Source organism: Equus caballus, chromosome 1, assembly GCF_041296265.1.
Source record: "Equus caballus isolate H_3958 breed thoroughbred chromosome 1, TB-T2T, whole genome shotgun sequence".
Lineage (NCBI taxonomy): Eukaryota > Metazoa > Chordata > Mammalia > Perissodactyla > Equidae > Equus > Equus caballus.
This window is the reverse complement of record NC_091684.1, coordinates 115183496-115255584: the sequence shown is the minus strand read 5'-3', so window position 1 is coordinate 115255584 and position 72089 is coordinate 115183496. Positions and strand designations below refer to the sequence as shown.

Here is a 72089-nt window from a genome sequence, read left to right as displayed (position 1 = left end):
TAAATACTTCCCTTATCCTGTAATGCTTCCATCCTTAGGGGACGACTGATTTCATCAGCTTGTCCTTGTAACCAGAATTGGTATACAGAATTAACCATTTGATTATATAGACTTCACTCATTCAATTTCCATTCATTCATTCATTTAGATAATATTTTTTCCTTAACCTTTTATTGTTAAGATATACACACTCAGGGCTGGCCCTGTGGCCACGTGGTTAAGTTCACACACTCCAGCTTCGACGGCCCAGGGTTTCGCTGGTTCAGATCCTGCGTGTGGACATGGCACTGCTCATCAAGCCATGCTGAGGCAGCGTCCCACATGCCACACCTAGAAGGACCTACGACTAGAATATGCAACTATGTATTGGGGGGCTTTGGGAAGAAGAAAAAAATAAGATTGGCAACAGATGTTAGCTTAGGTGCCAATCAAAAAAGAAAGATATACACACAGCATAAAAAGAGCATATAAAGAGAGCATACTGTATATCCTTTCAGACATTTTTGATGCATAAAAAATATGTTATAGCACAAAATATAGTATATATATGTGCTTATTAAAAAGTGAGAGCATACTACACATTTTTCTGCAGCTTTCCTTTTTAACTTTTTTCATGTAATAATATCATGGACATTTTTCCGTATCTTATTTATCTAATTTCCTCTTGTTATCAAGTGCACATGTATATGTTTTATATGTTTTCATATATGTAGCAATCCATAGGTTTCATAGTATGGATGTTTATTTCACCATTCCCCCATCGATGGGCATTTTATGTAGATCCCAATTTTCATTGTTGAAAGCCATGCTACAATGAGTATCTGTTTTTACACTTGTGCCAACACATCTGTAGGATGCATCCCCAGAAGGGGGATTTCTGGGTCCTTCCTTTTATGTTTACTGAGTAACTATTGTGTGCAAATGCTGGAAGGGCTATAAAATAATGAGATGTAATCTTTGCAGATAAAGAGGTGGTTCCTGCTCTCAGGAAGCTTGTAGTTTAGGTAGCAAGAAAAACACACAAATAATGAATTTCAAGTAGGAAAACACGAGTGCTCTTTAGCAAATACAGAGAAACTGCCATGGCAGGATACAAACACTTTGACTTTCTCACCCAGCCTGTGCAAAGTAATAATTACTTAGAGGTGGGAGTCTCAGTGGAACTCAGGGAAAATTTCTGAATGAAGTCACTTGCTGTGGTCAATATGAATGAGTTAAAACATGTGGGGATGCAGAAGCTGACTTGTGTGTTGAAAGAGATGCACAAGTGCCCAGAGAGCATGATAGGTTTTGGACAAAGTGTCTGTGTGTGAAGGGGAGAATTCTTGCAGTTCACTCGATAATGTAAGATTGAAAGAACTTTGGTTTCAAAGATCTTTTCTCCATGTTTGATGTAAACAAGGTTTTCATTTGGACTCAAGGCTAACTCGCTTCAGTTTTCAGCTTTGTATATGTGTGGGCTCAGCTACAGGGAGGCTTTTCTGGAATCTGGGCCATTTTGATAAATCGCGTTTGTCTTTCGTGCGGCAGAGGTTAAGAATGAGCGCTTCTATTTTTCTTCTTTTGTCAGTTACACCCCCAACACAGTTTTCCTAGGAAAACTTCTCTGTGACCTCCATCAGCCTTGGTTAAAACATCATCCCCCTTCAGAGTCTTACGATAGGCTGCAGGTTTATGGGTTTGAAAAATCTATTCAAGCATAAAAATAGTCACGTGGAGGTGAAGGCCAAGTGCTCCAACATCTTTATCTTTCAGGTGAGAAGTTTGGAGGGAAAAATTTCTGATTCTTCTTATTTTGAGTACGGTATTTGGCAAAAATTCCTTCAGTTAAATCTCAGAATCCCTTTTTGCTCCATTTAGCTTCATGTCGTTGAAGTCACTTCACCCAATATGAAATACAATCTTAGCCGCCACTTGTAACACTCAGAGAGTTCAAAGTACCCATCAACACACAGTGACAGCCCACAGGAGAGAGGGGCAGCTGATCAGCAGCAGGAGAGACTGACACCAGGGCAGAGTAAGTGGCAATTTTCAGAGGAAACGTTTGGGGAATCTTAAAACATTTTGATCATTTGAAGCATTTCTCAACTCCTAGTAATAAGAGAGAGCAACAAACTAAGTCAATGGCAATTGGCTTCCAGTCCATCCTGATGTCTGCGTTGCAAGGTAAAACCCAGAGACAGAAGAAAGAGATTTGCATTCTAAGGGATGCAAAGCAGCCGGCGACGTTTCCATGTTTCCATGTCTGTTTGGTGATGTCTTCCTCAGCTAGGGGAGGCTCTCAGGAGCTTATCAGGCCTGGTTTCTGTGGCGCTTCTTCAGGAAGCACCGGGGCTGACCCAGTAAGGGCCCCTGCAGCCTGTTCGCAGGGAGGTCTCCCAGGCAAGTCCCCAGAGCTTGCATCCCACCAGCAACAATTGGGGAGAGAAAGACAATTGTGTCTTTCACAGGTGTCAGAACTACAAAGGGCTGTTTGTAAAATATGCAACACCCTCTTCTTTCAAGTCAGCTTGGGTGGTTTAAAGCCGTGCTAGTAGTTTGCAAGTTAAGAAAGAATTTTAATATTGATGAAGGCTCTTATGGAGAAATGCTCTGGAATTGGGCCAGTTAACTTATTTATTGGTCATCAGATATATAAAAAATTTTGATGCAGTTGGTTTTCAACTAGATTTTAACTATTATAATGAAACATATCCTAGAGTTGTTTTTTACACTGTGACTTCTTTCTTCTTCTTCCTTTTTTTTTTTTTTTTGGTGAGGAAGATTGGCCCTGGGCTGACAATTGTTGCCAATCTTCCTCCTCCTTTGTTTTTCCTCTCCAAAGCCCCAGTACCTAGTTGTATATCCTAGTCGTAAGTCATTCTGGTTCTTCTATGTGGGACGCTGCCACAGCATGACTTGATGAGCAGTGTGTAGGTCCATGCCCAGGATCTGAACCAGTGAACCCGGGGCCACCAAAGCAGAGCATGTGAACTTAACCACTCAGCCACAAGCCGGCCCCGTGATTTCTTTATTATTGAAAATAGTAACTGGCTCTAGTTGATGTAGTCATGGGTTAGGATGCTGTGGGCTTAGAAACAAGTAGACTGGGTTCTGGTCCCACCTTGGCCACTTACCAGGTTTGCAACCAGGCATAGATAACTTCACCTTTCTGTGCCTCAGTTTCCTCATCTGTAAAATGAGACCCATAACAGAACGTCTCATGTGGATTACTAGGAGTAATAAATGAGAGGATTTCTAGAATGTACTTAGCACAGTGCTCAAAAATTATTAGTTATCACAACTAATACTAGTAATAATTCATGTTATATTTTAAATATCAATTACACTGAATTATTACTTAGTACAATTGTTTCAGAATTAGGAGACTTTAAACCAATAGGACTAATTATTGTTTGGTTTTAATAAACTCTACTTCATCCACAATGTTTAAAAAATAAGGCTTACTCTTTACTTGGGTCAATAGGTAGGCATTGTATATACCAATAGATCATCGATTTTAAAAGTCCTTTAGTTTAATACTCCCATCATTCACTATCTCTCCATTTATGCAAGAGGCATGACCAAATTCTGCCATGTCTTGCATCCTCATTCTAATTCTCAAATCTTGTTGTCGTCTATGAAGACAATTCAAGCATCTGATGCCTTGAATTTTAAAGAGACTGACACAGAGCTTTGCTCTTGGTAAGCACTTAATAAACGCAGAGTATTTTGATCATCATGAATGCATGCTTCCCTGGATTGACTCCCTTCTGACTTACCCTTGCAGACACTCCTTACAAGTGTCTGTAAGCCAATTATCATGTGAATGCTTTGTCTGCACACGTCCAGTTTGAGGACAGGAACTGTGTCTTCTGCACCTGGGGAGCATGAAGCATCTAGCATAATATTTGGCATATAGTGGGTTTTCAGTTAATTGAATTCCCTTCTCTGCCTGGAAGCAGGATTGTTGACTCACTGTCTCCTCTTCAATTGGGAAATGTGGGGATCTACGTTCTCCATTAGTTTTGTGCGGCGCCAGGCTTTCCTCCTACATTTTATCACCTCTAGTTAAGAAATCGGGATTCTCAGCAGCTGGGGGAAAACACAAAAGCAGCAGGCCCCCGGACCCTGCGCCTCCTGGTGGCTGGAGACGGAAAAGTGCATGAGGGTAGGAGCAGCAGGCACTGCGAGGCAGCTGAGGGGGATACAGGGGCAGACTTTTAATTGTTTTGATTGCACCTTGATTTACTGTGTCCACTAATTGAGGGTAAATTAACTAATGGTTCATCATTGCACATTAACAAGAAAGTATAGAGGTGGAAAATATAGAAATGTTGAAGAAAAGTATGCTTTGTTCTAGAAAAAGAGTGGATTAGTTTAACTGACTGTTGAGTACTATTCCCAATCACAGAGAAAGGGGGTTGTTGAGAGTCCAAATTTGATAAGTATACTTGGAGTTAGTGAAGGGGTGCCAGAGAAATTAAGGTATGAAGGAAAGCCACACAATGCCCAGTAGAAGATGGTACAGCAAAACCACACCTGGGGCGACAGCAGGAGAAGAGGAAGTCCCTAGACGGGCCCGTCAGACTCTCTTAGTCTGCGCTCCCCTGCTGGAGATCAACAGTGGAAAACTTGGCTAAGAACAGGTGAATAATCGTATGCATCCTGCCCTGCACTGGTGGACAGGACAGCAACCTTCCTCTCATCTAGGTCCCCATCTTGTCAATACTACCCCGAGCCGTGGGAATGTTTAGCTGGACTATGAAAATAGAGATGGGAAAGTGTATAAATGGGTCAGGAGAATCCAAAGGGGTTAGTGCAGAAGGAAGGGAAGAGTGTAAGTGAAAGAAGGAGAGCTTTCTCTTCCCAGGGGTCAGCAAACAGTTCAGAGTCTAGTTGACTCTAGTTGGAGTTTCCTTCCTTAATTCATTGGTTACATTATCAAAAGAAAGAAAGCGCAACAGCATCTTATTTTCATGCTCTTTATGATTCTTTTTAAAATACTGCTTCCCGTTTCCTGCTCCAGCTCCAGAGCCTTGTCTCTTGGTTTCCCCTCCCTCTGTGACCCTTCTTCTCTCTGCTGGAAGTCCCTGCACACTCCCAAGCCCCACCGCCCTCTTCCTGCTGCCTCTGCCTCTGCCCCTCCGCCCGCATTCACCCCTTGACTGTCCCCGAGGCAGGGAGGTTACAGCCACTATGAAGTACAAGCCGGCCACCCAGCAGGTTTGTCAGCTTCAAGAATCTGTCTCTCTGGCCTTGGTAAGAGCAGGCAAAGGCTTTCGGGAGTGAAAGCGGAGAATGAGGACGGGAACAGTGACAGTTGCAGCGAGCCCACCAGTGCCAGCAGGAGGGAAATGTTAGCCTGCCATTTCTGGAAGCTCCAGAGCATATGGAGAGCCTGGAATTGCTGTCAGCAGCCCAAATCAGGGCTGTGCCATCTCAGCAGCTTCACTGTGGCTTTGTAAAGAAAGCATTTCAGTAGCCCCCCTTACCTGTGGCTGTCAGAGGAAATGCCTCAAGTACTGGTCCGACGTGGTGTTCCATATTCCTGAATATATGCCTGGGTATCATTGTTAAAGGCTGCATTGTGTGAATGTACCATAGAATTTATCTGACAGAATCCTGATTTTTGGACATTTGATTTGCTTTCATTTTTTTTTAACTGATGCTAAACAATGCTATAGTGAACATCCTTTTATATACATTTTTGTATACTTTTCTCATTGCTTTGTTAGCAGTGTAATTGCTAGATCAAAAAATACATATATTTCGAAGACTTTTGATACATAATGCCAACCTGGTCCATAGAAAACTTACACCAATTAATATATCTATGGGCTATATATGACATGGCTACAAAACTGAGCTATAGTATCTCATTTTTACACGTATGTATATGTATGTTTTTGCATAGGAAATATTCTGAAAGATAAACACCACGGTGTTTAGAATGGTTATTTCTGGGTACTAGGATTATAGGGATTTTTCTGAGGGGGTGGGGAGCTTGACATTATTTTATGTTTTTCTACAATGAACATTTACTACTTGTGTGATTAGAAACTTAATTCTATAGTTATCTCTAAGACTGGATGCTTATAAGAGAAAATAACATCCAACTTAATCGATTCCAATGTTTTTCTTTCTTATACACTGATGGACTGTTAGGTCTGTACTCTTCCTCCTGCTATTAAACAAGAAAATCGAATTTCCTTTTATTTATTCCATCTTATATTTTAGAATTATTCATACTAGCTTATGCTTAACTTACCAAAGCAGGACGTCGACAGTTTTAGAGATCCAGAACAGAGTTCCGGGCTTTGCCTAAGGGAAGATGTAGATTCCATCTGATTTAATAAGTGCTCATTTAAAACACCGAGTAATAACAGCTCTAAGAAGAACATGAAGGAAGAATCAGAAGACAGACCACTGCGTATTTGCTGCGGGTGTTGCTTATTCTATTCTTTACCTTATTTTCTTTTTAATTGCTTTTTAATTTTCCAGTATCCCTCTGTTCTTTGTTACTTGTCATTAAATTCAAACTGTCCATTTGGGCAGTCATTGTAGACCACAGAGACTACCTTCAAGGTTCAGGATGCCTGAAGCTCTCCACCATTTAACGGGGATGGGAGTGGGTTAAATTGCTGCTTCCCAGGAGGACAGAAGTGTGAGCAGGGGCACTCTAATTTTACCGGTGACACCACATGATCTATGGAGTCGTCAAACTCTTTAAAGAATTTTGATAGAGATGTTAAAAATTAGAGAAATGCCGATATTGAATTCTGCAGCGCACAGATTTGCTAAACATTTGGAAATTAGATGCCCCAAACCAGGCTCTATTTTCACGCAAACAGTAAAGGCGACATTTGAGTCTCCTCTACTTACTGTATCTCCATTTGCCCAGAAAATGCAGCAGGATCCTGGAAACACAGGTCCTTCCTCTTAATGAGTGGTTTAGCTGGCCTATGAGAAGGTAGGCCATGGAAGATTTTGGCTTTAGTTCAATTCACCTGTGACCTCAGAGGAACACTGACTTCGGGTGAGCCGGGTGGGTACAGCAGGTGTGACATTTCCCAAAGTGGTGTGCATTTTTCCTGGTAATGGGACCGGTTATATTGGATGGGCATTAGTCTCCACCAATCTCTCTCTCTCTATGTATATATACATATTTAAATAATAAATATATAATAAAGATAGTACAATAGTTATATTTATATATAGAGAGAGAAAGAGAGGTTTCCTCTCCCTGTAGAGAGCTTCTCTTCATACAGCAGCTTCCTGAAAATCAACGTAAGGTAATGTAACAGCAGGAAAAATACTCAGCGACAGCCCTCCTTTCTTGCAGTTGACACAACTTGGAGAACCATGCGACTTAGATTTAAAAGAAGTAAACTTTGTTGCTTTTTGGAAAATAAGTAGGAGCGGTGCTGGATCCTTAGATTTGAAAGCTCCCCATTGTCGCCCCCACTGGCTCTTGTTCGCCATCCTGTGCCTGACTACATGTTATCACCTTCGAGAGAACAGCTGGGTCACCGTGAGAGGGTGTTAATCTCCCAGTGTCTTCCCTCACACCTTATTGACAGCTCAAGTCAGCCTGGCCTACTTTAGCTTTGGTGAATCCGACTTGTCAAAATTCTTTTTCGACTTTATATTCATTTTAGAAATTGCTCTACAATTTCCTGAGCAAGGTGTGTAATGATAACTATTCAGAATGACCTAGCAGAGTTACAGGATAAGTGTCTCCCATTCCTGGGAGGCATTCTGCACTGCTGCCAACTCCTACCTGCATAAATCAGCAAAGCCTGGGATCTGTCTCCAGAAAGAAACTAACATGCAGCTAATGGGTTATAGACAGCCCTGTACATTGCACAGAGGAGTTCAATGGTCTGCCAGTCAAAGATTTTAGTGATATTTGCTGAATGTTTTAGCTGGAGTGGAATAAGTTCAGTCCGTTCCAGACTCTCCATTGTGCTCCTGCTTGGCTTCAGCCTTTCCTACACTGGGTCTGCCCCAGGATCAGAATCAATCAATCCATCAGCAAACCCTGACTGAGCCTCTGCCCATTTGATGAACCCCTGGTGTAGGAACTATTCCGCGTGCAGGAGGGCCGCGTGGATGTACATGACAGGGCCCTGCCCATAAGAATCACCCAGAGGGGAGACAGCTATACTGAGAAGTAGACCATGAGTCAGTTGGTGATTAACTAAGATGCTAGGCCAAGGGACTTGGCTAGGCTCATGGAGAGAGGCATATGACGAGCAATGTGATAAAGCAACGTCTGATGAAAGAAAAGCATTTGAATCTGGCCTTGAAAGGACAACCATGGGATGAAGACATTTCAGGCAAAGGATAAAGATTTAGGATGCCAAACCTTAATCTGTGAAGGGGCAGGTAGGTAGGGTGACCAACTGTGCTGGTTTGCCTGGCCCTGACTGGGTTCCTGGGTCATGGGATTTCAGTGCTAAAACTAGTAAAGTCTCAGGAAAACTAGGACAAGTTGGTCATCCTACAGGGAGGCCAGAATGAAAAGGAGGGCTGTGGCCAGACTGGGGAGTCATGGTCTCAGTCTTGTGGCCGGTGCTGTTGGTTTCAATAAAGGGGGAGGAGAAAGTCCCACATGGAGCTTGCAATCTGGCTGATGAAGTAAGACTAGTAAGCACAGAACGGTTTCAGCATTAGAAAAAGACACTCAACGCTGAGCAGGTTTAGCGTTAATTTGTGCTTTGCACACAATTAGAGCATGGGCCGGGTGCTAATTGGGCAGCTGGAATGAATTAGAGCAGGAGAAGGGATGACAACTAGCTAAGGAGAGGCTCTATAGGGTCTAGCCTTGGCCTTAGAGCAGGGGAAGGTGGAGGGTGGCGTGACAGGGAGAGAGCACATGAATTTGGGCTGGGATTTGAGGCAGGTTCTAGTGTGGGTAGAAAATTACCCACTACCTATTAGCAGAGAAAATGGTCCCCCTTAATAATAATGGGGAAACGTAGTTAAAGCAGGGTCTAGAAGTCCAGATGGAAACTTGAGGTTTGAGGAGGCCAGCATTTCCAGGAGGGTGTTATCCAGCTGACAGGCCCATGAGGTTCTCCGAAAGAGAAAGGGTTCCATGAGGGACTCAGTCTGGGAAACACTACATGCTGTCTTCTCCTCGTGGAGATTGACAATGAACAGGAACACACTCCAGGCGTGGAGCAGTCTGCGATAATGAAGCTGAACAACCCATCCTTTCTAACACAAAAGGCCACGAATCCCCCTTGTGTGGAGAGGAGTCAGGCAGGAGGGCAGGGCGTTGATTCATATCTTGTGGAAGAAGGAGTCTTTTGGAAAGCACATTGGGGTGCTTTACTACAGACATAATGAATCGTGATTTTTTTTTTAATGCAAAAGCGACATTATGAATGAATTTTAGGAAGCTCACCGTCACGATGATTGCAAAAAAGATCACAAGAGGTGCCACGGCAGCAGGAGCTGGGGAGGGAGAGGCAGATCTGAGTTCCAATTTGCCCCTCACCGCCTGCCAGACAAGCCTCATGGGTTTGCATGGTTCAAATTTGCCGCTCACTGCCTGCGAGACGAGCCTCACAGGTTTGCATGGTTTGATTAGAATTTGGTTTTAAAGATCCTGGCACAAAGCCTACCCCATGGTGAGCACACGTTATATGGAAGCTATTGTCCTTATTTTCATTTTATTGTGATAAATCAGAATAGAAGAGGTCAGGTAATCAAAGTTTGGCTCGCCAGCAGGATTTGTAGGCTTTCCCAGAATTGTCCCTCCTTCTCTCCCCAGGCAAAAGCTGCCATCTAACAGTTGCAGGCACTGTCTTTGCTTCTCCACTGAATGAACTGTTAAAAGACCAAGCCGGCTCCCAGCAGAGGCAGAGCCCAGCAATCTGTGGCCTGCGGTCTGTCAGATGATATAGCAGCAGTCCCAGGGAGGGGCCCAGCACCCCCCAGGAGGGGAGCGTCTCCGGGCATGTGACGCAGAATACGCTGAAGAGGTGAGGGAAGCACCGTCTGCTGCTGGGCCTTTCTGGGAGGTGGTGGGGGGGATGGATAAACAACAGCAGAAGCCTGGCACGTGGCTCAGGCTGGAACATCCACCAAGATTGCTCAGGTACCTGCACGATGTCCTCCTGGACACATGCACTTCCTTTCATTCTTAATTTTGGAATAAAAAGTCTTTTCAATATGGGAACAAAGAACAGTTATAAAATGTGGTCAGCCAAAACTAAAGTGAGGGGCGAGGGAAAGGAGAAGAGGCCCCACCTGCCCGTGTTCATCCAGGTGAGTTATGCTTCACTTTGAAATTGCGGAGAAGCCAGCTGTGTGTGCTGCCTGTTGCCTACCGACTCAGTGCACGACTCCACGGCTTTCTTTACCCAGCTCCTGTAAAGAGCTAGGTAAGCACAGTTCCCCTGGGGGAGCCACATATTTGTACAGAAGAAGTATTCGAGAGGCAGGAGGGGGCAGGCAGATTTGGTGAGTAGAGCAGAGTTGAAACCTGTCTGTCCTTCTCTTCTTCAGTGAGCATAGACTCGATCAAACGGGTTATTTTTAAGAGGGAAAGGGTGCCCGGTAATAATTCCAGTGGGACAATGAGCTTACACTGAGTGCCCCAGGCAAACCAGAGTGTGTGGCACTGCTGTGGTCTCCCACAGTCCTTAACTCCACCTGCCTGTGGTGGGGTCTTCATTCTGGTGTCCCAGCTCTCCTGCCTCTGTGGGTGATTGCAGGCCCCGTTGGCCATGGCTCTGAGTTGGTTCTGTGATTAAGCTTGCTGGATTCCCGAGGAGGCCTGCCTTGTCCACACACTCTGCCAGGGACCGATGCTGGTTAGCGTGCAGGTGGAGGGGCCCTCTTCATCTGAGCTGGGCCCCGTGCGGCTTTGCCTTCTCACCCAGGTGCTCTGGGCTCTGCTTCCTTAAGACCTGTGGCTCCTTCTGCATGGAACTCGCATGCGGCAAACACTGGCAGAGGTGTCCTGCCATGTCCAGAACATCACCCTCCTGGGTAGACTGTCCCGGTTAGACTGGTCTGTTGAACCATTGCACACCAGTGTCAGGAAGAAGGTCCACTGAGCAGTTCCCAAAGGACAGCAGGCGCTCAGCACATGGTGGCTTTTTCTTCCAGGTGGCTTTACTGGGAATTACTCCAGGGCTGTCACCTTTTACTCTTTTGCCCTGAGGCATAAAGAAGGCCTTGCTTCTCCCTGTGGGATGTGTATAGAATCTACGAGATTCGCAGAAGCAGGCTGGCTTCAGACAGTCATGTGACCAATACTTCTGGAGCCCTATCTCTTTACCCAGGCATCAAGGGGCAGTAAACACAAGGCAATGGTGAGCTGATCGTCTGTCCCCAGGTTCAAGTTCCTCTTGCCCTGATTAATTTTCCTCTCTGAGCTTCAATTTTTCTCCCTGGCTGAATCTTTTCTAATACTTTCCTGCTGGAAGATGCTAAAGTCAAAAGATATGGCCCTGCCCTATGGGAGGCTGATTCCTAGTTAGAGAGAGGCCTTATTAAAAGAAGCAGTTTCATTCAGTCACTGAAGAAACAGTCATGCAGGGCCTACTAGTTGTCAGGAACTCATTCATTTATTTATTTTGTCACCATCTTTTTTATGGTATACCAGGTAATGTTTCTAGTCACTTGGGATTTGGCAAGGAACATACCAAAGGCCTTACCCTTGTGGGAGGGAGCAAGATAGTAACATTTAGGACCAACCAGATAGGATGTGTGAGAGCTGATCAGTGCTGTGGAGAAAATAAAGCAAGGGATGGAGGGAAGACTTTGCTGGATTGCAAAGTTATAGGGGATAGTCTGCAAGGGGTTCTCTGATTTGAGCAGAAAAATGAGAGGATGATGGGGTGAGCCTGGTGGAGAGCTGGAGAAAGAGCATTCTAAGTAGGGGAACGGCAAGAGCTGAACTTGACATGTTGGAGCAATGTGGAGCTCAGGAAGCTGGCCAGAATGAGCCGCGGGTGAGTGCTGGGAAGTGAGGTCAGGGGGGCAGTAGTGGCTGGATCAGGCAGGACCTTGGGCGAATGGAGGGACTTTGGCTGTCACTCTGTGTGATGTGAGTCAGGGTGACCTGATCTGATTTACATTTTAAAAGAACCACTTTGACTCCCATGTAAACAGTAGACATGGGAGTAGAGGGTGAATCAGGGAAATTGGTTACTGAATAGCTGTCACGTGAGTCCAAGCAAGAGGCGATGGCACCTGGATGGGCTTTTTGTGGTCCAGCTGTGTGGTATGAGATGGTTGAATGCATGCCCTCCAAGCTGCTGCTGCTGGGGGACGTTCACCAGCATAATGCTGGGTTGTGCCATGGGACAGCCAGCAAGATGAACACCTTCAGTGTTCATCCAGTGTCTGCATACACCAGGAACTTTCCATACCTTATGTCCAACCATCGTAACAGTCTTTCAAAATAGTATGATTGCTTCCGAATCATTAATGGAGAAACTGAGGTCCCAAGAAGTTAAGCCACTGGTGCAAGGCCACACTGCCAGCACTTGGCAGAACTGGGTCTCCCTCCCAAATCCATCTGTCTTCAGATCTGCTGTTTATTCACTCCATCCTAAAACATCTTGCATGTTTCTTTTTCATATGGGATCCTTGAGATGTAGCACCTTTTGGTACATGAAAATTTTAACAGTTAGAAAGACTCCCAGAAGCCATATATGCATCTCCTGTAAGTTCCTGCCAGATGACTGTCCCTTATCCTGATCCTCACCCAAAACAGACTGAGAGATGATCTGAAACTCTGATATCCTGCTAGAAGTCTAAAGCATACTTTTCTATTAAAAATGTCACATGTGAATAATCTGATAAGCACCTCATCCTCTGATATCATAGGTATAAAGGTAAAGAATGCAAATATGTATAAAATTTTTAAATAACATTGAGTCTTGCAGTTTATTAGACCAGATTGTGGTTAATATAATATTTATTTTTCTATTAAATTTGAAATAAAATTGACCCACGTCAGCTAAATATTTTATTTCTCTAGAAAAATAAATTAACACCCAGATCATTTTAATACAAGGAAAATATACATGATATAATGTTGTATTTCCTTCAGGCCGGGTCTCCCTGAGTCAAGTGAAGCCAAGAAATGAGATGGTTCTCTGGATAATCAGAACAAAATCATTTTTTCCTCTCAATAAACTATGGGATTTAGGACAAAGTGTTTTTTTGTTTTTGTTTTGTGAATAATCCATGCACTTTTATCTGATTTTGATATTAGTGTTGGAACCTGAAGTCATCTAAAATTGTTCTGTTCTTCAGTATTTTTGTGCTCAACAAACTTTCTCCAAGTTAGCCCAAACTTTTGCTGGAGGCTGTGGGTCTTTTTCTGAGCTCAGAAAAGCTTCATCTGAATGTCTGAAAAAGTGTGCCCTGGATTGTAAGCTGAGCCACTGGGCAGGTCGGGTGCAGGCTGGGCACCCCTCTGAACCAGGCCCAAGCCGGCCCGGGTGGCCGTGGGTGCCTTGATGACTTCCTGCATGTGTTTTAACTCAACATTCAGCCTGAAACAACTGTTGGGAAAGAACAAAGGGCTGTTTTCTCCTAGGGCCCTGGTCGCTGACCTGGCAAAGGTGGTGTTTGTCAGGTGGACTTGGACAGGGCCCTGGCCGCCAGGGGCAGGGGCAGGTGTAAGTGTGGACGGCCGCGTCTGGATCCCCAGCACCTTGAACCAACAGAGATCTTGAGACCAGACTCATTTTTTCCCTCCTGGAGATGTTTGGCCGATGCGTTGGTGTGGAATGTGGGCCTCCTGTAAGTTTTCACGTCTGCCTCACATTTTTGTGCTGGGTCCACTTGCCCCATCCACCACACACTACACCCTTAGATAGAGAGTTCCCCAACATCTCTAGCATCAGGCTCTGTTTCTGGGCAAAGATGAGGTATATTACTACTATGTATGTCCCTTCCAAAAGGCAAGATGTGGTCTAGTCATAAAATTGAAATGCACGATAAGCATCTCTCTCTTAGGGGGTTCTGTGTGACTCTAGTACAAGGAAGTACCCTGCCGACTTCATTCAAAGTATGGGCACTGCCGGGAAGCTCTTAGGAAGGTGGTCTCTCCAGCCCCACCCAAGACCTACTCTCTCAGACTCTGCGTTTTAACACACTCCCCAGGGATCATTTTAAGGTTTGAGAGGTGCTGGCTCTGCATACAGTGCATCGGGCCCTGGAGGTGGCTGTGAGCTTAGGCAAACTATTTAACCTCCCTTGCCTCAGTTTCCCCAGCTATACACTGGGGACAGGAGAGGCTGGATGAGAGGAGGAGTGCCCAATGCCCCGCCCGGTGCTTGGTTGGGAGCGAGGGTCACGGGGGACCTGGAGATCTTCCTCTTGCAGAGTAGGGGCAGTGCCCGCTGGGGGTTGGCGCACAGTCAGTCAGCCCACCACCTAGATCATGTGGGAACATGTGGCTGCAGCCGTGGACAGACAGCTCGGAAAACTCAGCCAGCCCTGACTTGCTGGGAGCGGCGAGCTCCGCTCTGGTGCCAACCACCTGCCAGGCTCAGCCCAGCCCCCAGCACCGAGCGCACTGCATCCAAGTGCCAATCAGCTGCAACAAACCCCAGTGGACCCCCAACAACAGGTGTCTCATTAAACATCTCTCACCCTCCTCAGGCTTCCCCACTGACAGGCACCAAACTCGCGCTCAATCACTGCTTAATCACAGCCAAACTCTATTAACAAGTCATACTAATTACCAACTTCTAACAGTGTCTCCAGTTCGGAGGCATAATACCTTATTCTTTTTAGATGAAAACTGGCTTGTGATCCTTTGGAAAGAGCCATAATTAGGTCCTTTAAAAATGGGGGTCAGGGGAGGAGGCAGGGGAAAAGCTGACAGACCCAGGATGGATCTGGTCCTGAAGGTGCACAATGTGAGGCTCTGTTTGTTTTAGTTTCGTGCTTGCTGGTGGCCCACAAGGGTCCAATTAGCTTGTTACAGATGCTTGTATTGGTTCCATCCTCTTGTCTCGTCCTTCTTTATTTTGCTTTTTCTGGGAGGGATAAACTTGTAGCACAGATTGCAGGCCTGCAGGCAGCCAAAGATCAACAACTGCTTTTCTGTGATCGAGCCCCCTGTGAACCATCACTCATTTGCAGAATTCCTAATGCAGAGGAGGAGCAGGAGGGGCTTGGCCGGCACTTGAGGTTGCTCCATCAGGATCTGCTGCATGTCTGAAATGGCCAGAAGGTAGAAATTCTTGGAATGAGAGCAAATTTGTAGACTGGCTTTTTTGCCTTTTTCAATTTTATTTTGGCTCATGATAAAACTGTCATCCTTATTATTGTTGTTATTTGCCATACGTCTTCCATCACAAGGCACTCCATTTTATTATTTAAAGGGATTTTGCTTTCTAGAAGAACTTATACTACCTATAGAATATCCTTTGCCAGTCAATTATAACAAATAATCAAAAACAAATTCCTTATTAATGTGGACGTGCTCTTGGATTCAGTCTGTGGATGCTGGTCACCCTGATGTCAAGACTAGTGCAGTCAGCACTAGCAATGGTGGGGTTAGGGCAAGAAGTAAAACTGAAATTAGATATAGCTGAAATTTGGATAATTACCTTTTGTCCCAGTCTTCCATTGTCAAATGGGGGCCATGTAGTCCAAACGTTTGAATCAAATTTAATTGAATCGTTCAACATTGAATTATGTTCAGAATCTGTGATTTCTGTGTTCCTTAATGGACATAGGAGAATAGTTTTAAGGCCTCTGATTTATATAAACTGTGTTTTAAAAAATTCTTCTCTAAAAATTCTTGAAGTTTTCAAGAATCCAACCAGCAAGTGTTTTCACCTTTTCATATCTTTAGTCATTTCAACATCAGTTGACCAGATTTAGTTTCTGAGATGGGAGACTCCACTCGCCAAAACTCACAGGAGATGAAGACCTTGCTTTCTATGGAGATTACTGAGTATTTTCGATGCTGCCACACAAGTGACTATACCAAGGGATAAAAAGAGCATGATCTTTAGGGGCAGACAGACCTTGATGCAGTCGTGCCAAACTATCCCTGTGGGCTTTAGCAGATTACATAACTTACCTGAGCATTAGGCTCCTTGTCTAGAATGCTGGGAGAATATTTCTCTCACAGTGCTGTGAATATTAGAGGAGACAATGAATATTAATATTCTTAGCCACTGCTAGCTATGGTGGCAGTAGAGGCTCAATAGTACTCTTTACCATTCCGTTCTTGTTTACTGTAGCCAGAAGTCCCTTCTTTAGAAGCTTCCAGAGTGGGACAAACTTTAAGCAGCAGTGGATCATAAATCCCGGAACTAGTGAGCTAGAGGGAGGCTAAGAGCTGGGAGCTGGGAGCCTGGGGTCAAGGAATCCTGGAATCCTGCTAAGCCAGGTTCAGCCCCAACTCCTATGGCTTTAGAAGATGAAGCAGCAGGAAGCCTACCAGAGGACACAGAAAGCCCAGACTGGCAAAATCCTACTGGGGCCAGATACTCTGAAGACCTCACAGGCAGTCATTAGCCTGTGATCCTGCAGGGGGCTCTGGGTCTGGCCACCTCCTTGCCAATGTTTTCTAATACGTGCACTTGGTTTCTGGGAAATCTGCATCATTGAGTTGATAATAAAAGTCTACAGGAAAATAGGATTTCTCTAACGAATCTTCACTCAAGAGCCATTTTTAAAAATAGAATACTTTTTTCGTTCTTCTTCATAGAACCTCATGAAGATCAAAAAGTCTGATGCATCAACATTTGACAAACTGTTTAAATTCCGTAGTTCCGAGGGCAACTGCTCAAAATCCGTTTTTTTTGTCTTCAGTCTTGTGTTGATGTTTTTGACTCTGAGAAGCTGTTTGGGGCAATGGCATGAGAGAACTTCCTCTGATTAAAGAGATCAGAACTGCAATAATAAATACTGCACACTTTAGAAGGAACTGGAAAATGTATATTCTACTTGTCTCTATAGGCATACATAATTTTTCCAGTTAATTTTCAAAAAATGACAAATTTTTACGTAATAGGTAATATTAAATTGATGTTCATTTTCATCTCCCATCCCAATTGACTTTCTCTGAGTCCCCTTAGAGGTTGGGCAGCTAGTACAGATTGTTCATGTAAGTATAATTCAATATTTATTATATATTTAGTTTAATAAAATCTCAAATACATAATATATTGTTGTTTTGCAAGTCACAATTTTAGGTTTTTTTTTTTTTCAGGACAATTAGCCCTGAGCTAACATCCGTGCCCATCTTATTCTACTTTATATGTGGGATGCCTACCACGTCATGGCATGCCAAGCAGTGCCATGTCTGCACCCGGGATCTGAACCGGTGAACCCTGGGCCGCCGAAGCAGAACGTGCGAACTTAACTGCTGCACCACCAGGCCGGCCCCACAATTTTAGGTTTTTATGCAGACAGGCAATAAAGAATCTCACCTCCAGATACCTCTTGGTGGTAGGAAAGCATTCTCATGCTCATAACCACATTGTCGAGTTTGTAATTTTGTGGTAACTTTCATTTAGAAGCTAACCTTGGTCTAGAAATTGCAGACACAATGTAGGGTAGAGGAACCACTGGGCTGGACAGCCTAAGTGGGGAGTGTTCTGGATGCTACCAGCCCTGAGATCTTGATTAAACTCACGGAATCTTGTTTTCCCCAGTTGTGAGATGAGAGTGCTGATGCTATTACTTAAATGAGCCAATCCGTGAAAAGAACCAGAAAAACTACAGCAAATATTTGGGTAATGCACAAGAAAGTAGAAAGACGCTTGTTAGATATTCTAATGTTATTGTATGAGGAAGGAGATTGCACCGGGAAAGTAGAGAGACAGGGATCATGGCTTATGATGTCCAGGCTGTCTCAACTTTCCAAGGAAGGGCAAGAAAGACAAAGGGATAGGAAAATATCTGTGATTTTTTAGTGGTGACAAAGTTACCAGAGTGTTAGTACTAGCTACATTTGTGGTCTGAGGCATACATTTATAATGGAAGGAAATGCTAAATTTCAACTAGAGGTTAGTGAAATCTAAGGTGTAATTTTACTACAGGATGCTTGATTCTTCTTGTGCAGCAGCTTTCACTCGAGCTCACAGAGTCCAATGAGGTCCTCAGATGGAATTGAGAGAGTCTAAGAACTTGGATGGGAGAAATTTTTTCTAGATAGTGGAAAAGTCAAACTTTAGACTATATGAATTAGCTGGATAAAAAGGGGGAAGGCAGACTTTGGCTTCTACCCAAGATGGAGTAACAGGGAACAGATTTGCCCTCCTGCCTGAAACAATGAAAAATAAACAGACAAGTATATGTAAAGCCATTTTGGAAACACTGGATATTAGGCAATGGAGGACTGAATCAATGAAGGCAATTATCACTGAGAGATGGGAAACAATTGTGAGGGACTTACAATTTTCTCCAGCTTACTGCTTTAGAAGAGAAGCTAGGCTATGACACAGGAGGGGGATTAAGGCAGAGTGGGCTGACATGCTGAGCTGGGGAGAAGAAGCTGAATGTCCTGGGAGACCAGAGTGACAAGGGTTTGCAGGACAGAGCACTGGAGAGAAGAGAGCTGGGCCCAGGGAAAAACAAACAAAAGACACATCTGAAAAAATTAGACAGTAAAGCCTGGTGCTCACATGGGGCAGGGGACATTCCTTACTCCTACCAGTTAGACTGGAAAAGTGCATTGGGCAGAATACTCAGGAAGGTCTTGTATCAGTAATAGGGAACATTGGCCTTAGGCTGAGCAATATGCAAGGCCTGCCTAACAAACCATAAAGGCAAAACCAGAAAGCATAAAACAATTTCCAAGTACAATCATGCACCACATAATGACATTGGGGCAATGACAGACCACGTATATGATGGTGGTCTCATAAGATTAGTACCATATATCCTAGGTTTGTAGTAGGCTACACCATCTGGTTTTGTGTAAGTGCACTCTATGACATGTGCACAACCACAAAATTGTCTAACTATGTATTTCTCAGAATGTATCCCCATCCTTCTATGAATAGCACAGAGCATTGTCTGATACAGAGCCAGAAGGTGAGAGGATGGTGCAAAAAGACCAGGCAGGGTTTGCTCTGCTGTACCCAGGGTCAATAGGAATTGGAACTCACTCAACAGCAAAAATCCCCATCGTTAAGTGATTCATGACTGTAATTTAACTACACCACAGAACCAAACTCAAGAATATTTATGGGAATACAAAAATATCCAGCACTCAACAAAGTAAAATTTACAAAGTCCGTCATCCAAACAAAGATTACTAGGCATGCAAAGAAGCAGGAAAACAAGAATCATAATGAGGAAAATAATCAAAATTGACCCCAAACTGACACTCATCTTAGAATTAGCAGAGAGCAACGTTAAAACAGTTACTATGACTTTATTTCATGTGTTCAAAATGTTAAGTAGACCATACACAAAAATTAACTCCAAATGGATTAAAGGCTTGAGTTTAAGACCTGGAACCATAAAACTCCTAGAAGAAAACATAGGTAGTGTGCTCTTCCACCTCAGTCTTAGTGGTATCTTTTTGAATGTGTCTCATCAGGCAAGGGAAAGAAAAGAAAAAAATAAACAAATGGGACTATATCAAACTCAAAACTTCTGCATGGCAAAAGAAACCATCAACAAAGCAAAAAGACAACCTACCAATTGGGAGAAGATATTTGAAAATATCTGATAAGGGATTAAAATAAAAAATATATAAAGAACTCATACTACTCAACAAAAAAATAAACAACTTGATTAAAACATGGACAGAGGATCTGGACAGATATTTTTCCAAAGAAGATATGCTGATGGCCAACAGACACTTGAAAAGACATTCAACGTCACTAATTATTAGGGAAATGCAAATGAAAACCACAATGAGATATCACCTGTCAGAAAGGCTATTATTAAAAAGACAAGAAATAACAAGTATTGGAGAGGATATGGAGCAAAGGAAAGCCTTGTACATTGCTAGTGGAGAAAAGGAAACCTTCACCCATTGTTAGTGGGAATGTAAACTGGTGCAGCCACCACAGAAAACAAATATGGAGATTCCTCAAAAAATTAAAAGTTGAGCTACCATATGATCTAGGTATTCCACTTCTGGGTATTTATCAAAGAACACAAAAACACTAATTTGAAAAGATGTATACACCCCTATGCTCCTTGCAGCATTACTCACAATAGCCATGACTTAGAAACAACCAAAGTGCCCATCAACAAATGGAATTGATAAAAAAGATGTGGAATACTACTCAGCCACAAAAAGATGAAATCTTGCTATTGTGACAAGATGGATGGACCTTGAGGATATTATGCTAAGTGAAACAGGTCAGATGGAGAAAGACAATTACAGTATGATTTCACTCACGTGCAGAAGATAAACACGTAGATAGAGAGAACCGATTGATGGTTCTTTAAAATAAAATCTTGTAACTTGCATATATGTGTTGTATTTTATTTGTTGTTGTTTATGGTGATAACAAAGCACTTAAATTACTATGCCATAAAAACCAAAAAACAAACAGAAACCCCTCTTCCTCCAATGTTAAGTAGATACAGAAAGAATGTAAAAAAGACCCAAGTCCAAATTCTGGAGATGAACATTGCAAAGTTTGAGAAGAAGCATACTGGGTAGAACTAATGACAGATGCGATATTGTAGAAGAAAAGAGTAAAGAACATGAGACGTAGCAATAGCAACTGTCTAAAATTAAACAGAGATAGAAAAAAATTAAAAAACAGAGCCTCAGTGAACTGTGGGACTACTTTAATACTTTAAAGTAGACTTTAACATATTTCAACATATACTTTAACATACGTGTCATTGGAATCCCTGAAGGAAGTTGATGGGGCACAAAAATACTTGAAAAAATACTAGCTAAATATGTTCTAAATTTGATGAAAACTCTAAAGAAGATCAACAAATCCAAACACAAGAAATAGGGAAACTACAACAAGGTGCACAATAATCAAGTTGTTCAAAACCCCTGATAAAGAGAAAATCTTAAATATAGCCAGAGAAATAAGACATCTTATGTGCAGAGAAACAAGAATGAAGATGGCACCAGATTCCTTGTTAGAAAGAATGCAAGTGGGAAGACAGTGGAACAATTATTTTGAAAGTACTAAAAGCAAAACTGTCAACCTAGAATTCTATGTTTAGTGAAAACACCTTTCAAAAATGAATGCAAAATAAAGATGTTTTCAGATATACAAAAGCAAAACGAATTAATCACCAGCAGATCTGCCCCATAGGAAAGCTAAAGGAAATTCTTTAGGCAGAAGGAAAATTATAGCAGATGGAACTAAGGGTCTATGCAAAGTAATGAAGAGCATCAAAAATGATAACTACATGGGTCAATATACAAGATAGTTCTCATTATTTAAATCACTTTGAAAGTTAATTGACAATTTAAACAAAAATAATAACAAATTTACTATAGGGCTTATAACAGATAAAGTGTATGATACCACCAACATAAAAGCTAGAAAGGATAAATGAAGTATATTATATTAAGGTTCTGATGTCATTTTCAGGTTGTGGTAAGTTAAAGAATGAATAAACAATGAAACAATCACTAACCAAAAGAAAGTTGTAGATACTAAGCCAAAAGGAGAAAACGTGGAATCATAAAACCTACTCAGTTATCTAAAATAATGCAGAAAATAAGAAAATGGGGATAAGGAACAGATGAGACAGAGAACAAACAAGATGAAAGGCTTAAATCTAACTGTATCAGTAATCACACTAACTGTAAATTATCTAAACACCCTTATTAAAAAGCAGAGATTCTTAGACTGAATAAAAGAGTAAGACCCAATTCTATGTTGCCTACAAAACATGTGCTTTAAATATAAAGATGCAAATATATTAAAAGTAAAGGATGGAAAAAATATACCATGTTATCTCTAGTGAAAAGAAAGTGTTAGTGGCTGTACTAATATCAGACAAAGTAGATTTCAGAGCAAAGAATATTACTGGAATAAGGAAGGTCATTTCATAATGATAGAGGGGTCAGTTAATCGAGAGGACCCCTGAAAGTTTATGCTCATAATTAAATCAGAGCTTCAGAATGCACAAAGCAAAAATTGATAGAACTACACGTAGAGATAGATAAAATCATAATTATCTTTATGGTTTTCAATACGTCTCTTTCAATAACTGATAGAACAACTGGAAAGAAAATCAGCAAGGAGGAAAGTAGCCTTGAATAACACAATCAACTAACTTGACCTAATTGACATTCTGTAGAACTTTCCACCCCCAAACAGCACAATATGTTCTTTTCACATATAACATTATTTTGAACATAAAGCATTTACCAAGACAGGCCATATTCTTGGCCATAAAACAAGTCAATAATTTCAAATGATTAAAGTCATGTAAGTATGTTCTCTAACCGCAATGGAATTAAATTAAAATCAATAACAGAAATATAGATGGAATATCCCCAAATATTTGGAAACCAAATAACATACTTCTAAATAACACATAGGCAAATAAAAAATTCAAAAGGAAAAGTAGAGGATTTTGAGTTGAATTAGAATGAAAACACCATGTCAGAATTTGTGGGATACTGCTAAGGCAGTGCTCAGGGGGAATTTATAGCACTAAATGCTTTTATTATAAAATAAAAAAAGTATCAAATCACCATCCTCAGTTTCTATCTTAAGAAAATAGAAATATTTGTGCAAATTAAACCCAAAGTAAAGAGAATTAAAGAAATAATAAATATCAAAGTAGAACTCAATGAAATAGAAAATGGAAAACATTTTGAGTTAATTGATGAAATCAAAACCTGATTCTTTGAAAAGATCAATAAAATTGATAAATCTCTAGCCAAACTAGTCAGGAAAAAACAAGACACAAATTATCAATATTAAGAATGTTGGTGACGTTACAACAGATTCTACAGATATTAAAAGGATATGAAGACAATATTATGAACAATTTCGTGACAATACATCTGACAAAATGGACAACTTCCTTGAAAATCAGAAACTAACAATGATCACTATAAGTGTTCTATATGTTATCACTTAAGTTATAGTTCTATATCTACTAAAGAAATGTAATTTGTAATTTAAAACCTTCTCAAAAGAAAATTTCAGGCCCAAATGACTTTACTAGTGAATTTTACCAAGGATTTAAGAAAATAAACAATTCTTTACAAACTCTAAAAGAAAATTCAAAAAGAGGGAATATTTTTCAAGCAATTCTTTAAGGCTAGCACTACACTGATACCAAAATCAGACAAAGATATTACAAAAAAGGAAAACATATGCCATTATAACTCATGGAAATATATGGAAGAATTCTAAACAAAGTTGATCAAGTGAAATACAAGAATATATGAAAAGGATAACACAGGATAAAGCGGAGTTTATCCCAGGAATGCAGGGATGCTTCTAGCATTGGGAATTATCAATCAATGTCATTCATTCTGTTATCAAAATAAATAAGGAAAACCTTATGACCACCTCATTAAATGCAAATAAAGCATTTTGAAAAAATCCAACATCTATTCTTGATGAAAACTCTCAGCAAACTGGGAATAAAGAGAAACTTCCTGAACCTGACAAAAGGGCATCAACTAAAAACCTCCAGCTAACGTCACACTTATGGAGAAAGACTAAATACTTTCTCTCTAAGATCAGGAACAAGAAAAGGATATTAATCTCACAAATTCTAATCAACGTTGTACTGTAAGTTCTTGTAGCAATCAGGCAAAAAAAAATGTCATCCATATTAGATGAGAGGAAATATAACTTTCTTTATTCATAGATAACGATTGTGTATGTAGAAAATCCAGTGGAATCTCCAAAAAACCTAGTGGAAGTAATGCTAGTTTAGAAAGGTTGTGGGACACAAGACCAAGCTACAGAATGTAATTGTATTCCTATATACTAGCAACAAACAAATGGAAATTGAGATTATAAAGAAATTACATTTACAACAGCATGAAAAATGTAAATACCTCAACATTAATTACAGTCTTAAATGTAAAACCTAAACTATAAAATTTCTAAAAGAAAACAAGTGAAAATCTTTGTGACTCAAGTTAGGCAAAGATTTCTTAAATTCAATACAACAGCTGATTCCTACAGAAAAAATTGATAAATTGGACTTCATCAAAATTAAAAACTTCTACTCTTCATATGACCCTGTTAAGAGAATGAAAAGATAAGTCTCAGACTGGGAAAAATATTTGCAAAGCATGTATCTGATGAAAGACTTTTATCCACAAGACATAAAGAACTTTTGAAATTCAATATAAAAAGAAATAACTCAATAAAAATAAATGGACCAAAGATTTGAGTAGATTTCTCACAAAGAAGATACATGGATGGCAAATAAGCACACGAAAAGATGCTCAACATCATTAGTCCTTAGAAAATAATACAGATTAAAAACCCAGTGGGCTAGTACTACACAATTAACAGAACAGTTAAAATTGAAACTGGTCGTATCAAGTGTTTGTGAGACCATGGAGCAACTAGAACTCTCATACACTGTTGGGGGCAATCTAAGATGGAACCGCCACTTTAGAAAACAGTGTGGCAGTTTCTTGTGGAGGCAGGATGAGCAGGTTGAGAGGGAGGGTGAAGGGAGAGGGTGGGCATAGGGGAGGGCGAGAAGAAAGCCTTACAAAGAAGAACAAGGAAACTTGGAGGCAACTCATCTGTTCATTATGTTGATTGTAGTGATGTCTTACATGTGTATACATGTATCACAACCTACCAAATTTTACACTTCAAATATGTGAAGGTTTTTGTACTTTAATCATATTTCAATATAGCTTTAAAAAAATATTGGAACCGAAGTTTCATCTCCTTGTTAGTCTGTGGGGGAAATCAAGCTTTTCTTTTCCTTGTATGCAGCACCTGACAATTCCGTGGTCTGAGGGTTGTAGAGTGAAGGGAAGAGTTCTTTTCTCTGAAGTGTTTTCCTTGCTCTGTATAATCTATTATCTTTAACGTGTCCCAAGTCTCACTTTATTAGTTGACGGAGCTGTTGTCCTTTTATGAGACTTTTGTGCCTTATAATTCCAGCTCTCAAGGCTAAGGCTGTCAGGTCACCAGCAATTGGCTCCCCAACCACCTGTCCCAAAGAACTTGGTTTCTACTTTAATTGAGACGTGGAGCACGTTAGGTATTTTTATTGGGTGGTGTTTGGTGAATGACAGATGCACCCTGTGATGTACTGCTGTGCACATCCTGTGTTAAAATGGGCCAATTTGTTGCTAAAACACTTAAAATGAAAAGCTCAATTTGATGAAGATATATCCTGTGCACAAAGGCTATACTGGCATTTGCTTAAATACGTATCAAGGTTCATGCGCTGAGACTAAGGACAAAGCTTATCTAAATTGTTGCATTGACAGAGCAAATGGAAGCCAAACCAGAAGCTGAAGACTTGATAGTTTTGCAGTTAGACAGAGATTAAAGGTCCAAAACTGCCCAGAGAACATTACTTACTCTAATGAGTTACTATTACTCTAATGCATTGAGATTTGTTTTCTGACATTTCAAAGTATCGATTCTATTTTAAGCTATTCCTAAACCCTTTCCTCTTTTTTCTTAATGTATCTTTATTATAATAGTGATATTTTCTTATTTTACTCACAGTACAAGAATTTTGGAGAAGGATTTGACTTTAAAAACCTAAATGAATTAAGAATAAAATAAAAGGGCAGAAACTGCTAATTTGGCTCCAGTTATCGAGATAATAAAGATCGGAAATAATATCCAAATGTTGTGAGAAGTTGGGAAATTTTAGAACTATTAGTGGCATATTTAACTAAAATGAGTTTAGGAAGCTGAATACTGGACTTAGACTGAATTAAAGTAAGTGCACAGTGGCCCAGCCAAGGAGCCCACTCAGCCGCTTTGATGTGTTGTGAACCATTCAACAATTGATCCTAATTGCTGGGGAGAGCCAAGCCGGGGTTCCAGCAGTCCTCCGTCAGTAGCCAATTCTTCCATGCTCTTTCCCTCGTGTGTATTTGTAGCTCAATAGATACTAATGTTCAATATTAATAAATGTTCACAATAAATAGTATAACCACTCTTGGCTGTTTGATCATTTATTCAGATACCCTTTTTGGAGCACCTCCTATGTGCCCAGCACTGTGCTGGGTTCTGACCATAGGATACTTTCTTCCATTTATGAAGGAATCTTATAATATAGCTTTAAAATGTATCTCCTAACAATGCGTTAGTTCAGGCTGCTATAACACAGTACCATGACTGGGTGGGTTATAAACAACAGAAACTTATTTTCTTACTGTTCTCGAGACTGGAGGTCTGAGATCAGGGTGCCAGCATGCTCACGTTCTGGTGAAGGCTTTCTTCTGGGCCACCTTCTGGTTGATCCTCATAGGCCAGAAAGAGGGCAAAGAAAGCTCTCTGAGTTCCTTTTACAAAGGCACTAATCTCATTCAGGAGGCCCTCATGACCTAATCACCTCCCAAAGGGTTCACTTCCTAACATCATCACCCTTGGGGTTAGGATTTCAACACAGGAATTTTAGGGGGACACAAAAATTCAGTCCATAACGAACGGATTATAAAGCCTCTATTTCAAGGCCAGTTGCACTGGGTACATTTTCTGAAGTTTGCATGGGTTTTTCTATATTTTTTCCATCTCCAATTCCCTCCCCGTTTAGTTTCCCCCACCCCATTGCAACTCTCATTATATGATGAACAGAACTTTTATCAAAAGACACAAGAGAGAAGAGTAGAGAGGGCTTTGGTAGTTATCATTTTGTGCCTCTAACTTTACTATGTGGGGTCTTGGTATCTGAAATACCCTCCATGAAGCATGGCCAAAGTTATCTCTTGGATCCAGGGCTGCTGGACATCTGGGTGCCAAGGAGGAGCTACCACCAGGCACCTCTACAGCCCTTGCAGTTCCTGTGACCCCCTGCTTTAGACGGATCCTACTATAGTCATTTGGTAGGGTTTAAAAGCCTGTTTCCAGGGATCAGACTATTGCAGGCCAAATCACTGGTTTAACCTGGAGCAAATCATTAACTTCTCAAGGACTCAGTTGCCTCTTCTTTGAAATGAGAATAAGAGTGACTACTTTGTAGGGTTGCTGTAAGCATTAATCTCCCGCTGTTATGATTATTATTAGTTTCCTACAATGTGCCACATACTCACTTAGGAACTGGAAGTACAAAGGAAGAGTCAGCTCCTGACGTTAGGGAGCCACAGACTAAAGGAGAGACAGACGCTAAGCAGGATAATGATGATAATACAACATGGTAGGCATGGTGAGAGAGAAAGTGACTTCCCATTGTGTCATAGGGGTTGGGAAGACCTTAGTCAAGGCAACCTAAATAGAGAAGGGTGGTGGGCTAGGAGGAGAGGTGGTTCAGGTACCCGGAAAGGCATGAGTGGAGAAGCAGTGTGTGAGGACAGAGATGATGAGTAACTTGCTGCAGAAGCAGGAGGGGCAGAAGTTGTGGCTTAACCAGGGTCTGACCTGGAGGGCCCAGGATCTGGAACTTGATTCTATTAGATGGTAGGATGGAAGGATGTTCAACGGGGAAGTGACATGGTGGTACTGACTTTTAGATGAAATGCTTTTGTGAGGTGCTACTTGAGGGAGACAAGGCAGAGAAGCCAAGGTGGGCCTGGACTAGGATAGCCATGGTAACCACAGAAAGGAGGGAGGGATAAGGGACAGATGGTAGATATCCTCTAGGAGTGAGGTGCTAAGATTTCCAAGGTTCAGTGGAGAAGATGGATGTTGATTCTTGATGTCTGCAGTCTGTATGCGTATGTGGTGGTAATGAGGGAGCCAGTAGTAGGGTGATGGCTAAAGTGTCAGATATTGCCCTTTCGGACTCAGGAAGTGCAATGTGTGGGGTGCTTGGACTAGGGGAACAGCAGTGAGGGAGAAGAGGAAATTGGGCATAACCCCTGGTTCTCCAGCTTGAGAAATTGGGAGGAGCAGAGAGGAGCAGACTGGGAGGAAAGGAAGACATGATGTGGCCGATTTTCTTTGCCCCCTGAGTCCTCCTCTTCCCCTTCCTCTGCCCTCTCCTCTTCATCTTTCTTCTCCTCTTCTTCCCTCTGGCTCTGAGCAGGCACCAGTCTGTTCAGCTGGTGCTAACTGGGCTGCAAGGAAATCCATGTGCTTCTGGAACTGGAAACAACTATGGCAGGCAATTGGGAAGAAGGATTGCTGAGCCATTGCTCTTGAACTCCTGGGCATATTGTGTTTTTGTCCACTGGTGATGGGCCATGCCCTCTGGGGTGAGGACAGTGCCTTCTGCTGGAAACAACACTGGGATACTGACCAGCATCCACACTCATGAGTCCTGAGGAGCCCTCTGAATTCTTCCCGTTTTCCTCATTTTGTTCTCCTTGACATCCCATGCTCAGCTTCTTGGATGGATTAATATTCTGTCTAACATCCTGCCTAAATGACTTTGTTTGAAGGAGGCTGCATTTCCATAACGGGCTGAAACCTAAGGGTATTTAGTAGCTCAGTAGAAGGTGAAAGGTGCTGAATTTTTAATCAAGGGATTTTTTCTTTCATTTTCCACATCACCAGGTGTAATCCTCCTTCTGCCTTTCCTTTTATCAGACATTCACAGCGCCAGGTGGTGCTTCAACTAATGCGTGGTGTCGCTCAGGTCTGATTGAAAATGTGCAGTGTGGAGCCTGCAGTGTTGGCCCCAAATGTCCTCAGAATGGTTAAGCCAAGAGATCGACTAGAGTATGCAAAGGGTGTAGGTGCAGGCTTGAAAATATCAGATTGGGTGATTATCCTGGGCTTGGCTTTGAGAGGCGAGCTCCATAGCTTGTATAAAATACGCATGACACAACTACTGAGCTTTTCTCCAGAGGTTTAAACACAGTGCCAGGTGCCAATATGCCCTTTGCTTCCTTTCACAAGCATTTCTTTGTGAATAAAGTCATTATTTACTGCAGGAAGGGGGAGTCACAAACCTTTAAGCATCAAAATATGCTGATGCCACCTCCATCTTGAAAACAACAACCTAAATCAAGGTTTCTTGACCTATTTACTCAGCTAGCTACCATCCCTCTTCTCTGCCCCCACTTAGAGCAAAATTTCTCAGGTGAGTTGTCTTCACCCTCGGTCCCCGATCCCTTGCCTCCTGTTCTTCCTCACAGCCACTCCAGCCATGCTCTGTCCCCATACTCCACTTGAAAAGACTCTTACCAAGGTCATGGTGACCTCCATTGCTACATCCTTTGCTCAGTTCTTAGTTCTCATCTCAGTTGACTGTGAGCAGCGTTTGTTATGTTCTCATTCACCTTCCAAGATCCCCGATACTTATTGGTTTTTCTTCAATTTCACTTCCTTAGTCTCCTTTGCTGGTCCTTTTTCTACATTCTTGTTTTTGCAATGCTAAGCTCAGGTCTTTGGCCCCGCCTCTCTCTAAACTCTGCTTGTGATCTCAATCCCTTTTATGGCTTTAAATGCTCTCTATATGCAGACAATGGGCAAATTCATATTTCCAGCCTAGATCACATTCCTGAATTCTACACTATTCTATTATGTTGGCACCATGGATCGCTTACATCTCCCTTCAAGAGAGAACTTGCCCTTCAGCTGCAAGGAGTACAGTTGGCTGCCTACCTCTAGCTTCAGCGTCATCAGGATCTACTGCATCATTTGAGCTGAGGCCATGCTCTCTGTAGCCAGTCTCCAGCCAATGACTGAAGACGGCAAGGATACCTGGGCCTGGCCATCTCTGCCCAATGTGGGAAATCTCTAACGGGCAAACCTAAGTCCAGAGCATCCAATCAGCTTGGCCAAGACTTGTCAGGTCTGCCCAGGCTGTACATCTTGCCAAATCCTGCTTATTCCCCCTTTATTTATAACAAGTCTTGTTCCCAATAAACTTTATGAGCCCTTAATGCTGTCTCAGTGTCTGTATCCTGGAGAGCCCCGCCTGACAGTAGCCAACTGCCTACAGCAGCTTTGCCAGCTTGTTAGACACAGCAACATAACATATCAAAAATCAAACTCCTGTTCTTCCCCGCTCAGCCTGCTCCACAGCATCCTTCTTCATCTCAGGGCATGGCAAGTCCATCTGTCCAGAAACTCAGCCAAGAACCTTCTCTCTTCCTCTCAAAATCCACCTCTAATCCATCAGCACATCTTGGCATCTCTACCTTCAAAACATATCCTGACTCTATTCGCGTCTCTGCCTTCCCCTGCCCGCACCTGGATTAGTGCAGTACCCCAACGGGACTGCCTGATTCTTCCCTTGCCCCCACTGCCTACTTATGCAGACTGCGTATCCTTTGAAACTTCCCCTAAAGCAGACCCAAAGATAACAATTCAGGCACACGTGAGTTATGTAAGGGTTTGGTCCCAGGAGAAGCCAATAAGGGGATGAAGAAAGCAGGGCAGGGTTGGGTGTGACTTCAGCAAAACCCCAGCCCTGGCCTGATCCTGCAGGGGTGCCCTGGAGGATCATTTATGCCCTAGAGTTTGTCCAACTTGAAGGAAAGTGTGCTGGGCACTAATTAGTTACAGGCTCCAGACCACCTGGACAGATGCAAATTCCCCGGTACTTCTTGTCCTCTGTGCTGGGGTCCAGACTACAGTAGCTCGAAGACAGGTCGTCAGAAAAGAGTCACAGGTATGGTTGTTAGAAGGAAAATCACACAGCAGCCAGGGGAGGGGTGCACAGGAGGGCCCAAGGGATTGGATGAGGCCGATGATGTCTGATTCAGAAACATAAATCAGATCATGTCACCTCTTCGATCATAACCTACAAAGGTTCACCATTTCTCGTCTAATAACCCTGACCCTTTACATTGGTCTACAAGGTCTGACGTGATCTGTCCCCTCACCCCCACTACCTGTCTGCTCTCATCTCCTACTCTCTACTACTCTCCCTCATTCTTCTCCCTCTGGCCACACTGGGCTCCTGCTGCACCATGAACACTCCAGGCATTTCCTCACCACAGGACCTTTGCACTGGTTGTTCCCTCCACTGGAACGCTCTTTCTCCAGATAACTACATCATTAAATTCTCCACTGCTTCTGAGTCTTTGCCCAAAGGTCACTTCCTCAATAAGGTGAGATCTCTTCAATCTCTTGAGCCCCCTAATTAAAACTGTAATCTGCCTACACTGTGACCCATCGTTTTCCTGACCTCTGTCACTATGATCTACTTTTTCCATAGGACTTACCATCATATGACATACTATCTAATGTACTTGCTTATTATGTCTATTGTTTATTGTGTCTCTCCTGCTGCAATGTCAGCTATAGGATGACTGTTTGGTTCACTGACGCACACCAAGCACCTAGAATAGTGCCTGGCACATAACAGGCTTCTCAATAAATAATTATTGAATCAATGCTAAAGAGTAGAATAAGGATTAGATATTCCATGCTGGGCATCCTAACAACAGCTGCCACTTAAAGTGATAAATGTTTTTAAACAGTCACATTTCTCTGTTTAATAAACTAGGACGAACATGTCACCAAGGGTGATGTCTTAAGGATGCTTTGTCATGATGCTTGGTTCTGGAGGAATGAGTTAGATGCTGGGATGGATAAAGCAAATGGCCTAGAAAAAATGAGGCTCACTATTTGATCCTAAAGGCCAATGATATGCCCATGCAAGCTGCGTGAGGGCAGAGGCTGTGTGTATTTCTTCTCTGTGTACTCAGCTCTTTTCCTGTCTGTATACTTACATGCATACAGTAGCATTCAATGAGTATGTGTTGAATGAATGAATGAGTGAACATATCATCCATTTGTCTTTTCTTCTCCTATGGCCTTCTTTTCAGCGAGGGATGGAGTATATTTGACCAGTGAGACTAGTTCTGACCTAGGTTCCAAGGTCAGTCTTGCGCCTGAGGGGGATTTCACTGCGGGTCAGTCTTGGTGTGATTCTGCTCAGTTGTGTGCTAGAACTATGCTCTTCAGGGTTATGAGGACAGAACCCTGGTCTTAGAACCAGGCTTCTCCATGAACCTTCTGGACATAGGTCTTATTCTGCTTATGTTCTTTGCCTGCGTATTACCTGCAAGAATAAAGTCAGATCCTGCTCATTCAAATGGAGCCCCCTTCTCAGTCTACAACCCAAAACATGCATACATGCAGACACACACACATCACACACATTCCTGGGAACGCCTCTGTGGAAAGCATCCAGATGGCCGCTGATGGACTTTCTTCTTGCTTGCTCTCTGTTGCCTGCCAGCCTGGTTTCTCCCAAGTGACCTATTTCTGGCCTTTGAATTGATCCTATGTTGATTGTTTTCCTGCAATGTGGCTTATTTCTGGAGATTTTAGTTTTCGGTTCTTTCTCTGGCTGAACATTCCCTCATTACCAGCTTCTATAGCTCATTCCCCAACCTCTATCTCTATGTTACATACAAAGCGGATATTATTTTAGCTTTTAATTCGATCTACCTTGTCCTGCTATAATTAACTCCTTCTCATCTGGCCAGGCAACCCTGTCATAAAGTGAGCTATATATTAGCGAAACCCAGATGTAACTTAAAAGTCCATCATCAAATTTGTGTAGATCCAATGACTCGTAGAGACAGATTTACCTGTGTTAAAATATCCATGGGGTGACTTGCTTCCGGCTCTGGAGCCCACCACCATTTTTTCATCGTGAATATCTCTAGACTCACCATTGACTTCCTGCTTTAGAATTTGACAGACTTGGCATCTGTGATGAACGCAATCAGGAATTCTGGAGCTCACAGTCCCCTTTGATCAGAGCTTCCGGTGGCATTCCCCTGTGTGCTGCATCAGTGGATTCCACATCTATTTCAGGACTGTCGTCGTTTGGTAGGACCGCTCCCTTCCAAGAATGTTGTTGGTGCAGCACATACAGATGAGGACACCTGCCATCTGCATTTCAGGAAAATGGATCATGAGAAAGAAAGATGCTGTTTAAGCTAAGGATTTGCAATTTCATCAAACTGCTTTGCAATGAGTGCTTTGCATTTTTAAAAGGCTTTATTAACAATAGAATCACTGAAATATCCCCGTAGTAAAGAAGACAGGCTAGACTGGCTTGTGTGTACATTATAAATACAGCTATTATTGAATTCAGATTTATTACAGCTAACATTTCTCTTTTGGTTCCATCATAAGGAAAGAAAATACCGGAGTCATGGGATATTGGTATAGGTAAGGCCCTAAGAGATCATTGTTCAGGAGCTTTCAAATTGTGTGTCTGGCATTCCAGAATTCTCATCAGTACCTCCAGGGGTAGGACAGAGCAGGATACAGAGGGCTGAAATTTGGGACACAATGGTTAAATCGCCTAGGCTTTTGGTAAACAGGTTCTTTTTTGCCTGTTGTACATGTTAGTGTTTATACAAGATTTCCTTTGAATAAAAAGACCATTATTTTTAATATACTTTATTTTTTAGAGAAGTTTTACATTTACAGAAAAATTGTATCGAAAGTACAGGGTTCCCATCAACACTCTCACCATCCCCAGATGATTTCTCCTATTCTCGACGTCTTGCACTAGTATGGTACATTACAATTGATGAACCAATATTGATACTAATTATTATTAAGTCCATAGTTTACATTGGGTTCACTCTTTGTGTTGCACGTTCTATGGGTTTTGACAAATGTATAAGGACATGAATACACCGTTACAGTATCGTACAGAAGAGTTTCATGGCCCTAAAAAATATCCCGTTCTCCACTTATTCATCCCTCCCCTAATAAACTTGGCAACCACTGACCTTTTTACTAACTCTATTACTTTGTGTTCTCCAGAATGTCATATAGTTGGCATCACAAAGTATACAGCCTTTTCAGGTGGCTTCTTCTACTTAGAAACATGCATTTAAGATTCCTACGTGTCTTTTCACGATAATTAATTTCCCTTTATTGTTGAATAATACTCAATTGAATGGATGTACCAGTTGGTTTATCGATTCATCTATTGAAGAACTTCCTGGCTGATTCCAGTTTTTGGCAATTATAAATATTTTCTCCCATTCTGTGGCTTATATTTTCATTCTCTTAACAGCATCTTTTGCAGAGCAGAAGTTATTATTTTGAATCCAACTTATCAATTTTTTCTCTCATGGATCATCTTTTTGGTGTCGTATTTAAAAAGTCATTGCCAAACTCAAGGCCACTTGGATTTTCTCTGTTGTCATCATCTAGGGGTTTTATAGTTTTGTCTTTTACATTTAGATCTATGATATGTTCTCAGTTAATTTTTGTGAAAAATGTAATATCTGTATCCTGATTAATTTTTTGTGTGTGAATGTCCAGTTGTTCCCGCCCCATTTGTTGAAAAGACTATCCTCTCTCCATTGAATTGCCTTTGCTCCTTTGTCAAAGATCAATTCACTACATTTATCTAGGTCTGTTTATGGTCTCACTCTTCTGTTCCATTGATCTGTTTGTCTATTGTTTCACACTGTCTTGATCACTGTGGCTTTATAGTAAGCCTTGAAGTTGGGTTGTGTCAGTCTTCTGACTTTGTTCATCTTCAGCGTTATGTTCACTATTCTACTATCTATTTCTATTCTATCCAATGCTATATTATCTGTTTCTCCTTGCATGAGTTTTGGTAGATTGTACCTTTCAAGGAATTGGTTCAGTTCATCTAAGCTATCAAATTCGTAGGCATGCAGTAATTTATAATATTTCTTTATTATCTTTCTAGTGTCACTGATCTATAGTGGTTGACCCTCTCTCATTTCTGATATTAGTAATTAGTGTGAGAGAATTCTTTTCTTCTTGTGTAGCCTGGCTAGAGGTTTATCAATTTTATTCATCTTTTCAAAGAACCAGCATATGATTTCATTAACTTTTTCATTAATTTCCTGTTTTCAGTTTCATTGATTTTTGCTCTAATTTTTGTTGTTTCTCTTATTTTGGATTTAATGTGCACTTCTTTGTCTAGTTTCTTAAGATAAAAGCTTAGATTATTGATTGTATATCTTTTCTTCTTTTCTAATATATGCATTCGATGCTATAAATTTATCTTTAAGCACTGTTTGCTGCATCCCACACATTTTGATCAGTTATATTTTCATTTTCATTTGGTTAAAAAATGTTTTAATTTCCCTTGAGACTTCTTCTTTGACCCATATGTTATTTAAAAATGTGTTGCTTAATATTTATTTTCAGATTGTTCAATGTTAGTGTGTATTTAATCTTTATTTCTTCATATGGCTTCACATTACTGTCTATTGTCCTTTCATTTTGACTGGCAGGGCTCCTATAAGCATTTGTTACCTTTGCAGGGCAGGTCTAATACTAACAAACTCCCTCAGCTTTTGTTTATCTGGGAAATGTCTTAATTTCTCCTTCACTGTTGAGGGCCAGTTTGGTTGGATATAGGATTCTTGGTTGATCATGTATCTCTTTTAGCATTTCGAACATTTTGGCCCACTGCCTTCTAGCTTCTGAAGTTTCTAATGAGAAATCTTTCGGTAATCTTATTGAGGATCCCTTGTATTTGATGTGCTGCATTTATCTTGCTGCTTCCAAGACTTTCTTTGTCTTTTGCTTTCAAAAGTTTGATTATAGTATGTCTAAGGGTGAGTGCCTTTGAGTTATCTTATTGCAGTTTATTGAGCTTCTTCAATGCTTATATTTATGTCTTTCAGATAGTTTGAGAAGTGTTCAGGCAATATTTCTTCAGACAGTCTCTCTGCTCCTTTCTCTCTCTCTTCTTCGGGGACTTTTACAGTGTATATGTTGGTCTTCCTGATGGTGTCCCACAGTTCCCTTAGGCTCTATTCATTTTTATTGAATCTTTTTGGCTTTATGTTTCTCAGACTCCATAATTTCCATTTTCCTATCTTCAAGTTTGCTGATTCTTTTGTCTGCTTCCTCAAATGTGTCATTGATTGTCTCTGGTGAATTTTTCATTTCAGTTACTACACTTTTAAGTTCCACAATTACTTTTTGCTTTCTTTTTAGGTTTTCTCTCTTTATCAATATTTTCAGTTGTTCATACATCACTTTCTTGACTTTATTCACATTTTCCTTCAGTTTTCTGAGCATCTTTAAGGCAGTCGTTTTAAAGTCTTTGTCCAATAGATCCACCATCAGGTCTTTTTCAGGGACAGTTTTTGTTGATTTACTTTTCCCTTTGAATAGACCATTCTTTCATCTTTCTTTGTATGCTTTATGTTTTTTTGTTGAAAACTGGATATTGGAAATAATGTGGTAACTCTGGAAATCGCATTCTCCTCCTTCTCCAAGGATTTCCTTTTTTTGTTTTGTTTATTGTTTTCGTTTTTTAATTGTTGTAGGCTGTCTCTGTGCTGAAGATCGGCCTAAGATACAAATTTAAGTAAGATCTTCTCAGGTCATTTCTAAGCTGGTGCTTTCTCCTGACATGTGTGGTAACTTTCTAATTTCTTCTATATACGCAGTTACTTTTGAATGTCCTAATCTGTAATGTCTGGCTCCCAAAAGGGGAAAAAGAAAAAAGTGAAAGGAAGAAAATAGGGGTGCTAGCACTTTAAATCCTCTGGAAATCACTTCAGCTGGCAGTGGGTGCTTGTAACAATGGGAGGAGGTGCAACAGCAGTGGCTGCCCACCTCTTTGTCTGTACCTCTGAAATTAGAAATGGTAATTAGTGATCAGAGCACAGATTCCTAATATTTTGAGAACAGGGTCCTTTATGGCCACTTTGGCTCCAAAAAGCCACTTGAAAGCTGCTCTAGTAACATGTGTACAGCTCCCTGCCACAGAGTGAGGGAGTGGGCAATGGGTAACCACTGCTGAGCTAAAAGCTGAAAATGACCAAAATTAACCATAATTTACGATCCAAGTCTTCCCTTGGAAGTTTCTAGCCTGTAATATAGTCTATAATTCTAAAGTAGTTACACTAGACAGATTCTGACAGTGCAGTCTAGGTGGGAAGATAGTTTCATGGTGCTTCTTACTACAGATTCAAAACAATCCCAGACAAAATTATAACAGTTTTCTTTTTGCAACAATAGAAAAGCCAATCTTCAAATTCAAGTGGAATTTAAGGGGCCCTTAATAGCCAAAACAATCTTGAAAATGAGGAGAAAAGTTGGAGGAGTCACACATTCTGAATTCAAAACTTACTACAAAGCTATAATAATTAAGACATTGTGGTACTGGCATAAGGATAGACAGATGAATGGGTGAACCAAATGTGGTATATACATACAATGGGATATTATTCAGCTGGGAAAATGAATGATATTCTGATACATGTCACAACATGGATGAATTTTGAAAACATTATGCTAAGTGAAATAAGCCAGACACAAAAATACAATTATTGCATGATTCCACCTATGTGAAATATCTAGACGATGCAAACTCATAGATACATAAAGCAGATTAAAATTTACTAGGAGCTGGGGGAGGAGAGAATGCTAAGTTATTGCTTAATGGACACAGAATTTCTGTCTGGAATGATGAAAAAGTTTTGTAAATAGTGGTGATGGTCACACAACATTGTGAATGTAATTAATGACACTGAATTGTACACTTTCCCCTCCTCCTCTTTCTTCTCTACCTCTTCCCCTTCTTTTTCTTCCTCTCCTTCTCCTCATCCCCCTTTTCCTCCTCCTTCTTTCTGTCTTCCTCCATCATCTTCCAACAGCTTTATTGAGTTTTTTTAATATTATAAAATTCATTCATTTCAAGTGTACAATTCAGTGATTTTTAGTAACTTTACCAAGTGATGCAATAATCATTATAAGTTTTAGAATAGTTTCATTCCCCCCAAATGATCCCTCATACCCTTTTACAGTTACCCCCCACACCTGCCCAATTCCTGCCCCAAGTCCCAGGAAGCCACCAAAAATATATTTCCTCTCTATATAGCCTTTCCTTTTCTGGGCATTTGAAATGATATTATAAATGGTGGTCTCTTGTGTTTAACTTCTTTCACCTTGGATAATCTTTATGATGTTGGTCCATGACATAGCATGTGTCAGTACTACTTAATACTGTTCCATTACAAGAGCTATATTACATTTTATCTATCCCCTCCCCTGTTGATGGACATTTAGATTGTTTCCATTTTCGGCTATTATAAATAATGCTGCTATAAAGATTTGTGTGCAAGTTTCTGTTGTGCATATGTTTTCACTTCTCTTGGGTATATATATAGAAGTAGAATTGCTGGGTCATATATGAAAGTTTTGTGTTTAAGTTTTTGAGACACTGCCAAATTGTTTTACAATTTAGCTGCATCATTTTACAATTCCATCAGCAGTGTATCAAGTTCTGGTTTTCCCACATCCTTGCCAACATATGTTATTACCTCTTTTATTCATTATAACATTCTAGTATGTGTGAAGTGGTAATTCATTGTGGTTTTAATTTGCATTTCTCTAATAACTAATATTATCGAACATCTTTCTGTGTGGTTCGTAAGCATTTATGTATCTTTGGTTAAATGTCTGTTCAAATGTTTGTCTACTTGTTGATTCTGTTGTTTGTCTTATTACTGAGTTGTAGGTATCCTTTTAAGTGGATGTAAGTCTTTCACTAGGTATGAGTTTTGCCAATATTTCTGACTAGTCTTATGGGAAGTTTTTGGAGTCTACTGAAGGTGGGCTAACTTTGGGAGGAGCCCTAGAACACAGGGCTCCACACGCTATGGCACCCACGGTTCTTTTCTCACAAACAGCACTTCTTCTAGTAAGGTCTGGTTATGTGACAAGTCAAGCTGTTTATATTGTCGAATGGATCCAGCCAGTGTCTCTTGGATGCCAGGACACCGTGCTCACATTGTTCCTGGCTAGACTGGGAGGTGGGGGGAGGAGGGAAATGGCTTTTTCTATCAACTGGCAACAAAACAAGCTCTCAGAGAAATCTTCCAGCTGGTTACAAATAATTTTGATAATTCAGGAAAAAATGGCTTTGAATATACATACAATATTTATTTCTTATTGGTATTTTACTGAAATCTCCTGAAGTACGCAGCCTGTAGGCATACAGAGCACCAGTGTGCAGGCCTGCTTGCTATCCGCTTCCTTCAGAACAGGCCTTCAACATCTGTCAGACAATCTGCTTCAAAGTCACAACTTTCTTCATTGACTCTGACCTGATTTGAAAGCACTTATTCTTTTGTGAAAACAATATTTTTCAACGTGTGAAAAATGAGCATAGAATCAACTGTTTGAAGTAAAAAACAATCCACCCTGGCTTTTGGAATATGCACAAATATGGGTGTTGACACAAAGCTTGGAACTCTTCTGGTACTAATGTGATCCTCATTGCCTTTTCTGAGTATGTAGCTACCCAGAGACTGATGGACGGGTTCTCCACAGTGTTCTTCTCTTTCTCCCTTTGTGTCAGTTTGCCACCTAAAACAATTAAAATGAATAGCCTCCTAAATGTGATTAGCATCCTGATACAAACAGCATCTAAATTTCTACCGAAATTACAAGCCAGGTGCATTACTTTCTCACTTTTCTCAATCTACTTCCTTACTTAACTTTGACCATCTCTCTTCTCAGTGGGAACGTTCCACAGAAAAATATATAGGGGGCTAAAGTTTCAGAGAAATCTTGTGGAATTCAATGAGATGAGCCATGCAAAACTGTAGCTCTTCAGGGAAAATCTAGGCTATTAAAATGCATTAGGCCAGTACAATTCTATTCCATTCATAAAATTTCCATTGTCTTGCGTGAAATTTATGGAGTCTCACTTCTTTCCTCAGCAGCAAAAACCTATTTTGGAGTGGGGAAGAAGGCAAGTGCCCCAGCAACATACTCATGTAAAATCCCCACATTCCAGAAAGGGAAAAAAGGTTATAATTGTTGAAATCACAATCACATTGTTAAATGTATATGAAAACAATTACGTATGTTGTGACATATAATTCCTGTTGCTGTTTTTGTTGCTCTTGGTCAGTAGAGGGCCTTCATTTTACATAAAGTTAGAAAATATAAACAAAGACACAATCAGCAGAACGATCTACTCCTGCTCAAATTACCAACACACACCACCCCCTTCCCTTGTGGCCCTCCCATTTCTCTTTTTTTTTTTTTTTTAAGCATTGATCTACAACTAGTACCCTCAGAATTCCCTTGAAACAAGATTCTCGTGAAAATCAAATCAAGATGGAACAGAAAAAAAATGGTAGAGATTATTCATACTTCTGGCCTGAATTCTTTTAGGTATTTGGCATTTCTCTTCTTAAAAGAGCTCAAAATTGCTTCTGAATATTGATTTGCACCAACAATACCCATGTGAAGAATAGTGGAGGTAACGAATCACTCAGTGTTAGATCCAGGAATACTGAGTCATAGAAAAAAACACAATTGTACCTTACCTTAACTGTGGATTCTCAAGAAGTTTTTTATTATGCTTTAGTAAACTGAATCATTTTAAATACACTAAGAGGTCTGTATGTTTAGGAGCACGTTACAGCGGATTATAGAAAGTGATCAAGCACAGTATTTCAGGGTTGCTTAGTGTTCTGATTGATTTGTTCTGTGAGTCTGGAATTTAGAATGTGTCTCTTGGATTTATAAGATGGCTGCTCCTTTCTGTGCTACAGGGGATGACTTCACACCCATGGTGGAGGTGTGGGGGGCAAATAATGAGGGAATAATGGGCTTCGAGGTCTCATGACTTGGGAGTCATCTGCTGGCCCCTTGTCCTCTCCAGCTGATGATCCACGGGGAACTAGACCCAATAAGTGATCAAAGAGAAAGTGTCATCATCCTGAAATCTTCCTTAGGCTGAGCCCTTGCTGGAGACCAACCAAGCTGAGATCAGGATCTGATAAACATCTCAAAGCAGGGCCAAGTTTTGACTTTATGGATCGAACATATTCCCTTGTGCTGTGCTCTGGGGAGGGTAAGTTCTCACATTCTGGGGCTTTTGGGGTGCTGTATGTCTATCTGTATCTAAATCTATGTTATCATCTACATGTCTGTCTGCTCCCTCTTATCTGACACCTGTTTCCTCAATCTCCCCAGTCTTTCTCTCAAAATCCTCTTTACTCATTACTCTCAACTTCCCGCTATCAGTCATCTCCACTCCTCCTCCTAAGAGAAAGGAGTCGTAAATCCCTGGCCCCTTCATATAGCTTAAAAACCCTAGCAGTTCAGAATTTGGACACAGGCTAATACATATTTTCCTATACCCAGATTTTTCTGGCACTAGATAGGACAAGGATGGGTTTAAGGAAATGGTTATGCTCTGATTCTGGTTCTGTTTATTTACTAGAGAGATCTGTAGCTGGTTGACCTAAGATCTTGTCAGATTTATTTTCTTCCTGGGAAAACAGTCTAGTCTCTTGAGGAAGTCCTGTGACTTGATTAACATAATTTTGAACAAACTCCTTATAAAATCACTTCTTGGGAAATAGTTACTGAGCATTTGTTTCCTTTCTGAGTTTATTTATTCGACCAGAGGCCCCCATGTTGCAGAAAACAGCTCTTACCTGTCCAGAGTGGATGGATTCTCACTCGTAACAAAATGTCCACGTAACTGGTGTGGGGAGCTGGAGAAGAGTTCTCAGTTTGTCCTTTCCTATATGTGATGCTATGGCCCCCTTCAACTCCTTAGAGTATAACAGGCCATTTTGTTTTAAAGTTTCAAATTGGCCCCTTGTGAACCCCCAAGTGCAGATGAGCAGGAACTTGAGCTTCTCCAGGGATCAACCATTTGTTTAAGAAGTCAAGGACTTAATCTACAGAGACCAGTCCTGTTTGTGGTCCTTTGTCAGAATAAGCGCAGAATCTAATCAGTTTGCTGTCAGGGCCCTATTGTCCTAGATCCTGGTTGCCATTGTTTTGGGGCTGTGAGGAAGGCATTGGTGATGCAGATAGCTGCAAAAGACACAGGGTTCTTTGTGAGCAAGTGGCCCCGTCTCTTTAGTGTCCTGCTTGGCCAGGGATGTGACATCTTGGGCTCCTCTGGTTACAGCCCTTCAGGTGATATTTATTATGCTAAGCCACCCCTTTGGGCATTGTTGGTCGACCACTCACCCTCATTTCATTCCTCTTTTGCTATGCTCTAGCATCCTTTCTTTTCTATTCCTAGAACCTGTAAGACTTATTGGCTCCTTAGAATATTTGCACAAATGATTCCTCTGCCTGGAAAGATTTTACCCCTCATATTTGTATTGCTGGCTCATTGTCACTGAGATCCCTAATGTCATGCATGGCAGAACTCTACTTTAATTCTCTGCGTTTATCACCATCTAACTTGTGTGTTTGCTGGTTTGTTATTTTCTACCTACTTCTCCCAGTAGAAGGTAAGCTCCTTGGGAGTCCAGACATAATGTGTCTTTTAAAATTCTGTATTCTCAGTTCATAGAACAGTGGTTGGTATACAATAGTAATTATTAGCCATTTTTAAAAACCAACTGGAAATGAAGAGAAGGGGCAGAAAATTTATGGAATTATATTTATAGGAGAATAATTTTTTGTAATTTCTCTAAATAAATATTCTTGTCTTCCTCCATTCCTCTGCTCCCTCTCTCCTGCTCTCTCTCCTTCTTTCCTGTCTTATTTTTCTTAACTTGGTCTTTATATGTACACTGTTTAAACATGGAGGCAGGTAGACCCCAGAGAATAACATGGAAAAGCTAGGCATTGTGATTCATGGTTCTTTGCCTATTCATTCTAAACCAACCTCAACAAATTCATAAAGAGTTACTTACAATGTTGTCATCTCGTTGTAGATTATATATTTTAGATTAATCAAATATAGATAGTTAACAAAGGCAGATAGTTCTACATGTCTTATAATGCAAGATGTCTATTTATTCTGATATTTATCTCTGTATTTCCAAATAAGATTATATTTTTATATATTAATTTTAAAAATTTTATATACCATCTAATAGCACCCAGCTCTGAAAGATTAGTATTTGGTTCTCTTTCACTTTTCTTCTCTCTCCCTTATGTTTGCCTCTTCCATCCTCCTAATATTGCTAAATCAATATTAAGTGTTTACATTATTATGCCTTTGAAATATTATTCACAGACAAGCTACCTACAGTTCCATGATTACAAACACTCTCTTGTGCAACTTTTGGTTTTCCTGTGAGTTAGAAATTGCATTATTTCTTATTTGTTTAATTTTCTATGCACCTATCATTCGTTTGTTCTTAATTTTCTGACAAGGCTGTAAAGCTCCTCTCAATAAGATCCAAACACATCCAATAATATAATCTACCAATTCCTTTTTTTTATTTTTCCCTTGAAAACCTCCTTTCATCTTCCTGCTCCATACTGGGAAGCTTGTACTCTAAGCCAGGGATCTACAAACTTTTTCTGTAAATGACATGATAGTAAATATTTTAGACTTTTGTTGTACTCAACTCTGTTGTTATAGCAAAAAACCAGCTCTGAGCAATCCATAAATGAATGGGCACAGCTGTGTTCCAATAAAACTTTATTTACACAAACAGACTGCCATCCTGCTACCATAGTTTGTTGACCCCTGCCCTAGGCCTGCTTTCCAGCTATCATCCTGGGTCTTTTTTCCTCATCATCCTGTAAAGTCCATTCATGTCTCTGTTGTATTGAATCCTCTGTTTCTGGAGCTTATTTCTTCCTAGTTCTTGGTTTCTTTCTTTCTTTCTTTTTTTTTTTTTTTTTTGATGAAACATCTTTTAGTAGTTTTCTGATAAAAGTTGCATAAGAAATATTATTTTGAGACATTGGTTGAATTAAAATGTCTATATTTTCCTCCCCCACTTGCTTGATGATTTGTCTGGGTATAGAATTTTAGGTTGGAATTCAGTTGCTCACAATATGCAAAGGCATGTTCCGTGGTATTCTAGTTTCCATTGCTCATTTTAAGAAGTCTGATACCATTATGATTCCTAATTCTTTGACACTGGCTTGAGTTTTCAATCTTCTTTTTTTCCTTCTTTTCTACAAGATGTTTCAGATATGCTAAATGCTACAGGTAACGATATGAAACTACCCATGTCCCCACAACCTAGCTTAAAGAAACACAGTGGAACACAGTACACAAATTGAAATTCCGTGACCACCACTTCCCAATCTCATTTCCCTGTTTTCTTTGCAAAGATAATCATAATTGGTGTTTAAATTTTCCATGCTTTTTTACTTTTATTGCATAAGAATGTGTCCATAAACAATACATTGTCCTGATTTGTATGTATTTTAACTTCATATAAATGATATAATGTTATATATTCTGTGCTGAAATTTGCTTTTTTTCTCATTATATTTATAAGATTTATCTGTGCAGACACAGGTAGTTCCACTTAATTCTTTTTTTCTTATAATTGAAAGACATGTTTCCATCAAAGTGGCCCCCCACATAGCTATTATAATGAATGAACCTACATTAAGGTCCATTATTATGACATTTTAGAATGCTAGATACAGGATCCTAGAAGCTTCCAGAGAGAAAAATGAGCTCACTTGGCCTGCTGGACATTTATTTGTTCTTAAATCCATTCCTGCTCTTCCATGCTTCGGGGGCTAAACGCCCGCAAACTACATTTCTTAGTCTTGACAACTGGGTTCTAATTATGTTCTGCATTAGAAGACAGTGGCACAAGATTGGAAGGTGAAAGGGAGAAAATAGCCATACTGCTTCCAGCAACAGCTGCAACAGCACATCTTCACGCCCGGGCACAAGCCACTTGGTCCCTCTAGTGACCGAGGGAAAGTGCAGCTGCAGCGGCCCAGCCCCGGGTGATGGTGGCTTCCTCATCTGCATAGCACTCTAGGGCCTCCCTTCTCTCTTCTGTCTCCTTGGTGACCAATTCCCTGTTTTCAATACAGCTCTGCTTTGTGACTTTTCCCTGACTGATCCGCTTTATTTCTGTCGTATAACTGATGAGCACTTCTAAAAATCCTCCTACCAGAAGCACCTAGAGCCTGGATGAAATATAAAAAGACTTCTTTTTAAATGCTTCGTTCCAAAAGAAATGGAGAGTAAATACAGCCCCAGAATAAAATGGAAAATGAAATTTTAAAAAATATGAAGAAACCAAGTATTGGCATTTGGAATAACTGAGCCAATGTTACTTATTGGAGGGAGTATTAGTTGGTATGCTACTGTGGACAGCAGTTAGTGGTGGCTGGAAAAGTTGAAGGTGAGGGTTCCCCAGGACCCGGCAATTCTACTTCTAGATGTACACAGCCTAGGGAAGGTCTCTCATACATGGCCGAGGAGAAATGTTCAATGAAGATCATAGCAGTGTTGTTTAAAATAGTGCAAACTGGTGCATTTATCAACAGGACAACTGATAAATAAATCGTGTAGAGCAAAAATATGGAGGACAATACAAAATTAAAATTAATGAATATGGTATGTGTCAACACTGGTAAGTCTCAAAATCATGATCTTGAGTGGAAAAAAAAGCTGTTTGTGAAAGCTTGTGATTATTGTATCTTTCTACAAAATTTTAAAACATGCAAAATATTGCCGTATGTTTTGTATGAATATATGGGTATGTAGTGAAAGTGGGAATACATGTGAAAACAGGTATACAAATAATAAATACCAAATTCAGGATATTGATTAGCTCTGTGGAGGAGCAAGAAGAATTGGGTAGGTTAGAGGTACACAGGGAGAAACAACTGATTCGGTAATGTTTTGTTTATTAAAAAAAAAAGAAAAAATCTAAAACAAATACAGCAAAACTGATTTAGTAAAGCTGGAGAGATGGGGGCTATGTGGGTGTTTATTTTCTCTGCTTTTCCAAATATTTAAGTAAGAAATATAAAGTTATTAGACCTGAGAATTTACTCCAATTAAGATATTTTGAGATTAAAATTAGTAATGTATATTTTCATCTTAAATTAAAAAGTTGTGAAGTAATTTGAGATTATTTTAATTTATTGAATGAGATTTGTGTCCCTAAAATCTTACCATTGAGTTTAGCTTCAATTTCAGTGTTTGAAAATGTTCGAGATGTAGAAGGTTATGCTCAGCGCTAACATTCTCGGAGCCTGGGATGAGAGGACACATGGAGTCACACACTGAATGGCTAAGTATTTACAATTATCACTCATGCTAAAAAAACTTTTAAATAAAATTATATTGTAGCTATACCTTCGTTTATTGTTGTTGGTGCTGTCGAGTCGTCAGTCATGGCTCCTCATGACCCTGTGTACAGCAGAACAGAATCCTGCCTGGTCTTTTTGTACTATCCTTTGACCTTCCAACACTCTATCAGATAATACTCCGCTGCTATTCAAAGGATTTTCATGGCCAATTTTTTTGGAAGTGGGTGGCCGGATCCTTCTTCTGAGTCTATCTTAGTCTGTAAACTCCACTGAAACCTGTCCACCAGGGGTAACACTGATGGTACTTGAAATCCCAGTAACATAGCTTTCAGCATCATAGCACCACGCAGCCACTACAGTATGACAACCCACAGATGGGTGGTGTGGTGCCCCGACTGGGAAATAAACTCCCAGCAGTGGCAGTGAGAGCACTGAATCTTAGCCACTAGACCCCCAGGGCTGGCTCTATACCATCATGGTGACAAATAATGTATTTTTATATGCATAAATATTTGTGAAATATTAAAAGTGACTTTAGTCACCTTTAGTTACTAATTACTGTTACATATGTCTGGGTATTCAGTGTGATGAGGGTGGCAATATTTGGATGTAAGTGACAAAATAAAGACATAATTCATAAATCAATAAATTATTTTTCTTGCCATAATTTCAGCAAAATCTCTAATTTTATAATAAAAATTGTCACATAATTTATGATCTGTTGCAATAATGACCCACAAGCTTGAAAAATAAAAATAATCATATTCGAAGTGAACAAATTTTATTATATTTTAGTCAAAAATACAATTAAAATTAACACAAAAACCTGAAAAAATAAAAAAGTTCTTTCCTTCTAAAATATCTTAAGATTTCTACTAAAAATAAAAGAAAAATGCAAATCGTATGATCAAAATTTTAAAATTATATAAATGGAATGTTTTTTTACTTTTTGAAAAGTGAATTAAATCTGATTAAATTTTTTATAAAAATAAAACTTTTCTCAATTCCAGCGCTCAAGGCTCTTCTCTTTGCCAACATCCAAAGAGGGCTCACACTTCACTTATAGTTAATCAGTACCCACAGCCATTCAAATTTAAGCTTAATACAAATTTGTTTAATGCTGCAAAATGGTCCTCAGCACCAAGGGCAACTGTTGTGAACACCCTGTTAATTTGTCCCAAATTCACTCCAGGAACACAAATTGGAGCAGGAAGAGAAGTTGAAAACCGGGAGCTGGGCCCTGTAGGGAAAGAGCGTGCAAAACTGTTGCATTCATTTTAGCTGAGAATAAAATACTAACGAGTTAATTAATTTGTTTTCATCTTCCTAAGTCCTTTTCGCCACTCCCACCCCACGTCACTGTCAAGCGTGTGCATCCTCTGTGACGGCACTTCACGGCCTGCACACCTGGGACCAGTCCGTTTTGTGAAGGAACAGAGGACAAGTGGCTTGGCCTCCAGAGACGTTAGTTACCAGCAGCGACTTTCAGGTGACAGGTCATGCTGTACCCAATCCCAAGTGACAGAGGCACCTGTGTGTTCTTTAATAAACATATTTCTTTGTGTATGTGATTTGTTGGTCTAAAGTGTGGGGCCCAATGATGGGGCTCCCCCTTTCCAGAGTCTGGAGGTGGTGTTGTTAAAAGTAACTTAAGATCAGCAAAATTCAGTCTATTTGATTTCCAAAAGTCTTAGAAAATGAATCACAAGTCTTGATCTGGTCCATCCATCTGGTATATCCTTGCAAATGAAGAAAATAAAAATACTCCGTCAATTTTTAAAAATTAAAATGAAGTGAATGTTGAAATAATAACGGATAGCCTTTTCCCAAAAGATTATTTTTTTAATCCTATTTTTGTATTTAAGGTGGTCTCAAATGATAACAGCAGTGCGTGATGCCTCAAGGACTCTTATAAGGGCCTGGATGTACCATCTCATTTAGCTCTTGGACCATCCCTGTGACGTTGTTGTCCTTTTGGGTCCAGTGGTTTTGCTGCTCATGGTCAGTAGAACCAAAATTCAAACCAGAGCTGTGCAATTTCAAAGCCCTTTCTCTCAACCACTGTCACGTTGTGGGTCCTTGAGAATACATAATTTTTATTGTAAAACATTGTGAATGTACTGAATGTCACTGACTTGTACACTTTAAAATGGTTAATTTTATGTTATGTGAATTTCACCTTAATAAGAAAAACAAATACGTGATTTTAATTTTCTTTCACTCTAAAGTAGTGATTCCTGCCCTTCCATCATCTCCACACTTAACCATTATTTCTGCCATGGAATTGTACTTTGGAGCCCTTTTAATAAAATGAAATGGCATTTTTACACAATCTTATTGATCTTATGCAAGTTAGACTAGTATTGTATGTGCAACTGTATGTGCACTCATGCACATTTACACATGCACATTTATACTTTGTGGTTGTATGTGTGGTTGGGGGGTGTTGAAGATGGGGATGGGGGAGGTATGAGATCAGAAAGTAAGATGCACATGTGGAGATACTTGTAAGTGGCCTCTGCCTAGGAGGGACCACATTCCCCCAGCTATGTTCACATAGGGTCACAGACACGTTTCTGTGCTTTTAGATGTTGCTGGAGGCTCCAGGTTCCAGGCTTGGGGCTCTGAGACCCACTCTGAAGTGGGTGGCTGAGTAAGAGGTGAGGGGGACAATGTGCCCTGTGGACGATGGTGACTGACAGACTTGGGGAGAGAAGGCAAATTTGACGCCCAGGAAAACCAGAGAAGACATGTGGTGACTCTCCCCTTTTGGAAAGCATCTGGCAGTTGGCAAATATGTTCTTTGCCGTTTGATGACATAGCAGAGAATGTGAGCACTCTTTAATGAATGCCAGTGTCCAGTACATCGTAACTGTGTTGTTTCAAGGGTATTCGGGGCCATCCTGAAGCAGTACCTGCAATGAGGCATCTTATGTTCGTTACCTAATTTAATTCATTCACCATTTCAACTGCTAGTTTATTGGGCACCTATTATACCCTAGATACTCTGGGGAGATTTAAAAAAAAATGGGTAAGAAATTGCATTATACGTGGAGCAGGTACACTTTCTTTATCACACAAGCAATCCTTTCCTAGATGTTTCCAAAAGCTGGAACTATTCAACGAGAAAAGCTGTTGTAAATAAAATAAAGTCACCCAAATATATGAACTGTTCTTACTAATAGAAAACAAAATCAGTGTATCCCAGGGTAAACATTTTCTCCAACATCATTCACGTTGGCATCATAAGGTCCTTGGCTTTTTAGCATGGATGCCGCAGTACCAAATACCTGATTATGAATTAGCAGGAGCAGGCTCATCAGTCCTGAATGCAGGTGGCTGCTGGAGTTCCTGGAGGACTGGCTGCCCCTCCTTAAATTAACTCAGCAGCGATGATTAGGGCCTCAGGGTACGTTGCTTACGCTCTCCTATGAGCTGGAGTTCACGTTTGCTTATGGCCAACTTCTCTGTAAGTAGACCCAGTCCTACGCTTTAAACATTGAAGTTGCATCCTGTGATTTTGCTTTCTAAACTAAATTAAGTATTTAGATACAGAAGAACACACATGTATTGCATTTATTCAAACACAATAGAAGTAGACATGAAAGCGAACAGGGAATGATTTTAATCAGATAAAATTTAGCTCTCAGCTCGAAGACTCAGTGGCACTTGCAAGCAAATTCCCTTTTTGTCAAAGAGGTAGGTTTTAATTTTCCAGGTCTAACAAGAGAGAATGGGTCGATCACCTGACAGTTTTTTCCAGTTGGCTGCAGAGTGAGGAAGATTGACAGCAGCTTGAGGTCCCCTGGTGTGTACACAAGCAGCGTATCACTCCTCCCAATTACAGCTCCTTGAGGATGCTATCAATATGCACTAGCGGTTTCTCACTGTATAGATATATATTTTTCTAGCCAGAAGCAAATGAATATATTACCCATCCTCAGCAAAACGCAGGGCAAATGGATCTATGAGTCCTGGGTGATTGGAATTCCACGTGTGTGTGGGGGTGTGGCTACACTTCAGAACTCATTTTCACTGATGCTGACATGCAAGACAGTCCTCGGAGACCTGTCTATCAAACCACAACATGCTTTGCAGAAAAATTAGATTACTAATGCTCAGACAGAGGGGGCGATGGCAATTTAGAATGGCCTCTTAAATACCAATTACACTCGTGTTTACAAAGCAAATTAAACCCACGTGAAGGACATTGTTCACCCTGGCTACTCGGGCTGTGCATGAACATGGTTCTTCACAGCTGTTTGGAAACTCATGAAGAAATACACGTGCGCGCGTGCGGTCACACACATACACACACACGCACACACATGCCATATGTCCAGCTTTTTCTCTCCTTCTTAAATTTAATTTCAATAACCCTAAACAGCTCAATTTATTTGTTTTAGTAGCTAGATTTTTTGTTTTACTATAATTGCAATATGACTGGTTTGCAAATCCACTGCCTAAATACCTATTATCCATATCCAAATATCCACTGTAAGTGAGAAATTTTGCAGGTGGATTCTGTCCATCAGAGCAGAAGCTGGGGCAAGGCCCCCTGTGCTCATGGTAGGGATGTATGTATGGTCCCACATTTTATTCACACTGTTTGCATAGTTACTGAAGACAACAGATGTGTCAAATTCCACTGCATTTTTGCACAGTCTTGCCAGTAAAATGTTTTTTTCAATAAAGATATAAATGAGCAGATCACATGTAATGAAAAATTACATATAGAAGGTGCAGTGAAATCTCACTGAAGAGCAAGGAGAATAGCTCTAGAGATTTTAAAAGAAACCAGAGAGGCACATGGTAACTCTTGGCTGGAAACACACCCTGGCACATGGGGAGGTCGAGTGTTTCCCAGCACCTCATGGAGGCCCTTTTCACATCACTGGATAATGAAAGAGGCTGGCTGGGGTAAGATCTCCCTCCTTGTAATGACATGACAGTGCTAGGCTCTTTGAAAGTCCCCGGGTATGTTCTGGAATGCTAATTGAGCGTTTGGATCCCCATCGAGTGGGGTGTTTCCTTGGATTTCCTTGCAGCAGCTCAGTGGCACATTCTGCCCGATTTTTGTGATCAGCGTCAGAATAGTAGAGGATTTCTCTGATTTACAGCTCCCCAGACCGCGCCCCTTGCAGCTTAGCACCACACTTTCTGCATGTCTCCACATTTTGATATCTTTCAGTATGTAATGCAGATAGATTTGTTTAGCCAGCATTCTGTCATCCAGAAAACTCTATTAACTTTGGCATCTGTTCTTTGCTGCTATTGGGATAATTGATGTTCGTAATAATGACCCTGAAGCAATTCAGGTGCCTTTTGAATCATGCAGGATTACATTGTGTTTTGTAGGGGAGTGAGGGAGTCTCTGGGGTCCTGAAAGGGTGCAATGGTTTGAGAGTCACAGCCATGTCTAGCGTGGGACAAACTGCAGCTTGATGGACAAAGAAGTCCCTTTTGTTCACTCCCATTTCTCCATCCTTTATGCGTGCATCCAGCACTCATTTTCTGAATGTGTGCATCAGCCAGGTGCTCTGCGAGGCACCAGAGATACAAAGATGGATTAAACTCAGGCCTTGTCTCTAAGAGGTCGTCTGTATAGAGATGGGACCGGCTAACATCCTGACATCTGTAAAACAGAGATCGTGATTCACAGTGTGTTTGTCAAGCACTCAGGATGGGCACCTAACCTGGCAGAGGCTGGAGAGAGGGCGAGTCGGGACTTTGTGGAGGAGATAGTCCTCAAAGTGATTGTAAAAGCTTTAATGGGGTTGAGTCGGGTGGAGATTCCTGGGCAGAAGGGAGAGGATGAGCTAAAGCCCAGGACCATGACACAACACAAGGTCTGGGGGGAACTGCGAGGAGTTCAGTGTCACTGGGAGGTGATGTGGAAGGAGAAGATGCTGGAAGGCTGGAGGGGGCAGTTCATTTAGGTCCTTGCATCACATAAGACACTGGACTTCATTTTGAGCCTGTGGGGGACCATTGCAGTGCTTTCAGCAGTGGTCTTTCATGGACCAATTTTTGTTTTATAGTGGAGTTTTCTATAACCTCTCTTTTTAGTCACAGAACTTCTCTCTCTGATTTTCCGAGTGTCATCTTAGAAAGGATCCACCCCATGAAGCTGATAGAAGTGGGGCTTTTCTGTTTGGAGCAGGCTTGACGGGAGCGCGTTGCCTGGATTGTCTTCTCCATCCCACTAGCCGTTGGGATCGTGGGACACTGGGGACCAAGGAGCTGTTTGGTTATGGAGAGGTGATAAGGACTTAAGAGTGGTGAGAGCAGGACCAGGGGAGACAGAATGATGTGAAAAATATTTAGAAGGACAAATTTGTAGATGTAGTGGGAGGCCTTATAAAGACTTTCCCTGTGTTTGATTCTATTACTTAGCAGTTGAGGAACCAGAGCGTGAGACTACTGACCCGGATTGGAGACTCATTTTATGTCATAGGAAAAGACGGTATTTTCCTTCCAGAGAAGGTGAAGAAATGTTTTAGTGCTCCTGAGTTCTGAGCTCTCCTTAGAAATGGTCAAGCTCTCTCAGGTGTGGAAGGGAGGGAGATAAACGCTTTGTGATTAGAAGGTTGCAAGAGAAAGTAACTTCACAAAACCAGAGAAAGGGGCTGTGGCTTCAGGTGACACCAGAGTTGGACTCCTAAGACCCTGCTGGCAGAGAGGTCTCAAAGAGGACTTTCTGTGTATAACTGAAAGAACTCAGCACTCAGAGCACAGGGACAATGTTGGCTTATTCCAGGGTCACAGGAAAGGAGATTTTGCCAAGGCATGGACCATTCAGATGGAGAGGGTCTGGTGTCTCTATTTCTGTCACTTGGCAACCAGAAGCAAAGGCAGCCACCAGATCAGTAGTGGACCACCACTAAGACCTGTCCCTGAATGGGACTGGCCATTGCTTGGGCAGATTTCCCCTCCCAGTGTTCTAGAAGATCCAGAGGATGGACAGTGCAGGGGTAGTGGAAGTGGATTTCCTACCTATATGGCAAATGGAAGTTTGTGCTTGTTTTAATGTAATTGATGGAAATAGAAGAGGTGCAATTGGGCAAGCGTTTCATATGCTGTGAACAGTTCATGCCTGTCAGATTGGGAGGGGGTGATTAGATTCATGGGTGAGGGTGAGGCAAAGATTACACTCAGGTTTTTAGCTTGAGTCAATGGTTAGGTGGAATCATATGCTATAGGGGGATAACACAGGAGAAAAGGTGAGTGCTGAAGAATTCAGTTTGAGAGCATTAAATGTGAGTGGCAAAATGGATTTGAGTATCCAAGAGGCAGTGTAGTTTAGAAGTTGAGTGTCAGCTGTGCAACTAGATTATTTGATCCTGGGTGAATAGTCTTTCTCCGTGCCTCGGTTTCCTCAACTGGAAAATTGATATGAAAATAGTATGGTGGTTTAAAAATTGATTAAATAATGCTTTGGCACTCTTCCCATTGAGAGGTCAGGTCTATTTCTCCTATCCTTGAATCTGGGCAGGTTCGTTACTGTTTCAACCAATTAAGTGTGCTAAAAGTGACAGGATGTGACTTTAGAGGCTACATCATAAAAGGCAATGTAGCATCTGTCTTGTCTGCAGGGAACTCACTTGTGAAGCCCTGAGCCGTCATGGAAGAAGCCCAACTACCTTGAGGCTGCCATGCTGTAAGGAAGCCCAATGCACACGGAGCACATGTAGATGCTCTGATTGATAGCACTAATTGAGGTCCCAGATGACAGCCAGCATCAACTGCCACACGTTTTTGAAGATGCATCCAGGTGATTCCAGCCCCCAGCTACTGCGTCACCCTCAGCTGCCCAATCTTCCCACTTGAGATCCTACGCATGAAGGAGCAGAAGCAAACCATCCTTACTGAGCTCTGTCTTAATTCCGGATCCACAGAATAATAAAATGATTGTTTTATTCCACTAAGCTCTGGGGTAATTTGTTACACACGAATAGGATATCAATCTGGGTCTTCTGATAAGCAGACACCAAAAAGGGATTAAATGTCAAGATATTTATTAGAGGAAATACTTGAAAGAGAAGGTGGAGAGGAAGCCAGGAGACACTTGGAGAGCCACCAAGCCATGATGCATGTCTGTTCCCTAGGGAAGGAGAAAGAGAAGGAAGGAGGGAAGATTGGCTAGATCTGAGCAGTTCTAAAGAAAGTTTAACAAGGCTGTTAGTGTGTCCTCAAGCCAAGGACACTAGGCAGAGTAGCTGCAGGTCTCCCAGTCTCAGACCTACCTTGGTATCCCAGCAGCATTCAAAAGTGTGGCCTCAGGACAAAGGCTGTGACGAATTTCCGAGCCCAGAGGTTAATAGCAGAGAGGAGCATCCTCATGGACATCATGAATACTTACTGGAACAAATAGTATCTACCTCATTTGATTGTTTTGAGAATTAAATAGTTTGATTTAATAGTACGTAGAGCATTACCTGATATATTGTAAGTGCTCAATAAATATTTCAGATAGTAGTATTTGAAATAACCAGAGTGGATAAGACCATCCAGGAAAAGTACAGTAAGAAGAGCAGTGTGCTCTGGATAGAACCATGGCGATATTAACATTTAAGAGACACTCAGAAGAAAGAGAACCATGAGTAAATCCAATAGCTGATGCTAGTTGAGCTTGCTCTGTGTGAGAACTAAGTGCCACTGAGATAGAAGCTCCAAGAAAGCAGATACTTTACAGGTAAATTCCTCGTGTCTAGACCAGCCCCTGGTTGGAGGCTCGGGAAGTTCAATTTCAAGGGAACGAAGAGAAGTATTTCAGGTAATAAATTAAGTAATGATTAAATCAGAATATTATCATTTTGAAGACTTAGATGATCTGGGAATGATCAACAATAGCTGCCAACCTCATAAAATGAGAGCAATCTGGCATGTACCTCTTATGGAAGAACACATTACAGATTATGGAGTATTTGCGTGTGTGTGTGTGTGTGTGTGTGGTGGATTTGTGTGTGTATAAAATCAAACTTGTGGCTGATTAAGTCTCTACATCTAACTACAAAGTTAAAAGAAATATAAGAAAGAGAAATATGTCAAATGATGCTAAATTTTGTAATCAGCAAAATTCAGGCTGTGGGAAAGTGCAGGACAAATCATCCTGTTTCTTCACTAAATAAATTACTAGAAAAAAAGGGAGATGTATTCAACCAATTGCAACGTGTGGATCCTGTTTGAATCTGACTCAAATTATTACAAAATATCTTCGTGATCACAGTGAGAACTTGACCACTACTTAAATATTTGAGGATATTAAGGACTTATTAATATTTAAATTTAACCATAGTATTTTTAAAAATGATTTTCAAGGCATTCTTTATCTTTTCAGATATATAGCGAAATATTTATTAGTGAAATGACACAATGTATGCGATTTGCTTCAAAATAACTTGGGATGAAGGTGGTGGGAAATAGATGAAACAATATTGACAATGGATTGAGTGTTCTTGAAGCTGGCTGATGGGCACATGGGAGTTCATTATACTAGTCTCTCAATTTTCTTACATAGTTGAAATTTACCTAACTAGTAGTTCTAGTGAAAATTAAAAATAAACTGTTGTGGCATTAAAATATAACAAGGGAGTCAGCAGAAGTGTCAAGTGTAGCAAATGTCTGGTATGATGAGAACTGACAAGAGTCACCTGTTGGGCATTAGGAAGTCAGTGCTGCGACTTGCACAGTTTGAGAAGTGAATTTGTAGGCAAGGAAGTACACAGGCTGCTTAGAATCTTCTTTGAGGGAATTTGAGACAGGAAGAAAAAGATGATGGTAGCTTGAGAAGATCTGGGGTCAAGAGATGGAAAGGAGGTGATGAGTTGGATGGGCCCAATAGAAGGAGGTAGAAATTGGATGCGAGGGAATAAAACAAGTGGAGAAGTTTGGCGTAAACAGGGGGACATCTTTTGGAAGGAGGAACATATAATTCAGCTGACAGGGGAGGAATCTGGAAACCTCAGTGAAGTAGGAAATGTGTCTGTCTGCTGAGAGGGAGGGCAATGTGGTTGATTAGGAGAGTTACGAGTTTCTGGTGCTAACAGCACAGGGTAGGTTAGAGACCATGACTATATTTTGACCCAAGCAACGTGGTTGGTGTGACTTTCATCACGCACCATTTCATTGCCCAGAACAGAACCAGTGAAGAGAATACTTTGAACACTTATGAGGACAATAGGAGGATGGGGGACAAAGCATGGAGATGACTGTTCAAAGACAGGCTCAGACCTTCAGCCCTGGGCTTCCAATAGGGTCAAAAAGGAGGACAGACAGTCAAGGACAGTTCAACCGGGTGAGGATGAAGAGATCCAGGGAGGAGCCTGTGATTCAATCAACAAGCAAGTGAAGGTACAGGAAGGGCCAGAAATTACGGTCAAAAGGTGGAATATAATTTCTTTGCAGTGATGGCAAGTTCCAGGGTGTGACTCAAGTGGAATCTAGGTCATGGTCATTGGAGTTGAGAAGGTGAAAGACTAATGAAGGTAGACTATTGGATGGTTGTCTACACAGGCTCTGAAGCCACCCAAGGTGAAATCTGCACTTGTGGCAAGAGAATGACAGACAGCAAGATGGCAAAGTCCTCTATGAAAGTGCAATAACCAGATGGGACTGTGGTCATTAGGTTTCAAGACCTCACTAGGGCAGTCTCAGCCTAAAAGTCAGGCAGAATGACACCTAGTCTGATTGATCCTTTCAAATATTCTTTGAGTTTGTATTGTATCCCTAAAAATAACGCGATTCACCCTGAGCAAAAACTACACCCTAGAGTTGTTGTCTACGTAAGCTTGTCCCTCTGCCTTTCTCTCTGAGAAACACAAGTTCAGGCTGTAATGAAATAACTGACTCAGGATTATCCTCCCTTTTCTGAGCAGTGGGCCAAGGGAGAAAGCAAGGCTGGGATGAAACTCTATGGCTCAGCCAGAAGAGATATTTTCTGGCAACTTTATAGTTTTTGATGCTGTGGAGAAATGAATTCGTCATTTCTATGTCTCTGTCTTACTTTGTGCTTTTGAATAAAAGGGGTCTTTAGGTTTATCTGGAAAACCATCCTTTATTAGACTCACTGTATGTTTTCATTGGGTTTTACTCTCATATAATAAGGTTAAAAATACAAACTGATGTCAGAGAACTGAGCAACACTTCCTCATGTCCTTGTTGCTCTTGTCTTCAGGGCTCCATGAATGATGCTTGAGTGGACACTAGCCAGATCGATAGGACAGAACATAACTGTCAGCTGCTCTCAAGGTGGGCTGGAATGTTAGGTGCCTGGCAGGTGGAGTGCCATCAGAGAAGACTGCAGTAATGGAGGCATGGTGAGGACAGGGGTCAGGGTGTCAGGCCACCCTCTTGGACCACAATTCCTGTGACTGGAGAAGAAGTCTCCTCTCCCTCAGTTTTCATCTCCTGTGGGTCTCTGCTGCTGTCCTTTTTGTCGTCACTGCTGTTACAGTCATCAGATGGCCTGGTAGCTGGGTTGTGTGAGTACAGAGAAAAGAAGATGAAAACAGGGAGAAAATTTTGGTCTTCTTCCTTAATCTGCCTGCCGGTATTTACTTTCCAGGGTCCTCCAATAGCCACTGTGTCTGTTCTTCCAGGTTCTCTAACTGCATTCAGTGGGAACAGGGGGGGGTGTACTCATTCCCACTTAGCTGGAGCTGAAACCCCACAGTTGCAATTTGATGCCATTATTTCAGGATAAACATTGACACCCGTTATTTTAATCATTCACTCCATTATTTTCACGAGAATGTTCTTTCCTTTTCCCACAATTTTTTTAATCTCAAAGATACTTGCATTTAGAAAGACTAGTTTTGAATCTAGGTGAAGAATCTGAAACTAATTCCCGCTTAATGAAGAGAAAGGGTATAATCCAGACCCTTGATCAAACTGAATGTTGAAAGTTCAGGCTTGGACCCATTCTAGAGCAGATATCCAAAATGGGAGGACCTGGCTCCCACACTGGAGGCCTGTTTTGAAGGAAGACAAAGAAAAGCTACCACTTCTTTGGCCTCATCATTTGCTTTTCCTTCAAACAGCTCAATAGAAAGATTAGCACAGTCTTAAAATTACTCTGAAGTCTGCCTGGATTTACATGAGAAGAAATGTGGTCTGTTAATGCAGAATAGAAATGCTCGAGGTAACCTCAATGCAAGGGTGTTTTTCTTAGTGAACGCTGCTGAAAAGTGGGACAGGGAGTCAGGAAAAAAAAAAAGGAAGCAAGTGGGAAAGACATAAATTATAAATCTGCAAGTTTTTCATAAAGGATAAATTTACTTTCCCTGGGGTTCTTTTACGTTGCTCTGAAATTCTCTGAACTTTCTAATTCCCAATAAGCATTTCTTCAGCTATGCTATTCATTTTTAAACATTTATATGAGTACATAGATTTCCTTTGGTGATCAAGTGATTGCGAAGAGCATTCTTTAACATTTATTTAAATAGGTCTTCGGGTGTAACATTTTGTTACACAATGCTTTTGAATTTAATAAAACCCCTTATGATCCCAATATTTAATGTTTTATGTTTACCTAGTTGTGATGATGATCTAAGTTCCTGACTACATAACCTTGTGTTCACTGAAATCACAGTGCGTGCCATTTAGAAAAGAAGGACATTATTTGGTAGAATCTGCAGGCAGTGGGGAATCCTGCCCATGGTCCTTGAGAAGATGCTATCCATTATAAGACCGCTGGAGGCTCTGGGCTCATTTTGAATAGGAGCCACTGGAGAAGCAATGGTGGAGAGCCTGGAATTTCCAGTCAGGAGATCTAAGTTCTATTCTTGACTTTGCTGCTAATCAGTTGCATAACTTTGAGAAATTAAAAACTTTTTTTTCTTTGGGTACAAAATAAGGGGAATTAATACAGTAATTTCTGAGGGCACACCCACTTCTAAGATTTAACAAATCTAGTTTGTGGATACTTTGAGGGTGTTATCTTCTGAAAATCAAATCAACTTTTACATTAGGTAGAGATGAGCCTAAATCAAGAACTCTTTTTTTTTTCCCCTTTTCTTAAAGATTGGCACCTGAGCTAACATCTGTTGCCAATCTTCTTTCTCTCTTTGTTTTCCTTCGTCTTCTCCCGAAAGCCCTCCCAGCACATAGCTGTATATTCTAGCTGTAGATCACTCTGGTTGTGCTATGTGGGACGCTACCTCAACATGGCTTGATGAGCTGTGCCATGTCCAAGCCCAGGATCCGAACCAAGGAAACCCTGGGCCAAGGAAGCACAGCAAGTGAACTTAACCACTTGGCCACAGGGCCGGCCCCATCAGTAACTCTTCAACATGGCTGAAATGGAAAAGATCTAGATAATTAAAAAACCGAGATGCCTGGGTGCCGACCAAGGCCTACTAAATTATGCTCCCTGGTGGAAAGGCCTAGGAATCTGTATCCTCAAACTATCAGGGGTGATTTTGATGAAATGCATCCAAGAACTTGAGTTTCAAAATCTCTGGTTTAGGTGACCTCCAAGGGCCCTTACAATTTTGAGCATCTTTGATTCTCACCAATGTTTTTTAAAGCACCTACACCATGTCCAGAACTGCATGCAAGTGATCACACACTAACATGAAGAAAACCTGGCCCCAAGAATCTCGATTTAAAAAGAAAATGTACAGACCCATATCACATAAAATTTGTAAATGAATCCACTCAATCGTGAAGCTCCTTATACAAATATGATTAAAAACTGTGAAGTTCCAACAAAATAGGGAGATAAATTCACTGGAGGGAAAAGACAAATGAAATTCACATGATTTTGTCAAAATCTCAATTTAAAAACTTGTGAGTTTAGAAAGCGTTGATGATATTCAAAGAAGACAAAAAAAATCCCTAGGGAATAAGTGTTAAGGGCAATTAACATATCTGGTGTGACTCTAGGACACGGAATAATGATCTTATTCCCGGACTACCGAAGAAAGACAGCTGATCTTGCTCTCTCCTCACATTCTCTTACATGTTTTCTCTTTTATTCAAGTGCCATGTGAAATTACAATTGCTTTTATGCCCATCATTCATTTTAGTCTTTGTTTAAAGTTGGGCGTATGCCTAGTTGAAATGGGGGAACATTCATTGGAGCACATGTGTTTTGAGGCCAATGTTAATTATGGGTTCTGTAACAAGCATCTAAGAATATGGGAGTTCAGAGACTGTGGTGGCCGTTCAGGGAACTCCATGGGAACAGTTGGGGGTGGCGCTGAGGGAGACTGTCTCTCTTTTTTCCCTTTCGGTAGATGTGTGGAAGGTTTTATTCCATCTCAGTGTTTGCCAGGAGAATGGGGAACCAGACTCATTAGCTAAGATATAAATACGTATACATATATATCTAGCTAGTTATCATCTATCAGCCTCTCTCTGTGTATTCTCAAATGAAGAAGAATGACTTGGTGTCGCCAAAGAGAATAGCCTGGAGGAAAGAGATGAAATGAGAAAAAAAGTTGACAAGTCACGTGGAAAATCTCCTTTTTAAAACTCTTTTTTTAATGTCACTTGTTAAAAAGGACATGTAAATTAAAAATTAAGTTTATAAAACTCTTGGCTGTTTATTTTTAGGGTGCTGGAAATGTCCTCTGTCTTGTATGGGATGATGTTAATTACAGAGTCCATATGTGTGTAAAAATTCCTTGGGTTGTGTACTTAAGAATTGTGTCTTTTATAGTATAACGTTAAAATTAAAATATTCAAATTACTTTTAGTTCAATTTGAATATCAAATATAACATCTTTATAATACTACCCTTCTAGATGCAGAATGAATATTTAGAATTTAACATATAGTATGAGAGATTCTGAGTAACTCTCTAATTGAGACGCATCCTACAGGGCAAAGTGGGGCTTCTGGGTGGTTCATAACATCAAACTAAACACAGTTTTGAACAAAATGCAAGGAGGAGAAAAAACAAAACAAACAGCAACAACAAAAACAGTTGAAAAATAGAAATAAAGTCAAGGGAAAATCCTTATGAATAAATCATCCATCATCTTTGATCTCAGCAAAATGACCCTTGACTTGGCAAGCACTCAAGACAGCAGTTCTTTTATTTGTAGAAGTTGAAATGATTCCTCATCATGTTATTTTCAGTGCCAAAGCTGAGGTTATTTTCTCTGGCTTCACATCTGTGACTGCCCCTAGGAACTAATTGGGCAATAAAACTTTTCAGGCTCATGAAAATCAGGGATTAAAAAGATGACTGATAAATATTAGTTTTATAAATATAACAACAGGGTCTGGTAACTGATCTCTACCAGTTGTGCACAGAACGGATCGCAAAATGCCGGAAGTGAAACCGATGTGGCCAAGTGTCAGAGTTGAGGATGTTTGCCTCTGCCAGCACATGAAACAACTTTGATGTGGCTTAAGATGTGTTTTTGTATTTCAAACAGCCCGCAGAAGGGAAACCAGCAAGGCATCAAATTATTTACCCTTCCCAGGAAAATATTTTAAAAGCTCTATGAGGGCTCCATTTCCTAAAGCCACCTGTCACCTAAAGCACACGTAATAAGCCCCAGATGCTAGATCCCAACCCTCGAACCCCGTGACTCGGAGAGAAAATATTTCACTCATTCCTCGGCACATCCTTAATTCGTTCGAAGCTAAACTTTCAGGCCATATTTTCTGCTTAAACTTAATAACTCAGCTTTGACATTCCTTCCCAGTGACCCCAAAGTTCCATTTGGCTGCCTCGACACCTGCTCCCAAATGCATTAGAAGCACTCAGCTTTTCTTTTTTAAAGTATCAGTTTTGTTTTCTTTGCTCAGCCTTGAGGCCATCCTTTGACCGCCGGAAGTGAAGGATACTGACTTCTATTCCATTGTGAATTTCATGACTGTCTTAGGTTTCTCTCCTCCAGGTTTTGTTGATGTTTTGGAGACAAAAATATTTTTGATTCATAAGGTTTGGAAATCTATGAAACTGACAATTTCAAGTCTTGATTTTGAAAGATAACGGGGAAAGACTCCAGCAATTGCTGAAGTTAGTTATATGCATAAATGAGTTTGTGAGAATAAACTTAAAATTTATAAATATTTTCTGTGATGTTAAAAAAAAATTTATGGCTGTTTAGTAATGCTTGCATAGACACTGACATCTCAGCATGCACTATTCAAAAGTTTGGTTAATGATCTGAGAAAACATACAGCTGAAATTATGACGGGTCAGAGTGGAGTCTTTTTAATCTAAGTTCGTTAAAAATATGAAAACATAGAAAAATTGCAAATCCATTGAAAAATAATAACTATACCCATTTTCAGTTGGGGGATTATGGCTAAAGTAACTGCAGTATGAATAAGTGGCTAAAATTACTGTACCATCCCGTATGGAATCATTCTCCCACATTTATCTATTCTTAAAACCAAGTGTCTTTCTCACATTAATGAAATTACCAACCAAAACATGTTCTACAGGGTGGGAAATGCGTTGATTCTGGAGCATTTGTGTGTGATTGTTGGAAATAAATGACTCCTCTTGTGAAAAAAGGAAATTTAGAGCATGAAGGAAATATAAGTCAGAACTCCTCAGGTGACTTTATAAAAATATGGAACTTTATCTGGGAACATTTCAGTGATAAACGACTGTTTTGCTTGTATTGAGGCAGCAAAAGCTATCCATTATCTATGCCTGGCTGAGAAGATTTAGGAAACTCAGTCCCCCAAATTGCCACGTGTTTCAGACAGTGATTGTAAAGGAAGGCCTTTATTTTTTGGAGGCGAGATCAGAGGTAAAATAATATCCACATACAACCTGTTTTGAGCTGCTTTTTTCTATCAAACTTGGGTAGGCACATGTAGAGGCCTAGAAACTGGGCTCACCTATCGTATTTCCCTCTAACTCCAGATAACACCAAATAAACCCTTAATCACACAAGAAATCACTCAACTTTTACTACTCCTCCTGCTCCTTGACCCGCCACTAGCCCATTTCATTTCCCATGGTCTGGCCTCTTGGCCTCTTTCTTTATAAGCCATGTCACCTGGCCATCAAGAGACTTCCAGCTCCTGAATCCTGTCTGGTTTCTAGTTTCAACCAGGTTACCCAGAGTTTACAGACTGGCCGTGCCGGTCCTTTTCTGCCCCTGGAATGGCTGTCTCCCCCCTCCCCCCAGGCCAGAAATCTTTCCCTAGAACTGGGCCTGTTCTCCAATAAGCTACTTAGAGGCCTTGATGACTCCAGGAAGACATTGTTTTTCTTTCCTACCAGGGAAGGGAAACGTTGCTTCCTATCCTGAGTAACAGACTTAAAATGCTGCCTCACTTGGCAATTGTCCATCTGATTTCCCACCCACAGGCAGATTGTTGATAAGACTACAGCACCTACTTGTAAATCCCAGACCAATCAAATATTATTTAGAAGACAAAATGAATACATAATTTCCAACGTGGAAATTAATATCAAATCCTTAAAAATTTCTCATCCTCTCAACTTCAGCATGTCCCAAATAACCTTCACCTCTATTCCTCCTTTCCCTTTCCTTCATCTAATGCTTGACAAACCCCTTTTCTTGGTGTGTCCTGTTTCTGCCCATGGCACCAAGATTTTTCCATCACGACTCTGAACTAGGCTGGTCTTTATTCCTCCCTCTCCACTGTACTAGAGACAGAATGTGTTTATGGCCCCTCATCCTGAGTTAGGCAGACACGGCTTTGAATCAAAGGCTGCAACTTTCTAGATTTGTGAACTACAAAGATGGTCTCCTGCTGAAAACTGTAGATAGCAGTAGCCATTTCTAGAGATATTGTAAGGATTAGTGAGATTATGTAAAATACCTGGCATAGCACTAGAAAAATCAGAAGTCTTCAATAAATGTCAGCTGTTGGCTTTACTATTATTAATCATTAAGATTATTACTGACCTTCAAATCCTATCTTATTGCTAAAGGGATTTGATGTTATGTAATTGTGGGAGCTGGTTAACAGTTTCTGCAAGGCTGTTGGTGTTACTATCTTTATATCTGATGCTGGAGTTTCAAGCCCACAGGGTGTACAGTCAGGCAGGGAAGATGGACATAAAGTACAGGACAACAAGAGCCAGTTGGAACCTACAAAGATAAAACAAAACCTGTGTCAGTTCTCGTTGCTTCTGACTTTGGTGGTATGGGTGTCCTACAGAAACCAGAACCTTTTATCACAGAGCTAAGCACATAAACCTGGCCTCAGAGTTGGAGATGCTGAAGGAAGATCCATGAGAAGATGAACCAGCTGTGGGCCCAGCTGTTGCTTCACACAAAGGAGCTGAGTCAGCAGATCAACAACAACATATGAGCTACAAAGTGTCTGCTGCTTCCTTTGCACCCTCCAAATCTCCTTTCTGGTCTACCCAAACCAGAAGCATACAAGGAAGAGGATTCTGGAAGACACAGCTCCTCCTAGCCTTGTGGATCTGCTACAAAGCTGCTGTGCCTTCCTTCAATATATGTTCTCTCCATGGCCTCTTTTCCCAGTTTCCATTAGAGCATTGGTCGCTAAGTGGTTCTTCGTTTTTTAATTCTCCTCCCCTTTCTGACAATTCTCTTTCTAGGTTGCTCTTCAGAGAACTCTGCTCTTATCTTATCACCATTCCTAATCTGATGCAACTCGAGGCTCTGCACAAGGAGGAGCCCACTTGTTATTCTACTACTAATTGCTTGGGATGACCAGATTGATCTCCTTTCTCTTCCTGAAGCACACTGCACCATTTATGCAGAGTACCCACTTAGAAACCCCTCCTCATTCCCCCTTTTCCTTTGACTGCCTTGCCTGCAATTTAGCCACCCTAGAAACCTACTCAAGTCCCACCTTCTCTCTCTCGACCTTCCAAGCCCAGGCAGTTTGGATGTTGCGGTGGCTTCTGGGACACACACAGCGTTGCTCCTCATTTGGGCTCTGGGCTGTCTCTTACGTGGTGTTTCAACCCCACTCGAAGTCACTTGCAGAGCTGGGAACCTGGTGGCAACTAATGAAACGCTTTACAGTGAAAGAAATAACATTTTATGATTTATATTATACACAAGTGGAAAAACACAAGTGATGTTTCGCTGTGTGGTAGGAGAGCTCTATTCTCCAGCACGATGATGTGGCATCTGTTCCCTGGCTGTTAGGATGAAGTCCAGCCAAGCCCCCGTGCCTGAGATCCAATTGCATCCAGTTACCACTGCATCTCCATTTAATCCAAATGCACATACTTCAGTATTAATATTCCTCCGGAGAGAGACTTTCCTTTTTTCTTTTGTGTTTTGTTTCTTAGAGGGAGGAAGCTTGGGCCCTTCTCGTTGTAGCTGGGATCTGATCTCTGTTCAAATTTCATTCCATCAGAAAGACCCTCACTGCCCGCTCTAGAATCCCCCCCAATCACCCTCTTGCTCAGCTTTATTTTTCTTTATAACCCTCACCTGTGGCTGACATTATGCATTTCCATCATTTATTTATACATGGTATGTCTCCCCTACTGGAATGCAAGGACTCTGTTTTATTCACTGTGGAATCCCCAGAGTCTGGCACTTAGTAGGATCTTGGTAAATATTTGCCAAATCCAGATTGAGACCAGTCTTCTTTGCCTCTTGCTGGCACACCAGGTCACTTTACCTCTCTGGGTCTCTGTAAAATGGGAGCGCTAGAATGGACCAGCTTCTGGTGATTCCACCGCTAGTGCTTGGGGAGGGCGGCACAGAGGGGCAGCTGAGAGCACAGGCTCTGGCATTAGACACACTGACGGGAATTCTGGCTCAGCCTCCTGCACACTGTGTAAACCTGGACAGATTCTCACTTTGCCGAGCCTCAGTTTCCCCTTTCAAGTGGGGAAAAGGATAGTACTTCTCTCATAGGGCTGTTATGAGGATTGTGTGAGATAGAGAGAGCTCAGTGCTTAACAGAGTTAGTGCTGATTAAATATAAGGTGATGTGGCAGGCTGAATAGTGGCCCCCTGAAGATGCCACACTCAAATCCCCGGGGCCTGTGCATGTGGTAGCCTACTGGCAAATGGAGCCTTGCAGATGTGATTAAGTAAAGGATCTTGAGATGGGAAGATTATTGTGGATTACCCAGGTGGGTTTGATGTAATCACAAGGGTCCTTATAAAAGGGAAGCAGGTCCTTATAAGAGTCAGAGAGAGAAGATGTAAGAACAAAACCAGAGATTGGAGTGATGTGCTTTGAAGCTGGAGGAAGATGCAACAAGCCAAGGAATGGAGGTAGCATCTAGAAGCTGGAAAAGGCAAGGAAATGGAGACTCTCTAAGCCTCCAGAGGGAACCAGTCCTGCCAACACCTTAATGTTCATGCCATAAGATTCATTTTGGACTTCTGACCTCCAAAATGATGAGATACTACATTATTTTGTTCTAAGCCACTAAGCTGGTGGTAATTTATTATGGTGGCAATAGGAAACTCACATGTGGCATCACCATGCATGCATTTTTCCCTTGGCCTGCTTTCATCACCTGAGCACTGAGCTCACTCCTGCCTCTTCGGTTCCCATCGTGGCCAGACACTTTGTCTGTGCTCACTCTGTTTGGGGACTCCATGTTTGAGTACTGGGGACTCACTGATTTCTACGTCACAGTCCCAGTCAGGGTTGTGACATGGTGGGCAACATGATTTTCCTCACCCTTGTTCCCTGATGACCTTCCCCCTTCTACGTGGTGCTTTATTTTCGGTGCTCAGGGGCCTCAGACCTCTCTCCGCCTGACCTGCCCCTTGTCTCCTTTTCAGTGATCTATTGCTGTGTAAAACACCTCCCTAAACTCAGTGGCTTAAAACAAGAGTCCCTTTATTATTTCCCATGGCCCGTGAGCTCAGCCGGACAGATCTTCCACTGACCTTGCTTGTGGCCTCTCTGGGTTGTAGTCACACAGTGACCGAGGACAGGGTCATGGAGCCCTGACCAGGATGCTGGGCCTCTCTCTCTCACCATAAAATCTCAGGGCCTTTTCTCTCCATGTGGCCTTCCCAATAGGACAGTTGCAATTCTTACATGGACTCTGAAAACTCCTGCATTAATTTTCCGGGGCTTTTATAACAAATCATTGCACGCTAACCAACTTAAAATTACACAACTTTGTTCTCTCTGCATTCTGGAGGCCAGAAGTTGAAATCAAGGTGAGGCAGGGCCATGCTCCCCCAGAGGTTCTTGGGGAAATCCTGGAGAAGGCTCTTCTAGCATCTGGTGGCTTCAAATGTTCATTAGCTTGTGGCAGCCTCACTCCCATCTCTGCCTCCGCCTCCACGTGGACTTTTGCTCCTCTGTGTCCCAGATCTCCCTCTGCTTTTCTCTTATAAGGACAGTGCTCTTGAATTTCGAGTTCACCTGGATGATCTCATCTCACGATCCTTAACTGAATTACATCTGCAAAGACAACGTTACATTCATAGTTTCTGGGGCTTTGGACATGGACCTATCCTTTTAGAGAGGCATCATTCAACTCATCACAACCCCCAAAAGCAACACTCTGAGAGAGGAAGTGGGGGCTGTCAGGCTTTCTTAGGTCCAGAACGGGCCTGTGGAGGCCTTCACCCCGTTCTCTTGGTTATTGCACGTCATAGATCCAGCCCAGATTCAGTGTGCAAGTGGACTCCCATGGGCACCAGCCTCAGGAAGCGTGGCTCATTGGGACAACAGTTGGTCACAATCTGCCTCACCTCCTGACCTAACTTCTCCCAGAAGTACCTTTTTCTGGAGGCATTATGCCTGTAAGCCCGGACGTGCCCCCTGCCTCACTAGTTAGGGCTCTTGGGGTGGACTCCCAGAATCCTGGCCCCTTAGAATAAAAGATAACAAAGGTTTAGTGTGTTCATTCCCCTCCACAAAGGGTTCCTTTTTGGTCAAACTCATCAAGCTTTACTTCAAATTCACAGCCAGGTAGGAGAAATATTTTTGATGGAGTGAGAGCAAGGATGGTTATCGGTGCTTTTCAAGTCCCTACACAAAAGCCACTTTCTGCTTTGCCACATGTGGTGTAAGCACAGAGCAGATTACTGTCGCAGGCAGCAGCTTTGAAGAGTGTGGGCTTGGCCGGCAGACAGACCTGCACTCAAACCCTGCAGTGATGGCGGCTCTGAGGCCTTGAGAAATGACGAGCTGCCTCCTCTGTAAAATGCAGGCAGTAAGACTGAACTCCCAAGGTGGACGTGAGGATTACATTGGTGACGATGAAGATAATGATGATGAGGAAGATGTGATACCGTGAAATCCGGGTGACCCCCTAGTGGGTATGTAAAAAGTATTAAAGTAAACTTGATTCAAGTGGAATAAAACAAAAAACTATGCCTTTCTCTGGATATCTAGTTGTCAGCGACATTAAGACTTAAGTCTTAGTTGTTAGTTGCTTTTAATTAATGCACATTCTCTCTTTCTATTTTATTCCTTAACAAATATTCAACATGCAGCATTGCTGGTTTGTGAATACCACAGATGGACTTGTGATAATCTTGTATCTCTGAACTTGGCTTGGGGATAAGAGAAGGAATTGGCTTGATCATCTCCTGAGGACTTTAGTTTGGATTTATCCTGCATGGGAAGGAAACCCCGGGTTAGGTAGAAGCCAGGCTCACCTCCGTCTCCTTGCCTTTGTCTCTGCACGTGGATGTGCTTGCCCAGAGTCCCCTGCACAGAAGTGGTCACTGGAGCCGGGCACCTGGTGTTAGTGGAAGTTGCTGGAGAAGATTTACACTCTCATGACAGGAGGGTTTGGTTTCACATCTGGTGTCACTTCCGGTCCATGGGATGTTGCTGAGAGGTTTCTTATACTTGCTGGTAAACAGCGTCTTTGTCTCTCTAAACTAGCCCCCACTGCATGTGGCACTTTGTTGGTTCACAAACAGAAGCTGGAGAAGGACTCCACAGGCCACAGGATGGACAGAGGGTCCAGGAATCAGTTGTGGAGGTGGACTTATCTAGGCCTGTTTGCTGGAGTGCCGGACCAGATGGCATCTTCCAGGGTCCTTCGTCTCTGCTATTTTGTCACTGTGCTGACAACGCTCCCTATCACCCATGGACTACCTTTCGTTAACCACCAGGGCTCTTGCTTCCTTCCTCCTGTCTCCCTCAGTTCTTTCCTTTCAGACATATTTCCTGATCGGTAATCTATACGAGTGTGGAGTTTGGAGGTTGAAGGCCTGTTTTAAAATTCAGCTTAACTGCTTATTTCTTCTTCTGAGATCTTGATCAAAGTTTTTCACTTCCCTGAGCCTCAAGTGTTTTTATCCATAAAAGAGATAGAACAACATCTGACTTGGTCCTCCTGTGTGTAAAGATGACGTGATTAAATGAGATAGCATCTGCGAAAGCTCTTTGTAACTAAGTACTTCCTAAATGTGGGTGATCATTTGTATATTCCCTGATGGGCAGGAGTGGTCAGACACGTGGGCAGGATGGAGTGTTCTGAGAAGGTGCGGAAAGGAAGTGGACAAGTAGATTTGGGCAGTTGGCACGGGCTTGGCTAGGCATCCTAGGCACAGGGAAAGGGACCTTGAAGATTATCCAGAATCACGCCCATTTTACAGATGAGGACACTTAGGCCAAGGGGTGAAGGGCTGGGCCTACCTCCCAGACTTCCTTTCCTGTCTGCATTATTTTAACAGCACTTATTGTCATCTGCAAAGACCTCATCGATGAATTTTTAAAATTGTTTATCTGCCCTCCTCCTCATTCCAATACTACCTAGGCTGGTAGCCCCCAGAGAGCTGGGGCCTGTGTGACTGGTTCATCTCTGTGTGCCCAGAGTTGTGGGCAGTGCTGGCAAGTAACTGAGTCTGATGAAGAAGTTTCCAATGAGTGATGTGCCCAATGCCCGTCTTGGCTTCTAGTCCAGGGGCTTTGACGGTTCAACTACATCTTCCTGTTTAATGGGTGGCGTGTTTATCCAGGGCAAGTCTTACAGGGTTTCCTTCTCTTTCTTTTAGGCCTCAGTAATTTCTGCAAAAGAAATCCTCAGCAGAGACATGGCTGTCACTTCGCATCCACTTCTAGAAAATTAATAGACACAGAAGGTTGCCAATAGGTCAAGAAGCTCCCCATATGGAAAGCATGAGAGAAGTGAACTCTGTGAGGTCACGGATGAGGCTGACGTGTCTGTGATTGTATTTCAATGACTAGGTGAGTACCTGGCCCATAGAATGGTAATGTCTATTGAATGAGCGAGAGAATGAATGAATGACTTCTTTAGCATATTGATAAACTTGTAGCACAACTGCAAGATGATTGTTGGAATGACACATTGATGGCTCCTCAATACTCTGAAAAGGGGTGATGAAGGACGTGGGCTGACAAGAGGACATACGTGCTTTCATCTGTCACTGGAAGTCAGCCTATCTGGTTGGGTAGTTTCCATGCGAATGGGGGTGGGGTGAGGGAGCAACTGCAGCTGGGGTGGGAACGAGCAGGCCATCACTGAAACCATAAATATGCCATGGACCCACGCTGTGATGCTGACAGATGCCCTCCCTGCAAGGCTCAGATGGGAGGGACTGGCCCAGTCCAGATTTTAAATTAGATTCACCTGAGCCCAGTCAGGGACCTGTCATCCTTCTGATGGAATGGAAAAGGGGAGGGGGGCGAGCGGAAGAAAATCTTTGTAGCTGAGCCTACCTGACTTTCCTCAGTGGGAGACACATGAATACTGTTTCATGTCAAGGAGAGGTAGTTAAAATGCAGACTGCTCACTTCTGGTCTTAGAATTCGGGAGGTGTGGTTCCTGCCTGTGGACCACTCATCTTCCCTTCCTTTGATCTATCACTTGATGTAGAGAAAGGCTTTTATGTGTGATTCCTCTATAATGGGTAATTTAGTCCATCCCATTATGAAAAAGTAGTAAGTCTAGTGCTAGTCCATTTGCTTCAGTTATTCCTTAAAGTATCTAGCAATGTATTAGTCTCAGACGCTTTAAATAGCCTGAACACTTTTTCTCTGTTGTTTATAATATAACTTGGGGGCTTCTTTTAGACATTTTAAAGCTAGGAAGTTGCAAGTTAAAAAAATAAAATAAGGATGAAGGCAAGTACTCATTTGTGTGAGAACGGTGATGTCAAGGGCATGTATTGGCACATTGGCCAAATAGGATTTGCCTTATTTATCATTGGATTTAGCATATCACCATGCATGCTAAATTTCAGGTCCATTTCTGGTCTTTTATGCAATGACTTCCGCTTAAAAAAATACCCTCCCCCTGCTCAAAGCCCGATCATTGTACTTTTGAATTCACTTTCTAAGCTGGTCAAATGACAGTCCTAAACTAGTTTACAAGGAGTCAGCCACAGAAGTCTAGGTTTGAGTCTCAGACATGGCCCTAGCTGAATGAAGTTACTGCCTGTAGGAAAGTTCAAGTTCATCAAATTCAGCTGAGCCACTGCAAACGAAGATGAGTAATTCTTGATTCACAAACCACGTGTCTACTCTTTATTTTAAAATGATTTGAAAAGTTTCAAGGTTGGAGAAGAAAGTCTCCCTTCACATTTGCATTTCTCAGGGGAAATTCTAAACAGACTGATATTTCTTCAAGAAAGAATGTACTTTAAAATAATAATTGGCTAAATTGCCCTTTAAAATATCATTTTAAAGCCTTTGAAATAGATATTGTGCGCCCTTGACCTTTTTTGGAGAGGGCTTAAAGAAGTAGAGAAGAATGAAAGGAGCAATCATTTCCGAGCGTCTGTTTTGGTGGAAGAAGCATGAGAGGAGGAAGGAGCGGGCTTCCAGGATCTAACAGGATGGAGGAGGTTTTGATTTTTCACTTCTTTGGAGAAATAGGGTAAGATTGTGTATGAACACGGTGGTCGAGGAATTTCTGGATAAATTCTGAGTGTACGTGACACCGTGTCATATGGGTTTCTTATTCGAAAGCACAGCTCTGCTCAAAGGGATGCTGTATGGACCAACTTGTGGTGGTATTGAAGTGACAGTATCGGTGAACAGGCCAGGCCTGCAAATGAACTTTGAATACACATGCAGGGTCTAAAACCCTTCTGGAACACTGTGGGTGAGAGAAGACCTTGTCCTCTAGGGGAGGGGAGGTGTCCCAGAGACGGAGAGAAGGGTGGTTCCCAGGCTGGTAGGGACTCAGGAACTCTGGTGCTGAAGCTGCTGAGACTCTTGCAGCACTCAACAACAGCCCTCTGGGAAGGAGATGGGGCTCAGGGAAGGATGAAGGCAGTGTCTGACTAGTCACCGGGGTCCCCT

General features: G+C 41.4%; 2 long non-coding RNA genes across 2 annotated transcripts; one reads left to right on the top strand and one right to left on the bottom strand.

Moving 5' to 3' along the window:
• Window positions 1-26266: 26266 nt before the first annotated feature.
• On the bottom strand, window positions 26267-40419 carry LOC111775376 (uncharacterized). Its single transcript, XR_002811025.2, has 3 exons — window positions 40262-40419; window positions 32627-32849; window positions 26267-26354 (listed from the first exon to the last, which is right to left on the bottom strand). It is a non-coding gene; the product is annotated as an uncharacterized lncRNA (long non-coding RNA).
• Window positions 40420-40567: 148 nt separating this feature from the next.
• On the top strand, window positions 40568-47507 carry LOC111775375 (uncharacterized). The gene is made up of 3 exons (XR_002811024.2): window positions 40568-40791; window positions 45829-45926; window positions 47273-47507. It is a non-coding gene; the product is annotated as an uncharacterized lncRNA (long non-coding RNA).
• Window positions 47508-72089: the final 24582 nt, after the last annotated feature.